This window comes from Adiantum capillus-veneris, chromosome 1 (genome assembly GCF_014529385.1).
Source record: "Adiantum capillus-veneris isolate H3 chromosome 1, ASM1452938v2, whole genome shotgun sequence".
NCBI lineage: Eukaryota > Viridiplantae > Streptophyta > Polypodiopsida > Polypodiales > Pteridaceae > Adiantum > Adiantum capillus-veneris.
This window is the reverse complement of record NC_140931.1, coordinates 153,043,468-153,115,556: the sequence shown is the minus strand read 5'-3', so window position 1 is coordinate 153,115,556 and position 72,089 is coordinate 153,043,468. Positions and strand designations below refer to the sequence as shown.

Genomic DNA, 72,089 nt, shown 5'->3' with positions numbered 1-72,089 from the left:
GTTTGTTGCAAACAAATTAGTATGCAAAGTCACTGCAGCGACCTTCCCTCTTGTTGAAACTATTGTTCCAAATTTAAAGAAGGCTCTAGTACCACCTTTTAGGGTATAACATGGCTTTGATCTTCATAGATTGGAGCCGAATTGGCCTCTTATAATTGGTGGCCACATGAATATTCCACAGGACCAAAGATGTAAAGCATATTTCAACGATGATGTGCCCATTGTGTGGTGGATGCTATGGCCTTCCTGACATCTGCCATATTTTTTCAAGCAATGATTCAAAATGGAAAGAAGCACCATCTTCAAACTTATGACAGAAGTTGTTCGATTGAAGCTTTTGAAGTTGTCACATTGTATGGTAAAAATCCTCAATATTTTATTTGTTTCCAACTAACTTAATTCAATTATGATGATGTCTTTCTTGAAAATTTTAGGCATAGAACTCTGTTAATTTTGATTGTTGTTTTTGTAAATTGATTAAAAAAGGCATATATTGGTCAATTAAAGAAAAAAATGATTTTATTGTAACTAAAATAATTTCATATATAATGGTGTTTGTTGGACACGTGTCATGTAAAAAGGGTGCCCTTTTATGAAGATCACAACGTTGTAGTATGGGCATGGCAAGACGACATGGAAGGGACAATTGCTGTATAAATGAACTAATGAGGTGCAATAAATTGGTATCAAATTGATGTGGCTAAGATGAGGAAGGATGCACATGCTCTCAAGTGTAAATGACAATCAAGAACCAATTAAGTACTAGACAAGGGAGCACTTACCTTACAAAAAGAAACATAGGATGACTTGAGCATTAAATAAAGGTCTAAAGCTCTTATTAGTCTATCAATCTTACTTCATGCTCAAACAAACATGTGAAGTCCAAGCGAGAAAATTCAAAGCCAAAGAAGAGTAGAAGTAGATAAATAGAGACTGAGCCAGAACATAATATTTTCAAATATTGTGCTACTTTTTTTAAAAGTAAACTTTGATCTTTTGGAATTTAGGAGGTAGTCTATCCATTGAAAACACATTTTTTTGTAGTGCATCAATATATACCAAACAATAAATATTGGTTGATGATAAAAGTTACTATATTGCGTACAAACACTTGCTCGGGTTTGTCTTTGCTCGAAAAAACTCGCTCTGTGTGTGGTAAGACTCAAGCCTCTATAGTATGCACACATACCTATAAAGCTTCTTAGTTCATGTAGATTCCTTGGATTAGGCCATCCTTTTATTACCTCTAGCTTTGATGGATCCATTTGGATGCCATCTTGAGACATAATGTGACCTAAATACTGAATCTCTTGTAAGAAAAATTCACTTTTCTTTCGATTAATATAAAGTTTATTCTCTCGCAAAACTTGAAATATTAGCTGGAAGTGTTGCTTGTGTTCGTCTAATGAATTATAGTACTAGATGATTATATCCTCAAAGAACACTCCAGTAAAGGTTTGTTGAGGCCTGAATAGCTTCTCCATCAAGCGGTTAAATGTGGCTGGTGCATTGGTCAAGCCAAAAGGCATGAAAATGTACTCATAAAGACCAAACATAGTGCAAAATGCGGTCTTTACAATGTCTTGATCAACTATCCCTATTTAATGGTAGCCACTTTTTAGGTGAATTCTACTGAAGTAGGTTGACCCTTGTAACTTATCAAATAGGTCTTCTACGCGTGGAACGGGAAACCTATTCTTGATAGTGATCCTATTTAGTGCCCTATAGTAGACACACATACGATATGTGCCATCTTTATTTTGCACGAATAACAATGGTGAACAAAATGGAGATGAGCTAGGTCTAACCATGCCCTTCTCCTCTTACTCATGCACTTGCCGCATAATCTCCTCTTGTTGAGCTTGGGAAACTCTATAAGAAGGTTTTTTAGGTGGTGAACTTCCTGGAAGAAGTTCGATTGCATGGTCATCATTGCCTCGTTTTGGAGGTAGTTCACAAGGGATATCGTCAATAAAAACATCTTGAAACCCCTTGAGGAAATGGGATAACTCTAACTCCTTTTGATTATTTATGTTTTCTTTTGCTAAGCATTAGATCATTTTGAGGATCTTTAACAACAATCATGTACATGAAAATAGAGCTCTTTATTGACTTATTAAAAGCTTGCTTATGTACAAAAGGTATGGTACTACCCAACTCCTTAGAATCTATGTACATATCTTTTTCCCTGAACCTAAAGTAGATTTTCCTTTTAGGGAATTTTACATTGGCAGCCATGCAATCAAACCATGGTGCCCCTAGGATTACGTCCTCGTGCTTGAGAGGAGAGATAAAGAAATCCTCCTTGTCCACATAGCTTTGGACATGGACCCTCAATTTCCCATTAAGGGAGTGAGTAAGGATTCTTCCCCCTGGAAAGCACCATCGACAGGTAGGACATCTCCCATTTCATAGGCTTGGATGCCTAGCTTGGCGGCCAAGTCTGTGGATATGAAATTGTGAGTAGAACCAGGGTCAAAGAGAATAAAAGCATCAAGTTTTCTTACCATTCCCCAAGCATGGCATAGAGGAGATCGTTTGTGATGAGTATCCCTTTATTGAATTTTGACCAAGGTAGAGCTAGGAGACTCATTACATGTATTCTTGTGGGGGCAAGCATGATAGGCATGCCCTTTCTCCCCGCACTTGAAGCAACGGTTATCTTTCTGATAACGCTCTAGCTCTTCAGGAGAGAGTTTATTTTTGCCTTTATAAACTCCCTTCTCCTTAGCTTTGTTGTTGTTGGTGTTTCCTTTGGGAGAATTTTGGACATTGTCCTTCCTCTTAGGCTCGTTACGGTCCTTGTTTTCCGTGGGCTTAAGATTTCTCTTAGCCCCTTATTGGAAATTGATTCGGGAGAGAGCTTCAAGCTTCACCATTTAGTGAGTACTTTGTCTTTGGCATCGGTAGCCAAAAACTGCTTCATGATGGAAGCTCTTCAAGCTTTCCATGTTTGTGGAGCTTCACCGTTTGCTTGTAGGCTAGATCACCATTGCCTGGTGGACTTTTAAAAATTCATAGCTACATGATGTAGCTTATAGGACTCCATGAAGACCTCATCTCCAAACGCCACATTGAATTGTTGGATGAAGGCCAAGACTTTGTCCGTAGCACCAAAGGTGCCATTGTAGGTAAGGAAAGAGATGTTCTTTCCTCCGCCTTTGAACTTTTTGAGCTTGGTCGACCTCTTCCACGCGGCATAGGATTTCCTATGGCCTCTTCTTTTAGGTGGTTCAAGAGTTGCACCATCACTTTCTTCAGAAGATGAAGAATATGAGGAGGATGGAGAAGACGGTGATCTCTTTCCCACCTTTTTCTTCCATTGTTCCTCCTTGTCTGCACCATCACTTTCTTCAAAAGAGGCAGAGGATGAAGAAGATGGAGAAGAGGGTGACCTCTTTCTTGCCTTTTTCTTCTCTTGTTTTCTATTGTCCCTCTTTGAATTATGGTGTAGAGAAGTTTGTGATGGTCTTCTCCATTTAGGGGTGTTGGAGAGCGTTTTGCCCATCGTCTTCGTGGAGCCATCTCCATCGAGGTGGCAAGAGACTCACTTATTTCTTGTTTTGTTGGTGGGGGGGGTTCTACAGTTGAAACTTGAGTTCTGCTTTGGGAAGGAGATGCGTCATCGAGTAGTAGATTTTTGAGCCCTTCGTACAGATCCTCCTCCTCTTCCCTTATCAGAGAGAGGCCTCTTTTGGAAGTCTCACAAGGAGGCTTTCTAGGTACTCTCTCTTCTTGGTGGGGAGTTTGGAGAATCCCATGAGTAAGTAGCTGCCCATGACTTGTTGAAGCATGGTAACAAGGTAATTAACAAGCATAGGGGCATCATTAGTGGCCTGTTCATTAGCAAATTCAAAGCTATAACCATTAATTTGTCTCTCTTTACTATTGTCAGCCATTCTAATAGATTTTAGGTGTAAAATTATTAAATGTACTTTGGCACTTCAAGACCTAGTCGCATCTCCTCTTAACCCTTTAGAAAAGCATTCAAGCTCCTGTACCCATGGCTTGAATATCTGTAATTGCAAGGAATAGAAGAGAGGGTCTTTCACCACCAAAACAGCACTACCGGCTCCTTTCAAGCTTCTAATAGCTCAATAGTGATAATGCCGTAGGCAAGCCCTGTGGGACTCCACTATTCAAACCATAGCTCTCCACGGTGATGCCCTGTTATCTGCACGAAGCAGGCACACTGGAATGCTAAAAAATCCCTATTCTATTTACTCAATTGCGATTAATAATACCAACAATTTATAATCATCTTGAGGACCTCTCTTCTTCAGCAAGAAAAGAGAAACCTTGTGCTCTGATACCAATGTAACATTTAATGGCCTAGTAACATGTGTGTAGTGGAAATTAACATAGACATATTGAGCATTTTATTAAGAGTAGATTCCTAATGAGCATAGCAAGAGTGCTTGGTTGGAGTGAGAGCAACAAAAGCATAATAGCTTGTTAGAATTAGGCATGAACAATAACAAAAAGAGAGAGAAATTAAGCTATTGACAACATTTGAGGACAGGATGTACATGGAGCCGGTTCCCCCTCCAAAAGGCTTTGTACTATAGGTTTCCCCCATCAAGGGAGACATTTTACAGTACAATACTTTGTGTTCCTTCAATAACTTGCTGGTGCAACGCAGATGGAATCTTCAAGCATCAAGCTTCCACTTGAAAAACACAACATCAATTCTCTCATGGTCTCAGACCCAAGACCTCACACACCTTCGAAGATGGTGAGAGCTAGCGGGATATGAGAGTAGATCTAGAGGAAGAAGAAGTATTCTTACGAGAAAGAAGTATTTCTCCTCACATTATCACTCTTATTAGCTTATCTTAGCTTAGTAATTAGCATGGTAGAGGAGACGAGTATGCATTGAAGCTTGGATCTTGGTGGGATTTGTATCAGAAAGGCAAGAGTTGTTGGTGTAGGCCTCCCTTCTCAAAAGCTCTCAAAAGCTTTGAAAAGATGATGAGCTTTCCTTTAAAGCTTGGAGAAGGAGAGAGAGTTCTTTGCTCCACACATGAGTTGTGTGAGTGTGTGTGTGTGTGTGTGTGTGTGATAATGCCTTTGCAAAATCAGCCCCCCCTCTCTCTTGGTCGACCCCTCTTGCTATTTCCTCTTGCTGGCCCCTCATTGGCTCATGCCAAGCTTAGCCAATAGGAAATAAGAGGTAGAAGCAAGAGCCTTCTGACCAATGTCCTCCTTCCCCTTTAGTGAGAGCTTAGGTAATTCAAATAATTCATTTAAATTCAAAGTGGACCTTTTAGTCTTCTGGCCCAACATGAATTAAGCAAGCCATTGGGCTGCTTAATTCTCATTGGACCCCTTGGCAGACTATCCAATAGTCTTCTAGGGAACTTAGTTCATTTGTTCTTTTATCAAGTGTTTTTTAAATTAATTAGACTAAATTTACTCTAGCCTAATTCTCATTGGTCCACCTCTTTGGCTATCCAATTGTATTTGAATGGGGGTTTGGGGGCAACTAGCCTAGGAGCTTGACATGTGTCCACTATGCCCTTTGTATAAAGGGAGGAGAGTGTGTGTGTGTGTTTATCTCACTTCTTCTCTCTCTTCCGTTAGCTTTAGGGATCGCCCCCTTCTTGATAGGGATGTGGGAAGACTTTTGAGTCTTCCCACAAGCATCCAAATTTCCTAAAATTTCCCAATTGAATTTTTGAAACCTTAAATTTTGGAAGTCTTAATGGGCTGAACCTTAGGGTCTTTATAGCACCATTCATGCACATTGCTCTTTTGTAGATGGTCCCTCTTTGGATCCCCTTTGGATCCCTACTGTGACCAGTCTACAAGCCTTACCAATATTCTAGCTTTTTCTCTTAATAGCGGTAAGTCGGTACCAGTTCCTATCAAGCTTGCCAATAGCTCAATAATGATAAAGTCATAGGCACGTCTAAAAATACCCCATTATGACGACCATATTTCCCAAATCCCAACTCAACTTACCCTATTGCAATGAACAACTCCAACGTTTCAAAGATTATATGGGTGCATATCTTCTTTGGCAAAGAAGAAAGAAACCTAGGCTCTAATCACCAACTATCTATCGCTGCACTCTCTTTATAGAGAGGTAGAGAGGGGTAGGATGAGGACAATGTTGGAATTAGGGTTGCAGAGAAACGCACGCAGCTTGGAGAGGATGAAGGATGCTCAAGGCACACAATAGCAAGTGTGTTACTTAGTGTGAAATGGAAAGATAGATAGCCCTAGAGTGATGGGCATATATACAATGCATGGGGGGAAAAAACCTCCTAAAGAGGGAAAAAATGCCCCAGCGGTCCTAGTGTGTTCATAAACATCACTACCACATGTATATGGTAACAAATTCCCCCCGAAGTGATGCGGTGAACAAGAGCTGGCACATGAGTAAAGGGAAGTGCCATGCCCTGAGGACATGATAATTCCACAAAGGGGAGTAAGCCCAAAGCTTTGCGGAAAGCTTCAAGCTTCTCACAAGACAATGCCTTTGTGAAAAGATCTGCAAGGTTGTCCTGTGTTGGCACATAAGCCAAGATGATCTCTCTTGCTGAACAACCAGCTCAATCTGAGTCCAAAAAAGCATGTAAATCTAGCGGCAATAATCCCCCCTTGGGATAAAACAAGCCAAGATTTAAAGTGCCACTAAGGTAGTGAAAAATCCTCTTGACAGCCTGCCAATGCTTAGACCCTAGGCTATGCATAAATTTGCTGACCTGTGAGACTGCAAACTAAATATCTGGCCTCGTGTTGCATACATAATTGAGGCAGCCAACAACAGTTTGGTAAAGAGTGACATCAGCAGGATCGGTAGCATCATGTAGACTTAGCTTCAAACCTGTTTCCATGTGAGTGGCAATAGGTTTGCAATCCTCAAGTCCAAACTTACATAGCAATGTCTCTATGTAACTTTTCTCACACAAGGCAATTCCACCATCACACTGCTTAAACTCTATCCCCAAATAATGATGCAACAACCCGAAATGTTTCATCTGGAAAGTAGCATTCAAATCAGCCTTAAATTCCGCAATATGTCTCTCATTTGGTCCAGTGATCAGCAAATCATCTACATAGAGAACCACAATGAGAAGTACATACCCTCACGCTTTACATACAATGTGCTTTTTGTTGGACTATTACGAAAGCCTTGTTTAACCAATGAGTGTCAGCTTTCTCATACCAAGCACGAGGAGATTGCTTCAACCCATACAAAGATTTGTTACATTTGCACACTTTGTCCTCTTGTCCTTTCTTGAAAAAACCACGAGGCTGTGTTACATAAACTTCCTCAAATATGTCACCATTCAAGAAAGCAGTAACAATGTACATCCCAACAAAAATGAGCTGCCAATGCACATAGAAAACGCACAGTAGTCATACAACAAGTGGGAGCTATGCATAGCCCTTTGCAACAAGTCGAGCCTTATGGCGATCGATCTCACCATTCGGCTTTCGTTTCAACTTATATACCTACTTTGTACGAATGGCCTTTTTGCTAGGAGGCAAATCAAATAAAGTCCATGTGTCATTTTCTATAAGTACATCATATTCTGATTGCATGGCAGCCATCCAATTATCTGAATTCTGTGCTTCATCAAAAGACAGAGGTTTGTAAGCTAGACACAGCCAAAGCATAACAATCTAATGCATAAGATGCATGGCGAGAGCTTGCACGAGTATGACTAGACAAAGGTGCATCCAATTTACTGTCACGCAAAGTGTGCACCAGCGATTTTTGGCATACCTCTAGCCTGCTCATTTTCAGCCCTTTCCTCATCAAGTACATCATGTACATCTGCATCAGTAATAGGCTGATCTGTAACATTTTCAGAAACCCCCATAGGCTATACATTTTCCTCATTGGAACTTACATTGTTATTTCCACCACTGAAAAGAGGCAACAAAGTGTCATAAATGTCCACTGAGCTTAAATTACTGTCTCTAGTACATGACAGCAAGGGCTGAACAGAATCTTCTACAAACACTACATCACATGAAACCAGAATACGTTTTGTTTGCAGATGATACAACCTGTAACCTTTGTTTTCAGCACTATAACCAACAAAATCAATATTCCATCTCGATTTCTTTTGTACAATCTTCCAGCTAGTAATTGATACATAGCCGATTTCTCAATTAATCCAATTGTAATAGGAAGTGGTATTTGAGAATCCACTTGGGCTATGGTCATCAATGATACCATATTTTTCGACCATCGGGGTATCATTTCCACGGAGAACAGATATGCATCTGTTAGATCATCGTCTACCCCCCTTGGTGGTTCGCCTAAAATAATCATTGATAAATGATCTACTCTTGGGTGAGTGGTGTCCTTTTTCACAACTACAGTGAAATCAAATTCCAAAAGAATGATGAACCATCTCACTATTCTTCATGTGTTGCATGGCTTGTTGACCAAGTATAATAAGTCTTGGTGGTCCACAAAGAACAAAAATTTGTTAGCTAATATGTAATGTCTATAACTTTTTATGGCATAGATCATTCCTAATCCTTCCCTTTCGGTGGTTGTATAGTTTTTCTCTGCCATATTCAAATGTCTACTAGCATAAGAAATAGAAAAATAAAATTTTCCATCTCCTACTTGAGCTAGCATACACCCAATGGCAAAATTGGAAGCATCTACATGTATGTGGAATATTTTATTCCAATATGGTGCTTTCAATATTGGGGCTGAAGTGAGAGTTTGCTTAAGCTTCATGAAGGATTCTTCACACTCATTAGTCCATTCAAAGAGTGTAATCAAGCTGTACATGGGTCTTGCAATTATAGCGTACATGTAAATGAATCATCTATAACATCCACAATGTCCCATGAAAGCTACACTATATGTCCAAGAAATTTTCCTTGTCTGCCAATAAATGTGCACTTTTCAGGATTTAAAAAATCCTATAAATTCTACATTTCTCGAAGACCTTTTTGAGGTGTTCAAAATGATCAGCCCGGATTGATGATGTATACATAAATCATCCATATATACTTCCAATAAATTCCAAAGATATTCCTTAAAAGCGTGGCTCATCAATCTTTGAAAGGTGGCAAGAGCATTAGTTAACCCAAAAGGCATAACCTGATAGGCAAAAATACCCCATTCAGCTACAAAGGCAATTTTATGATGATCTTTGGGGTCAACAAAAAGTTGATTGTATCCCAAAAATCCATCTAAAAAGCTGTAAGCTTCTTTTCCTGCAACTCGTTCTAAAACATGCTCAGTGATTGGAAGAGGAAAGTTGTCTCTAATGGTAGCTGCATTCACTTTCTTGAGATTGACACACACTCTTAATTTTCCATTTTTCTTGGGTACTACCACAATTGGAGACACCCAATTTGTGTGTTCAATTTCATAAATGAATTCGGCTTCCTTTATCTTTTCTATCTCTTCTTTAATATTTCTAGCAAATGTTTCATTATAAGTGTATGGCCTCTGTCTACTTGGTTTCGTATCATCCCTCATAGGTATGGTATGCTAACAGATTTTTGGATCGACACCCTTGAGATCCTTATAAGACCAAGCAAAGATATCTCGGTATTATTTCAGTAAGATTAATAAAATCTGTTCTTCTTCTTCCGTCAGGTAGTTTGCAATGCAGGCACGTCTAGGCTCTTCTCCTAGTTTGGCCAGATCTATTCTTTTTGTGTTTTCAGGTCCTTCGTAGGACTTGCTCTATTTTCTTAGTTCCCTGACAGGTTGTTCGACTATGATCTTTCGGTGTTAGAGAGTATATTTCTTGTAATGAGATGGAACACTCATTACATCTTTTCCTTCCTCCTCAGTGGTTTCCATTTCAGTGGTATACATCTCCTTTTTAGAGCTTTCTTCAACTCTTGATACCTCTTTTTTCGTTTAGCTTGTGTCATGGTTGAATCCTTGTCCTGGTATTTAGGATTTTATTGAGTTTCCTTTCTCGTTTTTCTCAATGTTTTTGATATTTCTTGCTTTTTTTTAAAAGAGATTTTGTCTTTGACACAATCATATGCATCTATTTGCATCAAAAATTGTGTTCTACTAGAGACTGATGGCATGAGTTTAAATTTCAAGTTTCTAGTGTCTCTTTTCTTTTATACCATTTCTGTCTTCTCAGTTTTTGATTTGGAAAGTCAAAAAACTTTTCCTCCCCTCCTTTCACGAGTAGTTTAACTCTCACATGTTCTTTTTCCGACCCTGAATCATCTGAGATGGCTGAATGTTCTTGTAGCTCATCTGTTGCATCATAGTAGAGGTCTAAAAAGACTTGTTGAACTTTCATTAAGTCCTTGGGTTCTTGAGTTTCATCTTCAATGTGAAGGATTGAGATAATTTGTATGGGAATTTTGTCACAGCCATCCTCATTGCAAAATTGAGTAGGCATATTTACACACACATTCATTGTTGCTAAAATTTGAGTCCCCTCAAATGGCTCAAACAAATGCTCTAGAAAGGTTTTAGGTACATAAGCTTCATCTGTGCAATTCCTTTATAAGATACATTCTTCTCATTTTAAGCTCCCGTTTTCTGAAGCTCTACACATCCAAATAGGTGTGTCTTTGTTCAACCAAGATGGAAGCTTAGTTTCATCCGAAGAGACAGAGTCAAATTCTTGTATGGGTGTTTTCATGACATATCTATAAGTCTGATCTTTAAGATTAACCCTTGTTATTAATCCCACTTGCTTCAAGTACAAATAATTGTTTCCCCAATCCTGGATGAGTTGTACTTGTTGCATGAAAGGTCTTCCCAAGATGATCTCAAAATTGAGTTTCTTTCCAAAGTCCACTATTGCAAAAGTATGTTGATAATCAATTCCACAGGAACTAACTATCACTTTTTCAAGCAGTCTAAGGGTTTTTTGATGTGTCCATCAGCCAATTGCAATTTCATTTGAGTTTGTCTAAAGATTGGTTTTCCCTATGATCCCCATACTGCTTTCGTAGCTATGGCTATCCAGTAATGCCATGGTCTCTATATCATTATATCTCAGTGGAAGGGTTGTGCTTACTTCTTCCCCTTCATAGTATTCTCTGACTTTGTTCATTGATACGGATCTAATCTCTTTGTTGTCCAATTCGTGTTTCGATTTTCCAAATTTTTTTGCGAAGCCCTGTTATCCCTACCTTCTCTAGAGTTTTATGTAGATCATTCCATAAATATGGTCTGATTTTTAATAGTTCTCTTAAAGTAAGAGTGCATTGAATGGGTGTAGACATGATTGAATGGATGTTGTCTACCTCTAGGGTGTGTTCCGCTCTTTTTATATGAGTGGTTTTACACACTATGGATTCGTCATCGTTCTCTCCCAAGTAAGAGGGTAGTGTTCTCAGAGTCATTGGTTTAGACAGTCCTGAAGCTTCAGAGCCGCAATCCCCATACAAGGATTGTACATCCATGTCCATATTAGGAGGTAGATTGTCTAACCAAACTTACTCAATGGGAGCTGACTTCAAAGTTAGGCTCCCATCATTAATCTCTCTTACTTTTTCCCATAAATGTCATGGACAGTCTGCTTCCACGAACAAAATTCCATCTAAGGCATCTTCACTGTCAGGCACTATGAGTTCTGGCTCCTTAGTTTCAAGGTGGGGTTCTACCACCACTTCAAATTTCTCTTTACTGGTTCCTACCACAAGCTCCTCGTGTTTTGCTATACTTTTGAGCTTGGGTTGTTGTTTTTCCAGCATCTCTTGAATAATTATTACCAGATTTTGATAAGCTTCAACCTTAGCTGCTTCCATACCTGGAGAAGGATAGTTTTACCATTTGTTTTTCATGTTTTGGCTTGCTTTAAGTCTTGCTTGGTAAGCTTCCAAGGCTGCTTTGATTGGCTCAAAAATTTTGTCTACCAAATTTGATCCTCCAGATTTCACCGTGGTTTCGTTGATGGCTAATTTCTTCCACTTTTTCATGGAATAGTTTCTTGGCTTTCTTCTTGATTTCAGCCCTTTGTTTTTGTTTTCTCATCTCATACCTTTGGCTTCTGCTTTTTCAGAGGAAATTTTAGTATTCTTCGAATCATCAGAGGAGTTATGTTTCTTTTTCTTAGCCTGGGCTTTGGTGATTACCTTGGTTGGAACAATAGGTTCACTCTCTAATGAGCTACTAGGTATCACTTGGACTACATTCACTACTATTGTACCCTTGTTTAAAGGATTTTTTGGACAATCTTCAAGGAAGTGTCCTCCCTTTTTGCAACATTTTATACAAAAAGCTTCAACTGGCTTAATGTTCTTGTCAGGCTCGGGACATGCATTTTTCAAATGATCATCTGTTCCACAGTAGTGACAGTTTCCAGTTATTGGCTTAATCATGGGTCTTACCATCGGAGGTCTAACACCTTGATTAGCTACATAGTACATCGGTGCAAGCTCCGGTGTAGTATAAGTCATAGGTCCTTCCATTGGTAATGGATGTGAATTATACCAATCTCCTTCTACCCATTACTGTAGATGGACTAGGCTCAACATAGGGTGTAAATAGGCACTAGTACCAGTTCATTTATGACTCCCTCTGAATGCATGTACTTTATCGTCACTGCATTATGTCCAGGATATGGAGGTTTTTGACCTAACACGGGTTGAGGTCTTTCCATACCCATTAATGGTCTTTGAGCTGGGGCCATATTAGGCTGATATCTGTACATGGGTTGTCCTTGTGGCCTCATAGGACAGATTGAACATTTCCATCATACTTTGGTCTGTATTAGCACTCATTAGTCTCATGGTTGGTCCATTTACCCTCAATTGCAAACCATTTTTGTGGCCTAATTGGTTGTCCCTGTTGAGGTATCCCTTGCCCTGGTCCCCTCATAGGTGCTTTTTGCATGTTATTCATCATTTCATTCATCCTTTTGAGCATGTCTTCTATGGCTGTAAGTGGTGCTGCAGCAGCCGTTCCCACTTGTGTTGGTTTGGTGGATGCTGATTTCTCGCTTTGATTATCCTTAGGGACATCTTCTTTATTGAAAATATCACAATTGTCTCCTAAGTCAATAGCATCTGTCATACACTCTTCTAGGGTTATATCTTTCTTGCTATACAATATAGCATGAAGTTATTTGTTTAGCAATCCCTCTAAACAATGATACTAATCTTTCTTTTGCAGGTGTTTCTAGTTCTGGGCATCTTGCAATGTATTGCTTCATTCTAGTTGCACAATCCCTAATAGACTCACCTTGTTTATGTTTGAAGCTATAGATTTGAGCTACAATATTATGTTTGATCCCCGTTTTGGAACATGCAGCTACAAATCCTTGAGCTAATGTATTTAAGTCCATGATCAAGCTTGGTGGAATGTTTTGGAACCATGTAAGTGATTTTCTTTCTAATTTCATTCCAAATCCTCAAATTGAGTATGGAAATCAAATGTGCGTTCTGCTCTTAGCACTTGCTTAAAGCTTGCTAAGTGGTCAAATGGATCCCCAGATCCACTATATTTTTTGACCCATTTTTTAAAATTAGCTGGTCTGACACGTCTATTTGGTTCAACTCCTGGTCTCCTGGCATTTGGTGGTCCTGTCCCGAGTCCTTCAAACTAGTCTGTTAGAAATAGTGACTCATGTAGCCTTGGGCTGGCTTTAGTGTCACACGGTTTTCTTTGCGATGATGTAGGTTTTGGTTTTTTAACATTAATCCCAAAAGATCTCTCAAGGAGTTCCTCTCTTAGAATAGTCTATGGTCCTTGACCCAATATCCAATCTCTTATGGTTGGTTTGTTCTACCTCCTCAGGACTCATCAAAACAAAGTTATTGCCATAACAATCCCTAAATAGGTAGATTGGTAGATCTGCTGAACCCTTGTCTTTAATTTTGAAGATATAGATGATCTTCATGGGTGTTAGTGATCCTGATTTGGCATGAGAAGTCCATAGAAGATCTTTAACGTTTCTATCCTCCCAACAATAAACTCCGATCCTAGGATTATCCGTGCTAAGCCATTCAAAGGCTTCAAATCAACTTGATCGTATCCCTCAAATCTAAAGTTGATGTTCCTTCTTTTGTTGCCATATCTGGAATTATGGTATTTACTTTTAATCCCCATTTGCCTATCACATCAGGGTTTTCAACTTGTAAATACTGAGTTTTGTTTTTATCCATATACATTTTCCCTTGTTTGTTTGCCTTGATTTCCTCTTCAAACTCTATGTCATGGTCATCAATGCGAATGACATACTCTTCATTAGGATCCAGGTAAACTTGAGCTCCATGGCCATTAATCTTATAAAATGTGAGTATGTGCTTATACCACACTTTCCGGTTCCTGAATCAGTCGAATACTAAGACATTTCAGATGCTGATTCTGAAAATGTGCCTGAGACTTCTTCAAAGATAGTGTCCAAGGGATCGCCTTGATTCACACTCTCTTTGGTGGATACTCTACTAGCGGTCTCTCCAAATATGCCTTGGTTTTCTAGTATAGACCAGATCTAAGGTTCATATAGACTTGTGAAGCCCTGGATAGAGTACGTACCATCAGATCGACTTGTTATGAGTTTCTTCCACTTGACTTGATTGCATCTCCTGTCAAGCCTTCGATTCCTTGTCTGTAACCTGATTCCTGTATCAATTTTAATCAAGTTAGCTATTCTTTCACAAAGACTGCTGCTAGCTATTGTGACTGGTCTACGTGTATCATTTCAATTTGAGCTAAGTGAGTTAGCAATTAAGACTTTTAGAATCTACTTTTGAAAAAAGCCAAAGGACTAATCTGCAACCTGGAAACTGTGTGAACATGTATTAATTTGGATCTGATTAAACCAAAAATTGACCGGTGGTCTTGTATTATGTTATTCTAACACTATTGTACAAGCTCAAAAGTCCAAAATTATGTCTCTGTGTATCAGAAGTAAATAATCGCGATTATTTACTTTTCTCAAATTTTTATACTTTTTAGCTTGTTTTGCCAAGTATTCTACTTGTTAAAGTCTCTGGGCAAGTTTCACTGAGTTTGAACAAAATTTGTCCAAGTTATCAAAACTGACTCGTGTTTGCCAACTCGGTTTTTGAGAATCTGGCTTAAGTCTCACTTTTGAGATCCAAATTTCACCAAATTTGATTTGTGTGGTCTACTTGATATGATTGACCTTCTAGTACACTCAAATGTGGAAAAGTGTCTCATTTTGTAGTAGATGTAAATAATCACAATTATTTACTCCGGGTAATTTTGTGTAGCTTTTTGCCACAGTGTTGACACATAATGGTTAAGTAGCTCAACTTAAGCTCCCTAACCAAGTTTCATCAAGTTTGGATACTCCGTGTTCAAATGGTTAACAGTTTTGTGTCTGCAGACTCTAACTTTAAAAATTTGGCCACAATTTTCACTTCAATGATCCAAATCTTACCAAATTTGATTTGGGATTAAGATAACATCGTAAAAGTAGTGGTATGCTGAGTTGGTAAAAAAAGTTGAAAAATGGGACAAAAGCAAATAATCGTGATTATTTACTCCTGGCAAATTTTTGCATCTTTTTGATCAATTGAGCATGTACACTTGTCTAACACTTCAATATAAGCCTCCAGTCAAGTTTCACTAAGTTTGAACAAAATTTTCCCAATTCACACTCAAGTTCTTGACAATCAGTACAAATTTCAGTTTTTATCAAGGTTTTGGTCAGTTTGGTGATCCAAATTCTATGTGCCTTTACAAAAGATGTTTGTACACATGCATAGAGTCTCTGGTATCAACCTTGGTCACTTTTGACCTGAAAGCATGTTTATTTGCTTTTGGCCCAAAATGAGCACTTTTTTCAACTTTTTCAGTGGACAATCTTTTTATGATCTATTTGAAGCCTCTGAGTCAAGTCAGAACTTAATTTGGCCTAAAATTTCAAGAAAAAGTAAATAATTTGAGTTTTTGCAAGCTCTTGAAAATTTACCTCAAATACGTCCTTAAGCTTACCCACTGGTTCATACAACTTTTAAAGCATAATCCCCAGCCGGATTCAGTGGTTGACAGTGTTTTGGTGCTGTTTCTAGCCATAGTCCTGAACGGTAACTTCACATAAACAACTTACAATTGATTCCTTTGGATAGAGCAATGTTCTGAGATTCCACCTCGGATTCTACTTACTCTACTCCTAGATTCTTTTCCACTGGGGTTGTGGAAAGTGTCCACAAACACTCGTTTTCTTGTTTTTTATGGTTTTTGAGCCTTGATCTTGAGACTTGTCTCATCCATCAATCATTCTCAAAATCCAATCGAATCCGACAATTCTACAGTCCTAAAAGGTACTTAGCAAGTACACTTATTTCGAAGCTACCTCCACACAACAAAAGATGGCAATCTTAAGCTATGCGGTCTTAAAAATAAAGTTTTTACTCTAGGTGATTCTAGAGGAAGTTAAAGGAAAACTACACAAGACACTCGTGTTTTTTCCTAGTTTAAGTCTCTTCGATCCCCGACAGTGGCGACAAATATGGAATAGGTGTCTAATCTCACTCCTATCGGGGGACACATGTCACAAGGCTATCACTTATGCTTCTCAATTATCATTGGCTAAGCTTTGCACGGTCCAATGGGGTGCCAGCATGAGTAAAATCCAAGAGGGGTCGACCAAGAAAGAGAGGGGGGCTGATTTTGGCAAGGCATTATCACACACACACAATCACACAATCTCATGTGTGAAGCAAGAAGACTCTCTCTCTCCTTCTCAAGCTTTAATGAAAAGCTCATCATCTACTCCAAGCTTGTGAGAAGGGAGGCCTACACCAACAACTCTTGGCTTTGTGATGAAAATTCAACCAAGAGCAAGCTTCAATGCATGCTCATCTCCTCTACCATGCTACTTAGTAAGCTATGCTAAGCTATTATGATTGATTATGTGAGGAGATATACTTCTTTCTCATAAGACTACTCCTTCCTCTCAATCTACTCTCATACCCCGCTAGCTCTCATCATCTTCAAAGGTGTGTGAGGTCTTGGGTCTGAGACCGTGAGGGAATTGATGTTGTGTTTTATAAGTGTGTGCATGGTGCTTGAAGCTTCCATCTTCGTTGCACCAGCAAGTTATTGAAGGAACACAAAGTATTGTATTGTAAAATGTCTCCTTTGATGGGGAAACCTATAATACAAAGCCTTTTGGAGGGGGGACCGGCTCCATGTAAATCCGTTCCTCAACTGTTGTCAATAGCTTAATTTCTTCTCTTTTGAAGTATTGTTCATGCCTATCTAACTAGGTGTTATTCTTTTTGTTACTCTCTCCATCCAAGCACTCTTGCTATGCTCATTAGGAATCTATTCTAATGGAATGCTCACTATGTTTATGCTATTTTCCGCTACACACAAGTTAGTAGGCCATTAAATGTTACAGAACACGTGCTCATGTATTTTGGAAAATTGTTTTTTTTCATTGGAAATAAGGGAGATTCCAAAAGAAATACATTTAAAGCATTGGAAGCCATGCAAAAGTGCAGTCTACATGAGGTATTGGCTTCTCTCCGTCCCTCCTATTTTTTCATTGGAAATAAGGGAGATTCCAAAAGAAATACATTTGAAGCATTGGAAGCCATGCAAAACTGTAGTCTACATGAGGTACTGGCTTGTCTCACTTCTCTCCCTCCCTCCCTCTCTCCCTCTCTCCCTCTCTCTCTCTCTCTCTCTCTCTCTCTCTTTTCTACATTCACTATTGCCACTCACCCTCCTCTTCCATTGCCCATGAAATTGATTGTTTTTTTTTGCACGTCTATTTGATTTTGTGAGTGCTTGGATGGGAGATGGGCTAGTGCGACAAGGAAGGTGATGTTGGTGGTGTAGGGGCATTGCAGAGGGTGATGGGGAATGATGTTAGGCCAGGTGACTAGGCATCACAAGAGTTGTAGGGCAATAAGAAGGTGGACAATATCTCGAACAACATCAATGGTAGCCTTGAGGTCAAGCGCAACAACGAGTCTCCAAAGTAGTAACACAAGCGATATGGGGGTAGAAGACAATAGAAGGGTGTGACCATAGGGTGCGAGCAGTCGGTAGCTCGAGAAGGCATAGGATGCAGTGACGTGGGGTATGAGAGGTAGGGTAGTTGATGGCAATGGAAGCAAGCATTGAACAAGGATGAAATGGCCAGCGAAGGGGCATCACTTAAAAAGAGGGCAAGGGCAGGGGAGCTAACCAAGGGGTTTGGGGAATCTTCACAGTATTGGAGTTTCGTTTTAAAAGAGTGAGTGTGTGTTCCCGTTGAAATCTTCTAAAGTTTTGGGATTTGTGTCGTCTTAACCAGCTTCTTAAGCTCTGGATCGAGAGCTCTTATAAACCCATGCACATATTGGGACTCATCCAACCCATTTAATTTTGAGATAACATCCCAATAATGAAATATATATTGGTTCAATGTGTGATGATGTCACATCAAACACAAATCCCAATCGGATCAATTTCAGTCATTCTCGATGGTTGGAAGAACCCCTTGCGAAATGCTTTCTTAAAAATTAGCCCGTGTTTTAGGAGAATTCTTGGACTTGTACGTCATTTACGACTTGTAGGCCTTGCCGTCAAGTGTAAAACTCATGTACATTTCCTTGAACACATCTAGAGTATGAAGTAATTTATGGATGTTTGCCCGCTTACTAGGAAAAGTATCCATGATATCTTTGTTATGATCCTTGTCCTCAATGCAAAAGTTGGGTGGCTTCATGTTCTTAAACAATTCTGGCACTTCTTTCAGGTCCAAAGCTGGTAAATAACCATTATCAACAGAAGTTCTAGCCCCTAAGCCATGTTCTTCTGTTGGAGCTAGTGTATTGCCCTTGCCTACAAAAGGTGCTCTTTTTGTAGCTTGCCAAGCCGTAACGTTGACTATGAGATCTGTCAACCTTGTAACATTCTTGTTTAAAGCGACATCCTATTGTTCTAATGCATCTATAGCCTTGAATTCTTTGCTTTTGACTCTTTCATAATCTACCGGATTGATTGGATCCTTGTTTGCATCCACCATGAAAACATTATGCATAGGCCTGGAATGAAGGTGAGCCATGCTTGAAGTCAAAGTGATATGTATCGTGAATATATGAAGATGTAGAGAAATGCTTGTTGTAGAAGGAAAACAATAACCCCAGTTTTGTAATTTGAGAACTCAAATTCATAGTCCAAGAATCGGTGTAGATGTCTTTGGTTTGGTTGCAAAAGAGGAGCCTAGCTTCAAATGTGTTGAAGATGTTACTTGTTGCAATTCTGATGCAAAACCATTAAAAATCCACATGCATGGACGAATTCGTAGTGGTAATCTTCAATTTTGTTGCAAGTGCTTTTTTTTTAGTAATCACCTTGATTATTTGTTAAGTATTGAATTTTTTGTAAATTTTTTTGCACACACTCCTTTCAAATCACATGCCAAAGTAGGCATCGAAAGCTTGGCGACTACAGCCGTGCTAGCTCGTAAGCTATAAGTGACGACTGCCAGGTCTCCTCTCAAAGGGAGGGCCCCCTTAGGGTGCCTAAATTTGTTAAAAAGAAAGTGACTCCATTGTTCAAAGCGATGGCAACCCATTAGGCTCGAGAAAAAGAGATAAAGAATCAAGTTGCCCTCTGTGTAATGCTCCAATGGAGACGAGCTCCCTTACCAAGGCGCTCTCATAGAGTTCACACACGCCTGATATGGTGCATGTCCTCATGGGCTCCTTGTTCTTTATAAGGGGCTCTGCCCACAATGTCAAACTCGGAAGGAGAGGGAGAATGAGCATGCAAAGAAAGAAACAGTTTCCCCTCCCTTTGCTCTGATACCACTGAAAGGAAATGGGTATGAATGGAATGGGACTCCTCCCATCCAACCCCTGATTTAAAAGTAAATAGGACCCCCCGTGCCACCATCTGTTGTAGGACCCTTGTCCTCACATCTATGAATGCATTCAAAATCCTTATAAAGGGATCAAACATTGTCACAAGGGGTAAGACCTCTCCTATGCATTCTAAATTTGGCACTAGATTCTTGCTCTATCGAGGCAAGATCTTCTTCATTTTGAGTTGATCTGCTACTTGTAGCATCTCTAAGGGGGATATCCCATGACATCATATAGACGTGTCCCATGCAACACTTAAAGGGGGGAATGTTGATAGAAGTGCACATGGTCCTCATGGAACATACCCTTAATTAGTGGAATATTTAGATTTTAAGGAATATGCAATCCTCATGGGATATTATAGATGCCAAAGCTGTTAGAAATTTCTAGGTACTTCTAACCAAATACCTATAGCTTATTAAGTCTCATATGCACATTGCAAGTGGCTAGCTAGTGCACCCAAAGGTACTTAGCGCCCACTTTATAGCCATGATCATGCTAGTGTCATTATGCCTACTTCCTTTCATTGCATGCTCCCCATTGTGTGCGTATGTCGCAGGTGTCAATGCAAGGAACTTGCCGATACACTGTGTGCGAGCCACAAATGGCTCCAAGCACACAACAAGCCTAAACTAGTAAGCTCAAAGATGGTGATGGTGTGTCACTCACCGCTCTACGCTTCCTGTCGTGGAGGATTCCTCGTCGCGAAGAAGAGGGAGACACCACTACGTCGCGCTCAACCGCCTCGCCGCCGTCGTGCCGCCGTAATGCTCGATCGCACTCTCTCTCTCTCTCTCTCTCTCTCTCACACACACACACACACACACACACACACACACACACACACACACAAGGAGATGAAGAAGAAGAAGATGGAGATGGAGCAAGAGCACTCTTCAATTGCACAAATGAGAGAATGAGTGAATTTTAAGTTTAGTTGACTTTTATATGAGCCGCCCCATTCACACTTGGGCGTCCATGCTTAGCCAACTAATCCCTTGAATGTTCTAGTCAGAGTGCGCCTCTCATCGACGATCACTCTTACCCTTTTCCTATTGGACGAACAAGCCCGGTACCTGACTCTACCAAGTAAACAATACAACGTCCGTCGTAGGTGATAGGGTGTCCGTGAGCCGTGAGGGTTAACATGCCCCCCTTCCTGATGTAGATTCCATCCTCGGAAGCTATTGAATTGAAGCTCGTTCGTCGAGGTGGAAGAGCTTTTGAGATGAATGTCCTTAGCCTCCTTCAGTCACTGCAAAATCAAACAACATTGGCACAGTAATTGCATTCTCATAAGCAATTAAAAAGCATATGCAGTTGTAGGCAGACAATTTGATTGGTAACAAAATTTTAAACCATTTGTCAGCAATAAACATTAAATTGCAATATAATCAAACGCATAAATAGTTGTAAAGGTAAAAAATTAAACAAGTCTGGGGTCGCTAATTTAACGATCGAAAGGTACTAAAGATCGACTATTAATACCATGGGCAAGCTTCTCAATTTTCTTTGGTCAATTAAGTTGTTTAATCGCGAGAGCCAAGTATTTCATGTTCGAGGGCTGACTAGAGGCTATACCTAGAAGACCTTGTAGTTAAGCTACGATAAAAGGAATTGCTCATGAAATCATCGCCTGACTTATTTCGTTTTCTTTGACCCCCCAAAATCTTTTCACAGTGATTCAATTTTGATGTGTGTGCTTATTTTGTATGCCTCGGGTTTTTTGCTTTTCAAGGAAAAGCGCCCACACTGGGAACCTCTAGGGCTCTAGTACCATAGGCGATACATGTGAGTAAAGTACCAAATCAAGCTGAGATTTCTCTTTCAGCTTAAGATTTTACATTGTGGCACTTTGATTTTTTGTTTGTTCGTTTTCATCATTTTAATTTTGTAACTTTGGGGGGTCATATAACATTGTTACCCTCCCCAAGCTCATCACACTAGTAAACTCCCTTTATAATACTTAAGCTAAAGGTCAATAGGGACTAAGCCCACTAGAACGCCCTAGTACATTTCACACAATGCTGCCTAAATCGGATTAAGAATCTAAGTAACCATTAATTATTAGGAAGGCATTTCCCATGGTATTAAGAGAAGATCTCTAACTCTTAGCTTGGTCAAACTAGCTTAGTCAGACTGCTTGATTTTTAAACCTAGACAAGTGCTTATGACAAAAAATTACATTGAATTTAACGTTTGATACTAAGCAAATGCGTTGAATATTATGCTACCAATCACAATTAAAGTAGACAAACATGGATGAAAAAGATAAGGGGCAATGCTAATGAACAAGAAACACCTTTTTGTGTTGATGGTCGCGCTTGTTTGAAGTGTTAACGAGAAAAAGATTCCATGAAGGTCCAAATCCTAACCACAGCAACATGTTTCTATATAGACACACGAGGAAACACAAAGAATACCTCTAGGAGGCACATCAGCGGGAAGAAAGAACTTCGCTAATCACTAAACTCTAAAACAGAAACACTGGTATCGTACTAATCCTACCTACCCTCCATCACTCAAGTGATGAGGATCAAAGGTTTTTTATGACATAGGTTTCTATTTCAGTGTACCGGATGTGAATGTGTAGGTCTGGGTCAATGTTTTGACTTTTATTATGCATACTCGTTTGCAAATTGTTCTTTCTCTTTATTATTTTTGTTTTTTGTGAGTATAAGGCTTTATATATACATTCCCTAAGATTGGGAGATTGAGAGGTCAGGGAGGAAGGTTGAGAGGGGAGTGAGTGAATGATGACTGTCAGCAAACACTCCCCCCTTCCTTGGGTAGATCATAACGTTTCAAATGTGCTTGTCACCCTTTGAAACCAATTGTTCCAGTTGGTAATAGGTGAGGATTTTTGCCAGTAGTTTTCTATTATCTTAGGTGCCTCATCGAGTTGCAAAGGTGGTAAGGTACTCTCCCAGGATCGAACTTGAAGTGGTTCATCAGGTGATTCTTGAACACTGGGAGGTGTGGATTTCCTTGTAGCTTCATGGAGGTCCACTATTGTAGGTGGAGGCCATGGAGAAGTTTTTACCTCTATGGATGCACTACATGAGGAGCTAGAATCTTCATGGGACTCCCCCCTTCCTGAGCTAGGTGGAACAAATTGTTTTTTCTTCGGTACCCAAACTAGCTCTGGAGCGGGTGTGTAGCATTCAGTGATTTTTTTCGTTTTGGAGCTACAGGATTAGGCGCACATGGGTCAGGTGACAGGTAAGAACACAATCTACATTTTGGCACCCAGATTTGATCATTTCCTTGATAGTAGCCTTGGGCTTCCAATAGTCGTTTAGCAATCCACCGCCACGTTTTCTTACATTTCTTGGAGCGAGTGGGATGTTTCTTACAAGGCTTCTGTTTTTTAGCACTAGCTATGGTCGCTAAAGAAGCTTTAGGGACCCACTTGTATGTTTTCTTTGCTATATTAGGATGAGTCTTGTCAGAAGCTATATGCATTGCTTGTAGCATATTTAAGGGTACGGGCATTTCATCCCCCTCAGGTGTTACCCAGGTTGTCCCCCTATTTCCCCAAGTGTCTATGGTTGCTGCTAGGTGGACCCAATCCACATTGTCCGACTCAGTCATCCCAGGTAGTACATCCATATAAGGAGAATCTTTCTCAACATCAGTGTCCGCTTTACACGTGTAACAATACTGCAATGGGGCCGAGTGAATTGTGGTGTCAAATCTATGATCAATTATAAACCTGTTTCCTAGGGGATGTGTTCGACCAGTTACAAGATCCAGTCGAATGACAGAATCTTGGAGCTGCAAGTAGACATGGTTTTTAGACCAGTCATGCACCATTTTTGCTTCCCTCATGAAAGGACGTCCTAAGATCATCTTTGATGACATAGTGTGTTTGGAGAAATCCATAACAATGAAGGTAATCCTTATTTTATGTCCAAAGACCTTGATCTTGAGATCTTCTAGCATCCCAATAGGTTTAACAATAGACCCATTGGCCATCTTCACTACTATGGTTGTGGTCACAAGGTGAGGTCTCCCCATAGTTTCCCAGGAATTTTTAGTCACAATGCTAACCCCATCACCACCATCAAGGATTCCCTTCACATTTAATCCCTTAGTAGTGATTGGTATGGTCGCATTGGATTCATCACCCTCAAAGTATTGTCCCAACTTGTTAACAGGTATTTCTATAACAAGGTTCTCATCTACGTTGGGTTGTGGATCTAAGTGTTCCTCCTCTATTAGCATCTCCCCAGCTCCATCCATCTGTGCAAATTGTGGTGGCCCAAACTTTAGTTCTCCATTGAGGAAGGCTCGAAGAGCTGAGACTAGCTCAGGGTCTTTATATAGTTTGGACATGATGGTGGTTCTAATTTCTGAAGACATGAAATCCATCAATTTGGCAATGTTTAACGGCACCTTTTGGACTTCAGTCCCTTAACGTGAGGAAGATGGGATCTCCATTTCTTCGATAGGATCAGGTAGTCCCTCTGTAAACATTCTTTCCATCAAGAAGTGAGTACGCCCACTTTCCCATGACTTTAAGTCACTTTTTTCTTGGATGACACTAGGTATGGCTAAGGGTCTATGGACTTGGTGAGGTTGTTGCTGCGTAGGGAACATGGTGTCTGTAATCTGGATCTGCCTAGGTGCTGGTTCTAGATCCCTTTGGGTATCTTCTACCAAACTCCTTAATTGCTTGACTCGCTCGATCTCCTCTGTAGGGTTTGGATAAGTTCCTATCTTCTTCTTGGATCCTGGCCATTGTGGCTCATGAAGATCTTCCTTGTTGGTTTCTATCTTAGTGGTCGTTTTGGTCTCCACGGTTTCGCCTGAATTAGAATCCTCTTCAGCGTCGTTCATATATAGGGGGTACTCACTAGTCCCTATGTCGGTCTTTGAAGACTTCGCTGCTTTTTGCGATCTCTTCCTTCGTGTTTTCTTCTTTTTCTGAGATTGGGCAATTGATGCCATGTCTCTTTCCTCAAGAATATAATTTTGTTTTTGGAGCATCGATCGTGTGAGTACGTTTACTGGTACCACATGTGTACTTTGTGATGGCTCCTCGGTAACTTCAATCAAGTTTAACGGCGTGATCTTTGGTGCATTTGGATTATTTGGACATTGGGCAATCAAATGATCTATGCCACATCGATTACACATGAGTATCGGCATTATAGACGTGCTCGCTTGATTGGTTTGCATTAGTGTGGCTTTCTTTTGTAGCCTAATAGAACACTCGGCTACACGATGTGGACCTCCACACTCATAGCATTGAAGAGGTGGTCTCTTAGCAATGTAATTGATATTTTGGCCTCTTGCAGCAAGAGCAGCAACTTGATATACAGGTTTGACTTGTCCCCAATAGTCCTCCATGTAGTATTGTGGACTTTCTTCAAGAACATCCATCCCATAGGCAATATTAGGATCTATATCTTCCTCACAGCCTTCCAAACAAGAAATAGATGACTCACAACCCACTTGATTCACCGAAGTGATTCCGGATGTGGTGGTTGCGGTCCTAGCACTGGAGGTGGTAAGGGTGTTGTTTGAACAACATTTTGGGCCCTAGGGACCATGTGTTGTGCTGTTTGTTCAAGAGGTGGGGCCGGCATCAATGCAGGCACTCGAGGTGTGTGTCCATGCTAAGGTTGGTCTATTGGCCATCGTGCGCTTAAATACTATGCAATCCTTAGCTTGATGACCATACCTCCCATAGGCATTGCAGTTCCCATTGAATTTTACTCTAAAAGTAGGGCATGACTGGTACTATGCGGTCCATAGCATACTAAGCACCATTGTTGCTCCCTTCCATATGATTGTTTTGCGGAGCACGATTATCTCTAAGACTCTCTTGAATATTCTTGGTGAGATCTGCTAAAGTCATCTCAGATATCTTTGGCTCCTTAACAATAGGCTTTAGGGTCATCGGCTGATGCCCCGATGCTTGTGAGCTAATAGATTTAGGCTCAACAGACACTCTTTCTCCTTGAATCATTAAATTATCCTCCAATTGGATCGCATTGGTGGTGACTGCTTCCCAAGTGGTGATACCTCTAATGACTAGGCCATTGTAGATATCCTCATGTCGTAATCCCCTAATGAATCTATCCAGCAATTGACCGACTCTCCTTCCTCTCGTTGGGCTTTTTGGAGCTGAGAGGCTACACCCCAAAGTACTCCCTCTCGTATGTATTCTTTCAAGAACAGTCCCCTAAGAGTAGGGTAAATCGTTTTTTCTTCCACCCTTAGGGTTCTATACCAATCCCCTGCCTTCTCACTTAAAGTTAGGCTTAAAGCATTACTCTTATGCAGGTCATTTGTGTTCTCCTAGAGAATCGCATATTTGTTCAAACACTTCGATATACTTTCTTACATCCCCGTCTCCACTAAATTTTTGTGTGAGCTTGGCTATTTGTACTGCCTTACTTCTAGGCTCTCTATCAGGCATGTTAGGCATATTCTCAGCAATAGATCGACCAATAGCTTGAGCAAATGTTGCCAAGTCACCTAAGTGAGCAGGCACCGTGGGTGGAGGTGCTCCAGAGACTACATGTGGAGTAGGTATTGGCACATAGGAAGCCCTTGGGTTCCACGTTGGGTACGATGTTGTGCCATGTGGTGGTCCATAGTTCATATGTGTGGCCCTAGGCATAGCAGACGTCGGATGTGACATGCTAATGCTAGCCGGTATAGTCCCATGGAAATAAGAACTTCGGTGTTGTGGTTGTGGAGCATAGGTAGTTGAAACAATGGGAGGAGTAGGGACTATAGGAGTACGAGGACCCATAGGTGTATACGATTGGTACACACTTGTAGGTACTGTTTTGCAGGCATTGAGCTACCATGTAGTGGTGCTTTACTAACAAATGAGGTCCATGGCGTGTTTCTCGGCGTGCTCATCATTGGGGTAGGCACGGTGTCATCGAGGGAAAGATGAGCTAGACTTGGAAAGGTAAAGCTATCACTTGTGGGCTCAGATTGCACCCCTGGCGAAACAACATATGGAGGATCCATCGGACTTACCGAGGGAGTCTCCATTTGCGATAAGGTCGGTTGTTTAGCCTTTCCTGTATCCAAGAATCTCATGAGACCTGTTGAAGGCATGTTGATCCCCTTGTTCTGTCTCTCTAACTCAATGACCCTATGGATGACCTCACAAACTCTTTGTTGTTGATCCTCCACGCTAGTAGCACCCATTGTGGATCGTAGGACATCTAACCAACCCACGTGATAGGTGTGACCTGTGTATAGGTTGGTTAAAGTTTTTGTTTGTAGTTCGTACTCCCAGTTCTCATTTAAGAACGCTCCATCTAGGATTGAGGTGCTAGGGGTGTCCTTTGAGCTAGATGCAATGTTGCTTTCTAGGGGTTGGCCCTTAGCGGCTGTTAAGTCAGGAGCACTTGATTGCTCTCCTAGCAAAGATATTGACATAGGACCTTTCGATTTTAACTCTCTTCGTTGCTCCGCCTTGCGTAAGCTCTCGACTTCCTTTTCCCTAGCCACAAGGATATACCGCTCAACCTCTTGCACTTCGGCAAGGCTTCTACCATCGAGTAATATGACCTCGGAGGGAATTAGCTCTGAAGAGTCAGGAGGTGCAGTGAATGAAGTATTCACGTGCACATTCTCTAAGGGCATAGGGTCTACGTTGGTCATGAATGGAGAATTTACTTCCCCACCCCCCTCATTTACATCAATAGCTCCATGTTCGGAGCGAGTGGCTCTACTAAAGGTTTCCTTCAAGCGGCTAAGCACGCTCGGCCCGGACCGCGGGCCCATGGCATGCATGTCTTGGCTTGAGCTATCGCGATTAGGCATTGGGAAACCCTCCATGACGTCGTAGTCAGAGGAAGAGTCACTAGCCGCTATGTTCAAGTCTTGGTTTGTACTTCCTTGTGTCCCCGTCGAGGGCCCGGAACCTAAAGTAGGTGGATATTGAGAACTCGCGTAAGTCGAAATTCTCTCTAGTTGCTCCGTCTCTAGCACACGACCAGAGCGTAGATGCATGTGCCTTTGGCACCCTACAAGCGTCGATGAATAACCTCAAAGGTTAATCGCTTACTTTTTTAAGCGTCCGTTTTCACTCGTGTTTTTTACGTTTTTAATATTTTTTAATGATCAATTTTTTATTATTAAAGTGTGTGATAGCTCAAAATGAGCGTATCTCTCAGAGGGTCATGGTGTGCTTTACAGCACAACGTTTGGTCACCTGAAGCTCCGTTGGTCCTCAAAAAAGTCGATTTTTAGCTACGTGTGAAGCTAAAATTCGTAATTTTAAAGGGCGACTGAGGCCTGAGCCTGAGCGCGAGCTTGGACTTAGGTCTGGGAGATATTCCCGATCCCAATCCTACCTTTAAATTTTATTTTATTTTATTTTTTTATTTTTATAAAATGGATAAGGTCACCGTGGTCTGCGCGAGAGCACACACACACTCTACCTACCCACTTACAACTAATACACCTACTGTTACATAGTAATGCACTCTATTAGCTCTCACAAATCTACTTCCTACTTACTGTACTTTGCATTACACAGAACTAACAACCTTAATATTAATTCCTTATGACAGAGAAAAAACACAGTACCTTTGAAAACTCCATTAACAAAGAAATACACAATAGCAACACAAAATCCTTCTTCTCAACACACACACACACACTCCTTCCTTACCTTTCCTACAATTGAAATTGCACCACAAAAGAAGCACAGAGTGCCATTCAAGCTTAGTGTATGGCATTACCCGGCAACGGCGCCAAAAATGTGCACGTATGTCGCACGTGTCAATCCAAGGAACTTGCCCATACACCGTGTGCGAGCCACAAATGGCTCCAAGCACACAACAAGCCTAAACTAATAAGCTCAAAGATGGCGATGGTGTGTCACTCACCGCTCTACGCTTCCTATCGTGGAGGATTTCTCGCCGCAAAGAAGAGGGAGACGCCACTACGTCGCGCTCAACCGCCTCGCCATCGTCGTGCCGCCGTAATGCTCGATCACACACACACTCTCTCTCTCTCACGCATACACACACACAAGGAGATGAAGAAGATGGAGATGGAGCAAGAGCACTCTTCAATTGCACAAATGAGAGAATGAGTGAATTTTAGGTTTAGTTGACTTTTATATGAGCTCGCCCCATTCACACTTGGGCGCCCATGCTTAGCCAACTAATCCCTTGATTGTTCCAGTTAGAGTGCGCCTCTCATCGACGATCACTCTTACCCTTTTCCTATTGAACCGACAAGCCCAATACCTGACTCTACCAAGTAAACAATACAACGTCCGTCGTAGGTGATAGGGTGTCCGTGAGCTGTGAGGGTTAACACCCATATTTTCCACAATGTTCTCTCTCATTGTGGGCTCATTTTCATGATAGGTTTTGAATTATGATTTATCCTTATGTATTATTTTTGACACCCAAAACCCTATAAGCCAACATTGCTGCTTGCTTCATAGGCTCCCACTCGGAGCCTTGTTTTGTAGCCTTTGACGACTTAGCCTACATGGACCACCACATCATGAGACACAATGCTCACAAGTAGGGCTAGAAAAATACATTTTTCCTAACCGAAGAAAATAAGGGCAAATTTGAAATTCTATCGGATGTCAGGTCAAAATTTGAAGCTTTTGCCGATATTTACACTAAAACTTGTGTAAAAATTTGCCGGTTTTCTTCAAGGCAAGCTCAAAATCTAGCCAAGATTTTATGATTTTAACCGGTTAAAATACACTCTACCCCTGGTTTTTTTCTAGCCGTGCTCACAAGGTTAACAAAGAGAAGAGTCGCACTTAGAATGTTAATGGTAAGGGTGTGTGTTAATTAACCACCCATGAAGTACTAGGTGGTTAAGGATGAATTTCTTTTTACCAATTGAGAAGCTCTTCAAATAGGTAACGGGAAGCAATTTTGCAAATGAAAATCAATTTATCATGTGTTGCATGTTTGATGTTGGATCCCTCGTGGTGTCACAAGCTATAATTTTTTTTGTTCCTCTTCAATTACCAAAGCTTCCGAGTTTGAAGGAAAGTAGCTTTTCAACTAATTTGTGGTATTACCTAGGAACTTAGTAGATGTTCTAAGCTCAATAACCAAGAAGAAAGCAAGAATTGTATTGATAGAAGTGAAGGTGAGGAGGGGGGATGGGCTCAAGATTCTTCTTCTTTACCTGGAGCCACATCATTATGCAATAAAATAATCAACCTTTCTTTTGTTTTGAGCATCATGATCACCATCAACAACAGCATGATGTTGAGAGAGAGAGAGAGAGAGAGAGAGGTCATAATGATGCCTCTAACATCATCAATCATCATCATGGTCATGGCAATAGTGAAAAAGAGAGCCCAAAAGAATAATGGAGGGAGTCCCATGGAGAAGCTAAAATTGAAAATTGAAATTGAGTGACCCAAGTTCCAAGCTACGAGTACTAGAAAAGGGCCAGGAGTGGGAGGTTCAACAATCTAGACAAGAATAAAGTGCACAATCTTTCTTATTCCCCCCCTTTCTCTCTCTCTCTCTCTCTCTCTCTCTCTCTCTCTCGTTCTTCTATATGACACACACTTTCGTCCCTGATGTTTGCAAAAAACTAGGGTTTGCTGTGCTTTTTAACCGGCTATCATTGCAAAATTTCTTTCGATTCCGAGCTTGCCTTGACGAAATTGATAAAGTTTTACAAGCTTTAGTGTACATACCGACAAATGCTTCAAAAATTTTGACCTAAAATCAGGAAGAGTTTTAAATGTGCCCTTCTTTTCTTTAGTTAGGAAAAATGTTTTTGACAACCCCTGCTGCTCAAGACCCTCTTTCTCTTTCACTTATCCTCTCTTGTCTCTCTTTTCCCCCTTCTTCTTCTTCTCCTCTCTCGCACATTCTTTTATTGACTCTCTAGGCTACATCTTTCTTTCATATGCGGTCTCAAAGCCTCACCCTTACTTCTTTCATTCTGGTCTGTTCTTTTTGGAAATAAGTCTAGTGTGGCTTAAAATCGAGCCCGGATCAATATGCACCCACAGAAATACTTCAGCGCTCGTTGTCTATGATCAAATTTTGAATTCAAAAAAATTAGATGTGTGGGATTGATTTTCTACTTCTTCTTCTTCTCTCTCTTTCATTTGTTGTTTGTTTTCTTAATTTCTTTGAAGTCAAAATGAGATATAAGTGATGGTAATAAGCGCTCTCTCTCTCTCTCTCCCCCCCCCCCCCCCCCCCCCCCCCCCCCCCAACACACACACACACACACACACACAAAAAGGGACCCTCTCCTTTGTTTGTTGTCCTCTCTCCCTCCCTCCCCCGCTCCTTGTTAGTTGCCCTCCCCCCCTCTCTCTTTCTTTCTTTGCACCTAAGAAAACGAAAGCATCTTTAATTTCTTTTCCCACACGCGCTCTCTTTCCAATTCTTTTTCATTTCTTTCTTCTGCTCTCCCACTCATCTGTCTCGCTCTCATTCCCTGGTCCCCGCCGCGCCATGGCTTTGTCACCGTCATCGGATCGGAATTAGGGTTTCTTCGTGGAGTATTCTTTTGCATCGATGCATCTCTGCTGCAGTTTCAATGCAAGGTTAGGGTTTTCTGCTCTGCGGTCAAAAAACAAGATTGCCATGTTTAGTGAATCGCCATCGCGCTGTGGCATTTGTCTCCTTCTAATTTGCATTTGTCATTTTTTCTGCAATCTTTCAGCAGTTTAATTACTCTTTTGCTGCGTTTTTTTGTCTTCTGCAACTCATATGGCTAGTCTCCTTCTTGCAATCGACATGTTTACATGCGACCTTAACAGTCAGCAGGGGGTTCCGCCCACTGAAATCAGCCCTAACTGACTAATCTTTCAGATCTATTTTTTGCCGGATTATGACACTCATGGAATCGTGTAAAGCCTTCAAAACAGTACTGCATACACACATAGTAGGTTATCCTTTCTAAATGGCCATTTGCATTCTGCTGCGCGCACACACACACACACACACACACACACAAATCTGCTAGGTTTTTGTTTCCGTAAGATTATATCTTACTACTTATGTCATGTCTTAAGTGTCTGTGCATTGTTCCTTTTTTGTCGTTTGTTTGAAATTGCAACACTAAACCATTGTTTGTGCAGTATTATGATTATATCCCCCCGATTGAAGTAAAAGAATTCTATGACTCAGGAAAAATTGTCAAACCATGTAAAGGAAAATGCCATTGTCTGGTTAAATATGTGCTTTGTTGGTAATGTGATTATTGTGGCATCTTGGATACTAGAATGGCTACAGTATGGGTAATGGATCCTAGGGTGGGTATGGTCAATCTTTTTTAGCAGAAGATGTCAAAAATCAGTAAATTAAAACCAAGGAAGTCTGTGAAAAGATTCTAAGCTGTACAGTTCTCTCTCCTATTGTGTAGGTCAAGTAACAAGTAGAGTCTCCAGGTCTTGCACCTGTGATGCGAGCTTGTCTTGTTCCTTGCATTCTCTTGCATCACAGCTAGCAGCACACATGTTTTCTTGCAATCGTATGATGGTGAGGGGCTGTATGATAAATCTAGAGAAATAGCTTGCATTCTCAGCTCTGTTCAAGCACCATAGATTTTAGGTAACAACATTATGAGTGGATAGTGATACTGAGATCACAATGGGGCATGGTTTGGGGATCTTCCTTTCGAAAAAGTGATGAAGCTGAGTTTTTGTTTATTCTTACTTGGAGAAATTCATGACCTAGATCTTTGCATTGAGGGGGATTGAGTTTGGTCTCTGTTGCTTTCCTCTCTCTCTCTCTCTCTCTCTCTCTCTCTCTCTCTCTCTCTCTCTCACAAGAGAAAGCTTGGCAGAGTTCTTGTTTTGCGTGATAATGGTTGCTATGTTTTCTACCTATCAAACCCTTCATGATGTGCAGGGTCTTGTGTTTATCGGAGTGGAGGCGGTTCAGGGAGTTTGAAATCCCATAATGGCCATGGTCAAGTGATTGGCAAGAACATGGAGCTGAGTCCCGATTAGGGTGCAAGTCATAAGTGAACTTCTTGAAGGGTGAAAGAGGATCCAAAATTGGAGTAGGATGAAGCCATAAATTATTCCTTTGAATGCACAAGAATTGTCAGTAGTTGATTGTCTCGAATCAAACTTCCCAAGTCCTAAAGTTTCAAAAGGTTAATGTAAATAACAGGTTCACACACCTGCTAAAAGATATTTGCGTAGGGATTCATCTAATAAAGAAGTAAAGCTTTTTCTATGAATCTTGACAACGCGTTTATTTGTGAAGGGGCAACTGACATGACCAAGAGACTTCAGTCAGAGGTCACAAGGTGCGTAAGAAAGCACTGCGCTAGAGCTGACAAGAAGCTTTCATCCAGAAGATTGAATAGTCCATTTGCTGAAGATGGCTCGTGAAGACCATGTCTCTTTTCCTTCTCAGATTTTACCAGTTGGCGGCATAGTTACATGGGACGGCGGGTCGGGGTCGGGAACGGGGTCGGGACGGCAAAAGTCAAGAAACGGGGACGGGGTTCGGAACGGCAAAAAAAAGAGAGTTTTTTTGGCATTTTTTGACCTACACACATGCCACACACATAGAGCATCACTTTGACCATAAATTTACACTAAATAGACCAAAGAACACGAGTCATATAGGCTGAAATGTGCTAATAAAACATCGATGATCGATGGATACAAAATGAGAAGTGCATGCCACAAGGGCTCAAGAGTCAAAAAGCCTAAAGGACTTAGGACAAGCCTGAGGCCTCAAGGATAACAAAAAGTACAAAGGGCTATGTAGTAGGTAGAGTCATAGACTCAAGAGTCTAGACTCGAGAGTCGAGTGATCAATGATCATCAAACTCAAGAAGTGCTCGCCTGCTGACTCTCCACATCGTCGTCGTAGTCGAGGTTGTCAGCGACGTATGAGGGCTCCGGCTTGGGAGGCTCGCATTGAGGCTCGAAATCCTCCTCTAGCTCCTCCAAAAGAGTATCGGCCATAGATGGATTCTCTTGTGCCATCTCCCACTCAGTGAAAGGATCTGCCTTGTGTGTGACGCTCTTGGCAAGCATGCGCAAGTTAGCGCTCACAAACACCAAATCATTGGCCCTCTGAACCCCAAGGCAATTCCTCTTCTTAGAGGCAATGTGGCTGTACACACTCCATAGTTGCTCCAAGCAACTAGTGGTACATGCTTGGCTAAGGACACGAACAGCCAAGCGCTGCAAATGTGGGCCATCTCCTCCATAGTCCTTCCACCACAAAACCGAGCCAATCTTGTTGCGATCAAGCTGTGCATCTACACATCCATAGGAGCCCTTCTTTTGCCTGTAGTTGAGTAGCTCGTCTCTAATCTTGCGCCTAATGTCACTGCTAGGCTCAAGGCGCTCCAATGCAAGCCGCCATCCTTTGCTCACCTCCTTGTCGGTCTCTTGACGCCTTCCTTGAAACTCAGGGTCAAGCACATAAGCTGCCGCATGAAGTGGAGAGTTGTATCCATTCCACCTCGACTCACACAAGCCATGAATCTCCGCATACTGAACAGGGTCAGGCACAAGCTTCTCAAGTGCCTCTATCATCCGATCCATGGCTTCGTAGACTTTGCCAATGCATGGTTGCAAGCCATCCACCACTCGAAGTAGGTGTAGAATAGGCTTGACCATGGCGTCAAGAGTCTTCACCTCCTCCCACCAAGCGGCGTCGTCGGCCCATTCTCGGCATTTCAATCCTACTGCTGATGTAGACTCCGGCATGGCCTGGAACTCATCACTGAGAAAGAGGCCCCTTAAGGCTCCGCCACATGTAGACAAGCGGCCTAGCATAAGCCAATTGAATGCAAATCTTGTCTCTGAATATTTGAGCAAAGACAAGTGGCTCCTCTTTGAGAATTCATGGCACACTTTTTGATGGTTGAGCACAAAGGAGACAATTCGAGAGGCGTCACCAATGGTGGGTGAAATCCATGACAAGTTCCCTATGTCCTTGAGGAGGTTATTGAGGCAATGCGCCATGCAAAATGTGACATGGATGCTGGGATACATGCCCTCAATGATAGCTCCGGCTGCCCTATTTGACGCCTCTCCATCTGCAACCATACAAAGGACATTCTCCGGGCCGGTGATCTCTATGGTGCTTGTCCACTCCGCAGCAAGCATCTCGGCGGCCTTGCCACTATCGGATGCATCATGTGACTCCACAAAGTACATCTCCCCCCGAGAGTAGGCCACCACCCCATGGATGGACCGCTTGCGGGTGTCGCTCCATCCATCTACAAGAAGAGAGACACCATTGGTCTCCCACAAATCCTTTGTTGCTTGGGCCGCTTGCTCCACGGCAAGCTTCTCTTTGTCAAGGAGGGTGGTGCGAAGCCTCTCCGATGAAGGTGGCACATAAGAGGAGCCATATTCCCCTATTTTCGTAACCATGGTTCGAAAGTATGGAGACCTATCGACACAAAATAGAGCATGTTGCGTTAGTATGGAGAGTCGAGAAATTATAACCCATTATGAATACAAAATGGAAGATTGCAATGTGCATATGCCAAGGGAAACTCACCGCGAAGCATGGAAGGCAATGTGGTCGTGGAAGAAGAATCAGGCAACCGACCTATCCACCTCTTCCTTCAATTTAGGATTCCAATTTTCGTTGAGAGTGGTTTGGCGATGCGGAAGGGAAGAGGACGGTGTAGATCCATGGCTCTTGAAGGTTCGAGAGATGTCGTCAAGGTTGGCTTCCCTTTGCTCTCGCGGTGTCGCCGTGGCGGAGGGATCAACGGCAACAAAACGGCCCCTCCTGGCCGCTTCCGCAACCTCATACACCGTGAGCTTCTCAAGAAGATCCAACCTCTTCTCGGGAGCTACATGAGGGCAAAACTTCACCTCGTGACCGTGTTCATGAAGAAGATGGGCTCGCACTTTTTTTGAACCACCCGATCTCTTGTATGGACATAACTTGCACGTCCATGGTCTTGCACCGCCACCTTTGCCACGCGAGCTAAAGTCGACTTCATCCCACCACGACCACGTTTGCACGGCGGGCCTCCTTCGAGAAGAAGCGGCTTGAGAAGTGGAGTTGGCTTGAGATGACATGATGGTGGAGAGACTCGACAGAGTAGAGCTTAGAAGTTAGAAGGGTTAGAGGAGAGCTTGTGTGGAGAGAGAGTAAAGGAGAGCTTCAAAGGGGGTAGAAGAGAGAGAGGAGAGCTTCAAAGTTCAAACTTGAGCCTTGAGCTTGAGCCTTGAGCTTGAGGGAAATGGAATGAGCATTGAGCATTGAGACTATGAGTATTAAGAGGCCCAAGGGAGCCTTTTATAGCCTCCCAAGGGCCAAGGCTTAAAAAATATGGCAGTTGGGGCTGCACAGAGCCGTTGCAAACGGTAAAAAACAGCCATTTTTTTGAATCTGTTCCGGTCCGACCCCGACCGACCCCTACCGTCCCCGTCCGGTCCGTCCAACCCCGGTCCGCTGGCCCCGGCCGTCCCCGGTCCGTCCCCCCTGCGACCCGCCCATCCGGCCCGTTTTCCGTCTGTCCCTCGACGTTCCCAGTGTTCCCGGCCCGGTTACGGCTGTCCCCCGACCCTAGGGCCCGTCCCCCCCGTCCCCTGTAACTATGGTTGGTGGACGTCTGCCCGACACCGAGTTTCTCGCAACTGCTCACTGTCATCTTCACTGCTGGTGGCTTTTGGTGGCTCCTGTTCTTGATTTGAAGTTGTTGATTGGGCTTTTGGTCGAAGAGCCTATCTTTCAGAGGTTGTTGACATTCCCTCTCCACTTAGCTTGCTAGGGCCAGTGTAATAGGGAACGGTCGGAACATAGCCCAAACGTTCCGAAACGGCTTTTCGGACGAGTGTCATTTCCGAAACAGAGTCGGGAACGGAACGTCGTTCCGGAATGGGGTGTAACCAGAACACCGTTCTAGAAGAGGGGGGGGGGGGGCGGAACAGGCAAAAGTAGGCATTTGGAGGCATATTTGGGGTTGTTTGGGGGACTTGTTTGGGGTAGTTAGAGGGAAGATCTGGGGTTGTTTAGGAGTTGATTTGGGACTAAGCCAAATGGAGGTAAATCATACCTTACTCTAGTCGACCGTTCCTGCCCCGTTCACGTTTCGGTCCCCCTCCTTCTCCCCGTTCCCGTCATGTTCCGGACCCTCCTGTTCCTGGTCCCCGTTCCCGTTCTGGGTAACTATGGCCAGGGCACTTTTTACTCTCTTTAGGAGAGGTTTTTACCCCGGCCTTTAGTTTTCTCAGTTTGGCCATGTGCCTAGTTGTATCTCGTTTTGACAATTTTCCATACGGTCGTGCTATGTAAACAGTGATGTACTTGCTCTCAAAATAGGCACCATTTTGGTGTTCTCATAGATTTTCAAGTAAAAGGATTAGTCTCTGAAACCGGCCCGTAGGGCGGTAGGCGTTGGCTTTCACCCGAAATTCTTTACTTTAAACACACACACAGAGCACTTTGCAAAGAGAACCTGCGACGGGAGTTAACACTTGAATACACACACGGCTCGGAAGCTAGAATGCTCCGAGCAGACGCCGACAACCTGTAGGCCCCAAAATTGGCGCCCCTTTCGGTATTTCTTTATTCTTTAGGAGGGTAAATTACAAGGTAAGGTCCTGGGAATCCTTCACGTGTATCCACCTAGATACCATTTGATTTGGCCAAATTTCGGCAGCATAACAGCCCCAAAACTTGCGCGAAACCCATTCCCCTGCTGGAACTCGCTTGCACTGTCGTATACCCTCTGATTCCTGTCCAAAAACAGTAAATTCAGCACGCTGTATTTACTGGTTTTTGCCCTGTTTTCAGCCCCAAACAGTCCCCTAACTGTCCTTTGCCAGTGGGGCACGATTCCCAATGATCCTGGCGTCCGTATGGCTGAAAAACAGTGAAATTACAGCGCATACACAGCGCTGATTTTGCACCTGTACGGTGAGGTTATGACCCTCACCAGTGCCTGCTTTGGAGCAGCAGTTAGCTACCCCTGTTCCTGCTCAAGGAGGCTCTTGCCTCAGCACAAAAGCATGAACCCACACAACTGTACATCAGTCAAATGAGTAGCCCTCTTGTGGGGCATCACATAACTGCACGTAGGGGAGAAAGAGAGCAGTATGTAGCGTGCGGGGCATCACTCCCGTCACCATACTGTGCATAGAGGGCAAGGTAAGCATTCCATAGCTTCTGTACCTGTTACAATCCGCCTGTGGCTGAAAATGGCGCCCCCTTTGATGATATGCAGCTCGTTTTTGCCTCCCAGAGTGGCAGAATCGCTCACGAGTGGCAGAATCGCTCACAAGCTGACACGTCGCCCAGTTTCCGAGTTTGGGCTTTCCCTGCTAAAAATATCTCAACTGGTGCGTCAGTTGACTTCGCGGCAGAGTTGTAAAGTGTTCCCCTAGTCATACCGAAGGTAATGACGCGAACACATTTCGTGGCCCAAAATAGCAGTTCCCTAAATTTTAGGAGATGCTTCCGTTGGGCTCCCACTGGTCTTCTGACCATCTATCCTCATTGGGACCGCATCCAAAAATGCAATGTGGCCCAACTGTCGGATACTTTTTGTTGGAAGTCCCACCTTGACTTTACGCCTTAATTGAGTTCACTTCCTAGTATCCACCAACTTGCTAAGTGCGACGGGGGGACCTATATGATCTTGCTCTGAGCCTAGACATCCTCTTACCATACGAATTCCAGTGCCGACCACTTCCCGTCTGCGGTTGAATCTACCGTTCACATTGGCCATACAATGTCCGACCGTTTGCTACTTCAAGAAGAGGGTCTTAAACAAATAAAATAAACCCCATTGGAAAGAAACCAACAACCAAGGTTAGCAGTTGCCACATCTCTGTGACATGGTTAATAACTGCCACGTCCTCGTGACATACCCCCCTCTTGAAATCGCAAACGTCCTCGATTGCATACCATAAATACACGCCACTGATGATCTTGTGCTATTAACACTCTTTTATCATCGCATGTATCCGCAAGAAAGGTCGTAACATACATAGATACAAATGACTTAATGAGGCCTTCATACTTTTGCCATTTCCATCTATGGCACTGAATTCATATGTACATTTGATGTACTAGCTCTATCATTACCCCTCCTTTGCACACGTTGGGTTGGGGCATAAGTAGGCTGTAACCCAAAGGCTTCAAGGTAAAGCTGCAATACATTTGGTGACTCTGACAGTTCATGCTCTTCCATCCACTTTGCATCCATAGGCGGATAGTTCTTGAACTTCACCAAATAGCGTCTTGCAACTTGTCCTTTAACTTTTCTGTCCTTATGTGCCAAAACTTGCTCAGGTACCAGGATCTCATCAAGTTCCTCAACTTTTGGCTGATCCTCAACTGGCATATCTTCTGGCACATCACCCACGAAGGGTCTTAGAAGACTCACGTGAAACGCATTATGAATCTTCCACGCATCAGGCAATTTCAGCCTGTAAGCCACATCGCTGATCTTGTCAAGCACTTGAAAAGGCCCATAGTAACGCATGCTGAGCTTAGGAAACAGCCGTTCCTTATCCTTCATCTTCTTTAACCTTGCCTTTTCGAACCTTAAAAGAACCCAATCACCAGGTGATAGCAGCAATTCACGACGGTGACGATCAGCAGCCTTTTTCTGTTTTGCCTGAGTCTTCTCCAAGGCAACTTTAATCTTCTTATACATCTCATCCAAGTTCTCAACATATCGATCTGCCTCAAAGATCTTGTCCTTTGTATGCAAAATGGGAGGAACCTTTTTGCCGCCTTCAACAATTTCAAAAGGTGCTTTGCCAGTAGACGAATGCACTGTATTATTGTACGCATACTCAAGCATAGGCAAATACTGTTCCCACTTGCCCTTATTATCTGACACATAGCATTTCAGCAGATCTAAGACAGTAGAATTGGCCTCTTCTGACTGTCCATCAGTTTGTGGATGAAACGAAGACGAGAACTTGAGCGTAGTACCCATGTTCTCAAACAATCCTCTCCAGAACAAACTGGTCATGCGAGGATCACGATCACTGATAATCGATTGTGGCATACCATGGTACTTAAACACATTGTACATGAACAAGCGTGCCATCTGATCAGATTTTATCTTCTTCCTGACAGGGATAAAATGGGCCTGCTTGCTGAACCTGCAGATAATGGTCCATATACCATCATTCCCTGTTGGTGTCCTTGGAAGATCAAAGATAAAGTCCATAGCAATGCTTTCCCATGGCTTATCCGGAATCGGCAGTGGTTGTAACAACCCTGGTGCCTTTTGCCTGTCAAACTTGACCTTTTGGCAAACTATGCATGCTCGCACAAAGGCATCCACATCTCTCCTCAAGGTAGGCCAATAGAAGAACGTCTCTACCGCTTTAACTGTTGCATCAATGCCACGATGCCCTGCATACGGTGGGACATGACTCTCTTCCATGACCTTATGTCGCAGTGGCCTAGTGACACAAAGTCTGCCATGCATCATCATAAAACCGTCTCTGAGGAGGTAGTGCTCGTGATGTTGCCCCTCTTGTAACTGTTCAAAGATCCTTGCAAAATCTTCATCAGCAGTATACTGTTCCTTCATGTCATCTAACTCATGATGATAAGGAATTGACACAGCTGAAATTTGTGGCTTTCTTGATAACGCATCAGCCACAACATTCTTCTTGCCTTCCACATGCATAATCTGGAAGTGGAACATGGAAAGAATGTTTGCCCATCGCATATGCTTTTCGGATAACTTTGACTGTGTCAAGAAGTATCGCAAGGTCTGATGATCTGTTTGGACAACAAAATCAGCACCTAAGAGGTAGTGCTTCCAGCTAGAAAGCGCATGAATAACGGCCAAGAGTTCTTTCTCATAGACTTGCATAGTCCTCTCTGGCCCTTGCAAAATTCGGCTTTCATAGGCTACTACCCGTCCATCTTGCATTAGCACTGCTCCGATGCTACTGCCACACGCGTCACACTGGACCACAAATGACTTCCTGAGATCTGGCAAAACAATAACTGGATCTGAAGTCAACTTTTCCTTTAAGAGACTAAAAGCTGAAATCTCTTTTTGGGTCCATCTGAAAGTGACCTCTTTCTTTTGCAATGCGTGAAGAAGCGATGCTATCTCTGCAAAATTTCTGATAAACCTTCTATAGTAGGAACACAATCCCAAGAAGCTTCTGACATCGTGCACAGTCTTCAAGTCTGGCCATGTCTTGATAGCTTCGACCTTTGCGGGATCCATTCTTACGCCATCCTTTGAGACTATGTGGCCCAGAAAGTGGATCTCTTCGAGGAAGAATTCACTTTTCTTAGGATTGACAAGTAACCTGTGATTGCGCAGCTCTTCGAACACAATGGTCAAGTGACGCCTATGCTCCTCTTCATTCTTCGAATACACAATCATGTCATCGAAGAATGTTCCAACAAACTGTTGATGCGAGCGGAAAATCCGGTCCATCATTCTGTTGAACGTGGCTGGAGCATTTGTTAGCCCAAACGGCATCACTAGAAACTCATAAAGACCAAATGTCGTTCTAAACGCAGTCTTGTGCACATCCTCTGGGCTTATACGAATCTGATGGTACCCACTCTTCAGGTCTATCCTGCTGAAAATTGCAGCACCCTCTAAACGATCGAGAATATCATCAATGCGAGGAATAGGAAACCTATTCTTGATGGTATTTTTATTCAACGCACGGTAATCAATACACATGCACCATGAGCCGTCCTTCTTCTGCACTAGGAGCACTGGGGAGCAAAAGGGTGAAGAACTATGCTGAATCAGCCCCTTCTCTAATAACTCCTCAACCTGGCCCATAATCTCTTTCTGCTGTGCCGCACTAACCCTGTAGGGAGGTCTATTTGGTGGGCTACACCCTGGCACCAAATCTATCCGATGGTCCTCAGGTCTCTCTGGCGGTAATTGCGACGGTAATGAATCAGAAAAACAGTCACTAAACTTTTGCAAAAATGCTGACCTTTCTTTATCTAACACAGATAAATTTGACTGATCCCTATCTGAGACATCACGTGCAAAAATCAAGTACACAGAAAGATGATTCTTTATTACAGAAGTGATAGCAGAAGCAGATACAATAGGGACTGACTCTCCTTTAAGCTTTACATCCAAGATGTGAGTTTTGCCCCTATGCTGTACAGTGATCTTTTTGTTGTAGGCATCCAAGACTCCATGCACTCGGAACATCCACGGGATCCCCAACAAGGCGTCACAACCTTCCAGCGGCATGATGTAAAACTCTTCAGTGTCCACATACGACTGAATATGCAGACGCAGTTTTCCAATGATGGGAGTAACACACTCTGAGTGGCCAGGACATGCCAACCCTGCCTCTGCTGTGTACCCCATCTCTTCAGCTTTGATGCCGAGCTTCATAGCTAACTCTGGTGAGATAAAGCTGGCTTTGGCACCTGGATCAAAGAAGATGAGTGCCGTCTGATCCCTAACTTTACCCCATGCCCTGCATAACTCACTGGCATCTGTGCTGGGCCTGTCACCCACCATGTCTGGCACTAAACCTGCCGTGGGTTTAGGCTTCTTGCCTTTCTGGTCTTCTTTATCCTCTGAGTCAGCTGGCCTTTTCCTTTGTGGACAATTGATAGAAAAGTGACCAGGCTGCTCGCATATAAAGCATTTGTTCTCAGCCATTAGGACCTTCTTTTCCTCGAGCGACTTGCGCACAAAAGGCTTCCTTTTCTGTTTCTTTGCCTGCGCTCCAGAAGTCCCAGCTGAATCCTTGTCTTTGGTGGCCTGTTCAGACCCCTGTGACGCATCAGGAGCCGTTTTCACAAAGGGCTTCTTCGCTGAATTTTTCTTCTGCTGCCCTCCTTTATCACTGCTCGGAAATCCACTGTCCTCTCCTTTCAACAGGGCAAGACCAGTGTTCGCAACTTCCATAAGCTGAGTAAGGGTAGCCACTCTGTTCTTTGTACAGTAATCACGAAGCCCTTTAGGCAGCCCACAACAATACTTCTCTATCTGCTCTGTCAGTGGCACAAATCTGTAGGAGGTCACTGAGAGTAACGCTTTACAAAACCTCCTATTGTACTCCAGCAAGCTCTTGCACGAAGCTGAAGTAAGCTGGTGCCAATCTGTCAGGACATCGGCTTCAAATTCATTTGATAGCCAAGCAGATGCAAACATTTGCTTGAAGTAAACCCAAGTGGCGGGTGCCTGTCCTTGCATTAACAATGTCGTCCACCATGTAAGCGCATTGTCCTTTAAGAAAGTGGCAGCTTTCCTGACCTTCGAGGCCTCTGTAAAATTCCCTCCCGCATAAGCTGTATCAAACTGCTGGAGGAAAGTGAGTGCCTTTGTCTTGTCCTCGAAACCACTGAAGGTACTGAACTTTACTGCTGCACCACCTTCTTTGTAAGCCTTCGGCTTCTCTAGTGCCCCCAAGTTGTCATACGGAATGGTCTGCAACATGGGCACTGTACTAGGCATGATCGGCACGTGTTGGCCATTCACATTTTGCGTCAGAGGTGCGATATCTGGCTGCTGTCCAGAAAAACCAGCCATGCCAAAATGAGCCTGTGGCACCCCAAACTGGCCCTGGTTGCCGTGGAAACCTTGCTGCATGCCGATAGTACCATACATGGGGTTGGGCATGATGCCTTGCATACCCCCGAACACTGTTCCTGGCATGTACGGCTGACTTCCAGACGCATAACCAGCCATACTTTGGAACACTGATCCACCCCCGAAATACCCAGGATGTACCGTGGGTGGTGGAAAAACTGAGTGCATAGCCTGGTATCCAGCTCCCTGTCCATTCAAGACAGCATGCTGGCTCTGAAAGGTGGCGGGCTGAACGGGCATAACCTGTGGAATAGGCGTTCTAGCCACCTGTTCAAGCACGGGAGGAACCTGCTTTGGAGCCCCCGACTCCGCAACATGCGAGTGTTCCCTTTCCTCCTGCGCCTCATGAAGTACCTGGGCTTGAGCTTCAACAAGCTCCGTACGCGGCGTAGGTTGCCTATTTTGATGTTGCACTGGTGGCGCTTGCAAGAATTCCATAAACCTCGGATTCTGCACCAGCTGCGAAAAGACATTCACCGCGGCAACTAACTGAGTCTTAAACGCATCATCCTCAAGTTGCCCTGTCATAAAGCCCTGTACTACTGGAGGGACATTCACGTTGACAGTAGGTACAGACTGACGTGGCCGTGAGCTCTCGCCAATCTCAAAAACCATAGGAATCTCCTGCCTGTCCTTTGGAGAGGAACCCTCTTCCATAATTCCCTTCCCCTTGTCGGCCATAGTGTAATCCCCGTGTTCTTGCACTGTGTGTCTTTACCCTGAACAATCCAGGCTCACTCTTTGAGGAAAAAGTGATTGATGTCCCGGCAACGGAACCATGAAACCGGCCCGTAGGGCGGTAGGCGTTGGCTTTCACCCGAAATTCTTTACTTTAAACACACACACAGAGCACTTTGCAAAGAGAACCTGCGACGGGAGTTAACACTTGAATACACACACGGCTCAGAAGCTAGAATGCTCCGAGCAGACGCCGACAACCTGTAGGCCCCAAAATTGGCGCCCCTTTCGGTATTTCTTTATTCTTTAGGAGGGTAAATTACAAGGTAAGGTCCTGGGAATCCTTCACGTGTATCCACCTAGATACCATTTGATTTGGCCAAATTTCGGCAGCATAACAGCCCCAAAACTTGCGCGAAACCCATTCCCTTGCTGGAACTCGCTTGCACTGTCGTATACCCTCTGATTCCTGTCCAAAAACAGTAAATTCAGCACGCTGTATTTACTGGTTTTTGCCCTGTTTTCAGCCCCAAACAGTCCCCTAACTGTCCTTTGCCAGTGGGGCACGATTCCCAATGATCCTGGCGTCCGTATGGCTGAAAAACAGTGAAATTACAGCGCATACACAGCGCTGATTTTGCACCTGTACGGTGAGGTTATGACCCTCACCAGTGCCTGCTTTGGAGCAGCAGTTAGCTACCCCTGTTCCTGCTCAAGGAGGCTCTTGCCTCAACACAAAAGCATGAACCCACACAACTGTACATCAGTCAAATGAGTAGCCCTCTTGTGGGGCATCACATAACTGCACGTAGGGGAGAAAGAGAGCAGTATGTAGCGTGCGGGGCATCACTCCCGTCACCATACTGTGCATAGAGGGCAAGGTAAGCATTCCATAGCTTCTGTACCTGTTACAATCCGCCTGTGGCTGAAAATGGCGCCCCCTTTGATGATATGCAGCTCGTTTTTGCCTCCCAGAGTGGCAGAATCGCTCACAAGCTGACACGTCGCCCAGTTTCCGAGTTTGGGCTTTCCCTGCTAAAAATATCTCAACTGGTGCGTTAGTTGACTTCGCGGCAGAGTTGTAAAGTGTTCCCCTAGTCATACCGAAGGTAATGACGCGAACACATTTCGTGGCCCAAAATAGCAGTTCCCTAAATTTTAGGAGATGCTTCCGTTGGGCTCCCACTGGTCTTCTGACCATCTATCCTCATTGGGACCGCATCCAAAAATGCAATGTGGCCCAACTGTCGGATACTTTTTGTTGGAAGTCCCACCTTGACTTTACGCCTTAATTGAGTTCACTTCCTAGTATCCACCAACTTGCTAAGTGCGACGGGGGGACCTATATGATCTTGCTCTGAGCCTAGACATCCTCTTACCATACGAATTCCAGTGTCGACCACTTCCCGTCTGCGGTTGAATCTACCGTTCACATTGGCCATACAATGTCCGACCGTTTGCTACTTCAAGAAGAGGGTCTTAAACAAATAAAATAAACCCCATTGGAAAGAAACCAACAACCAAGGTTAGCAGTTGCCACATCTCTGTGACATGGTTAATAACTGCCACATCCTCGTGACAGTCTCCTTTCCTTACAAAAAACAAAAAAGGTGGTTTGTTGCGATACCCATTGAAGGACAATACTTCACGAGCGATAAGCGTAGCAATAGGCTGGGAATCTTAACCGTCGAGAGATCTCCGTCGTAAGAAGCCATCATAAGCAGTGTAGATAATTGTTGTGTTCCCCCTCTTCAAAGGGAAGGTAGAGGCTCAATAGAGATAGGTCCCGAACCGAGTGTAGCAACTACTCTTGAGATAGACTCAGGAGTCGTAGAGGAGTGTCGTCATAGCCACCAAGAGGTCTCCATAGTAAGAAGGCATCGTAAGCATTGTAGACAAGTGTTATTCTCCACCTTTGAAAAGGAAAGGTATTGCTTCAAAAGAGATAGGTCCTGAAGTGAGTGTAGCCTGAGATAGACTCAATGGATGTAAGGGAGTGTGATAGGTCGATAAGTGTCCAATTTTGCCGATGAAGATTTGTGGCCTCTCTAAAGAAAAGAAGAAGAAGCCGCAACCCAAAGTGGCAAGGCGGCTGGTCCACAAAACTCCAGAAAAGTCAGTCTGAGAAGTTTACACCGCAAAAGTCCTCCATAACTAGGAAAAATAGACCAAGGGGGCTGCATGGAAAAAGCTATTGTATGCTGCAGCAGTCACATATAATCTATATGAATTGCAGCCGGAGGGTATCTTGTTAGTAGGTAGAGTCCTCCATGATGAGGGAGAGTCCAATTAAATAGTTTGCACGTAATCTTCTTTCACGGAGAGGAAAAGCTAGCTATAGAAGTCTATATTGTGGTCATCTTGAGAAGAGGGGTGGCAGACTGTGCGTCTAGATCATCCTTTTGAGAAGAGGGAAAGCCAGACTAAGCAATTTATGTTGTTAAGAGTCTTTGAGAAGAGGGGTGTGCCCAAACCAACATGTCTTACCCATCATGCCTGTATCTCTTGCCTCAAATCCTATTGTGTCAGCACATTCCACGAGATGCTTTCATTTTGGACATGTGTTCTTGTGTTTTATGGAATCATGATTAATTGGACATGCTTTTGTCCCTGAGTGGGGAAGTATGAAATGGCCGTGTGACATGCTTTTCCCTATAATAGGGAAGTAATTGGACATGCTTGTAAAGCATGATGAACCATATCTCTCTTGCCTTCATAAGGGAGAAATTGGAAGGATACAGTGTATGGAACGAACGGAATTCACTTTAGTCTCACAATAAGGATGTGTTTGATGGCATACATAATGTTATTTTTGGAAATGTATCATTTAGGCATTCATGCGTTACGCGTAAGAACATCGAGTGACAACATGAAATTTGTTTGTTGATCAAGCGACTTGTATTTTGCAAAAGGACAAGTATTTTGTCATAATACGAGCACCATGTGCGAAGAGAAAAGAATAGACTGAACAGACCTTTAGCACTTCAATAACAATCGAATTGAGATAGATAGATAGATAGATATAGATAGATAGATAGATAGAGAGAGAGTTAGAGAGAGAGAGAGAGAGAGAGAGAGAGAGAGAGAGAGAGAGAGTGGCGAAGTTCCACCCCAAGAGAGCACTGGCCCCAAACACTGGCGCCCCTTTCGGTATTTCTTTTTAATTGCTGATTCGCAAAGTACAACAGCAGGGGAGCACCTCCTCTGCAATCTGCGCATTGAAGAGAGCCAGAGAAAAAAACACTTTCCTAAAATTTCAGGATTTTCCTAAAAATCCGTCGCGAATTGCGGAAGGTCCGTATATGTGCCACGTCATCATATTTTGTTGTGCAAAGTCTTCTGGGTGTGTTCTGCTTTATTTTTAATGCCTTTATGTCACTTGGGCCCCATCGGACGGGGTCCTGTAAGTTGGTGGGAACTCTTCTTTAAAAATAGGCCACTCGTCAAGACTTTGTAAGTCTGTAAAACTTCTTCTTTTGCTGCTTCTTCTTAGGGTTTTGGCCCCTTGGCCGGGATATGAAGGTTGGCTCCGTTCTTGAGTGGCTTGACATGTCAGCAATTTGTGACATATTTCCTATGTTGCAATGTTAGCTTTGTACTAAATTTAGAGTTTTACAAACTTTTTAAAGTGTAGGCTCTATTTCTTAGCTTTCCATTCAGAATTTGAGAAAATGGATGTCAGAATTAAAATCAGAATGGTCAAAGACTTGTGGTTGATGACTTGGCGTTGAAGCCGCTCATGGACCCCAACATCTTTTTCTTAAGTGAAACTTCTAATTCTTGTTATAACTCATTCTTACTATTCAGCAAGAGGGAAATCATGCGCAACTATCACTTTCCAATTTGAACACCACTTTCGGCCAAGAGGAGCCTATTCTTATAGAAAGAGAACCTCCTCTCTCATTCAGGATGCTCGGAGAAGCAACAAAGCTCTATCCCAACTCTTACGTACATTCTTTCGTAAGCCCTACTGTTGCGTGTATTCTCATGAGTTGTATTCTCTCTCTCTCTCTCTCTCTCTCTCCAACTATGCATCAATTGTCTCTCTCCCTCAAGCTCATGTGAAAAAGGAGGACATCATGGAGAAGAATGTGTTGATCAAGTAATCGGGTGAAGGGGGGATGCGTAAAGAGATTATTTCTGAATTTTTCTTGAACAAAGGACTTCACTCTTCTGCGTTCAACGTGCAAGAGAAGATAAGCGGTTGTGTGATCATTGATAGGCCGTTGAGGTAGCGCATGGGTGGGTGAGTTTCTCCAACTCGTGTGTGCGCTCATGAAAGCATGTGCAAACAAGAGGAAACTAAGAAGCTTGTGTGCTTATTTTGTTTGTTGGTGGTTGGTTCCATGTTGAAAATCAGCCCGTACACTTTGTAATTTTTCTGGAGGAATAAGTCATATTCTTGTGAAGGGGCCTGTCACAAACTGTTGACATGTCAAGCCACTGAAGAACGGAGCCAACTTGCAGATCTCGACCGAGAGATTTAAACCTTAAGAAGAAGTTGCAGCAAAAGTTTTACCAACTTACAGAGACTCGCGAGTGGCCTATTTTTAAAGAAGAGTTCCTACCTACTTATGGGACCTCGTCCAATGGGGCCCAGGGGACACACCAAAACCCTTGCGTGGAGAATTGATGATCATGATCCACACACACACACCAAAACCCTTGCGTGGAGAATTGATGATGTGGCAGTAGTTGTACGGACAATTTGCAATTTGTGCCGACATGTTGGAGTGGCAGATGTACGAAATTTTGTGTTTTACATTGACTGTTCTGACGTGGCACTTGGTACGGATTTTCGTAATTTACACTAGCTGATTTGAGCGCAAGCGCTACCTTTTGATACCAAACGCTTTTGAGTTTGAAGCTTTTCATGTAACTACTTCTCATAGGCCAAGTGCCTTTAAATATGAGCCAAGGGCTCATTCTCTGGCAGGCTTCTGGGTGAAGGTGCAGAGGATGGAGTACCGGCAATGTACTGAGTTCAAGCAATATAAAGAAATATCGAAAGGTTCCCCAATGTTTGGGGCTAGTGCTCTCTCGGGGTGGAACTCAGCCACTCGCTGTCTCGTGTGTCTTGCATCTCTTTCAGTTCAGTGCTATTTGAAGTGCTTAAAGTTGTTTAATTTGCTCTTTTCTGTTGGCATGTGGTGCCCATCCCCGTGACGGTGGTATCAGAGCTTCGGACGTTTGCTTTTCTGAAAGCATACTGGTCCTATCAAAGAGCATACAGAGCAAGGTGGCGCTTTCAAAGTTTATTGGAGTTTATTAAAGTATCTTCGTGCCCGACCTTGGACTTATTAGCCACTCCCACCCTTACTCCATCGCGCATCGGGCACGATCCCGTCTTCATTGCTCTTTCTTATAGGGCATAAGCCATAAGGAATTCAAGATCACTTGCGTGAGAAGGATCAAAATGTTTTTCAAGCCACAATTTTTCTCAGATGTAGTGCTATGCAGTGGTGGATGTCTATAGTTACCAAGCCGCTCACTCGACGTAGGCTGCGGTCTGGGGGGGTGTTTGGTTGTAAAAGGCCTCTATATCTGTTACAAAATTACTGAAGCAAGTCTCGACAATCGAGGAGCTTATGGACCATGTCGTGGTCAGCTACAAACTTATAAAAGAAAGATTGGAATTTACCACGGATAAATTATTGACAAACACCTAGAATTCTTGACAACAACGCACAAATTCTCTAGATTCTCGCAACACCTCAACTCAACTTGCATAGCCTTGTTTGACCACCCGCTTGCAAGGGCCTATGGCAAGAACTATACAATTTACACTTTCCATAAATATAGCAATTTCAATATACATTAGAGTGCGGAAGCAACATTATAGGGGAGGGAATTCTCACGCCCAACTTGGCATGGAGTTTAGGTCATGCTCGACTGCACCTAGAGGTACCTAGCGACTAGTACGTGTATGAGTGAAAGTGTATGCTGAAAAAATGACCTAAGTCGGAGGGTGAATATATGTGTACACTGCATTTGAGAGAGAGAGAGAGAGAGAGAGAGAGAGAGAGAGCAACATTATAGGGGAGGGAATTCTCATGTCCAACTTAGCATGGAGTTAAGGTCATGCTCGACCTAGAGGTACCTAGCGACTAGTACTGTCCTTGAATGTGTATGAGTGAAAGCGTATGCTGAAAAAATGACCTAAGTGGAGGGTGAATATGTGTACACCGCATTTGCGCGCGCGCACGAGAGAGAGAGAAAGTTGCTTTTAGAATGTTGATGCTTTGAATGCTTTTAGAATGGGCACACTATCTACGTGTGTCACCATAAAGGTGATAAACCTCTCGAGCAACCTCCTACCAATTAACCCAAAACTGTAGTAGGACTTATTCCAAATATTTATGGTATCTTTGTACCCAATGCTTCAAAGAAATGTGCAAAGCCAATGGAAAGAGTAGTGGCCACAAAGTTCTTATCTTCTTCGATCCAAGAGCCTTTTTGAATTTCATCCGTCCAGAGTTTCTCATGTGGATGGACTTTGAGTATGATTAGTTTGCTGCAGCCATGGAAACCGAGCTAGCCACAGGAGATACCAATAAAGTTGTACCACTAATTGATTATTGGAGCCCTTGTCACCATTCAAGGGTACCACGGAAGGGCAGACTTCCACATCATGAAGTTAGGGATTGCGATGCTCTTTTGGGCATGCCTCTGCACAATAAGAGCGATGCTACTATTCAATTACGAAACAAAAGCATCACTTTCATCTAGGATGGCAAATCACTCATCCTTTGAGTTCGACTAACAGAAACCAACCCTGAATGATTTTAGTTTTGCTTTGTATTCAAAACACTGTTTGCAAATTGTTTAAAATAGATTTTATCTGTTTTAACTTGTCTTGGTGTCGATTGACTTTGTTTGATTCTGGTTTAAAGGCTTGTTTCAATACTATTTGAGAACCTCGTAACGACGCAGGCTGCGGTCTGGGCAACGTCTAGTTGTATTTGAACCTTTGAATGACGTAGGCTATGGTCTGGGGAGCGTTTAGTTGTAATCGCAGCCCTCTGAGCGACACAGGTTGCCGTTTGGGGACGTTTGGCTGTTTATGGCCTTTGAATGACGCGGACTTCGGTTTTGGGAGAATTTAAGTTGTACTTGGAACTTTTGAACGACCTTGACTTCGATTTGGGGAGCGTGTAGTTAAATTTGAAAGTTTTATGTGATCTGTTTGCACACGTGAACTCTATGTTATCTGTAAAGCATTTTGTGAAGCATATAAATCTGGTGCATCAATAGTTCCAAATTGGATGAGATTGCTTGGGTATGTGATCTTAGACTTTAGTGCATCGAGACACCCCTTGATAGGACCAACACGGTTTGGGTGCGATGGCTATCATTGCTATGCTAGAATATCAAGAGCCCCAATGCGGATGAGATGACTAGATGAAAATCTAATTGTGGATTTGTATGGTGTAATGCATTGTAGAGAATGTGCTGTCTAGTAATGAGGGGCATTGACATGTATGCATAAAGGCAGTTTTTGCTAAGGAATTGGATTGAGTTTTGCAGGTTTAATGGCTGATGATTACTCTTCTTTCAAGAGGGGGGGCTGTCCAAGTTGATGACGTGGCATGACCCCTAAGGACGTTAGGGCCATTAAATCCCAACCATGGACAAGCGGTCGAGACCAATTAAAAGTGCTGAAGTGGCGTCTTGTATGGACCCACCCGGTAAACGTGAAAACAACGTTGATGTGGCAGTCGTATGGAAACCCGTAATCTACGTCGCAAATCACAGAATGCACAGACGATCATGTGGAAAGCTGTACGGATAGCCACAAGGAAAGTTGGGCGCCAGCTTTTGGTGCAGATAGCTTTTGGGAGCAGTAGCTTTTCCTCGTATGCGCTTCTAGGTCAAGGGCCTTTAAATATATAAATAGCTATAGGTTATAGGAAAAGTCCAAGATTGGCCACGCCTCCTGCGGGAATCAGTCTATCTATCTTGCTCCAAAGTCTGGCCCACGAGTCACAATGTGAGAAGCCAACACACACATCCGTGCTAGAGTATTTGAGCGATGTACAACCTTTAACTCATTTGCGACATCATCCTTCAAAGTTCAAAGACTGATTAGAAACTCTAGGCTCTTCCAAACAAGTAGGAGCCGCGGCCTAAGCTTGGTGTTGAGAAAGAATCTTGCTATCCATCTGCAAGTCTTTGCAAGTCTTTTTGAGTCCTTGATGAAGATGAAGGTAGTTGAACGAAGTGTGTAAAAGCTGGAACAGGTGCACAATAGCAGTCTCACTAGACTTTGAATTAGACCTTGTTTGTAGTAGCCTGTCCATGTGTCTCATTGTGTACGTGACATCCCATCTTGCTTGGTGAGGCTATTCCTAGCTGCTGCCCCACTGAAATTAGTGGGTTACTGCTGCTCTTTGACCAGAAGCCGCATTGCTGCAGGTGTTGCTCCTCTTCTAAGTGGAACATGGTATAGCTGTTGTCCAAGCTATGCATGATAAAGGTGATAATCTTATCCTTCCCGTTTGGACAAGCAGCAAAGTTGAGGTCACATATTGTCAAGTTTGGACCTTTGTACTTCTTTGGTTATTTTCAGTCTCCTCTTCATATGTTCGTAGTAGTATTCATTTCTAGTATGTTGCTTACATTAGGACTTCAGAATTTGTTCCCTTTGAAGTTGTTGTGTGGAGTCTGATTTCTAGGAGTAAGTCTTTGAGATGTCTTATCCTTTTTAGTTTAGAGTTGAGTACTAGCCAAGTAAGCTGCTTCAACTTATTTGGCATATGCCTTTTCTTAAAACATTTATAAGTTAATATTGGTTTGTGTTATCTTTTGTTTAGTAGCAAATAGAGTGTTCTTTTTCTTGTTTTCTTGTGTCCCTTGCTTTTGTAGATTTGTTAATGTTTTATCCCCTCTTATAATTCGTGAGTTCAGACTATTCTGAACTTATGAAGGTATATGGTTTATGCCAGTGTTAGTAAAAAACGCCTTCTATGTATTTTTGACGGCCTAAAAATATCCTACCTAGACTTCGAGCTTGCCTTGAAGAAAAGCCAATCCAATAAGCATCATGTAGCCACAGGAACCCCTTCTAAGGAGTGGTAACAGGTCAGTGTCCGGAGCATTCCAGCTCTCTTCTATCCTTACCTTTTTGGTTTATTTCCCAAGTTTTAAGATCGCATCAGGTTACCTGGAACTGTCAGTGACCTCATCCTGTGCTGCAGGCAATGTTGCCTACTGATATTTTCTCTTGAATGAAACGGTAGTTGCAGACCTTGCATCCTGTTATGGAAACTCAGCTAAGGTTGTCAATGGAATAAGAGTGAAAATAGTTAAGTTGTCTGCGTATGGTGTTTGAGAGCTTGCAAATCATCTGCTTAACCTTAATCTTGTCATGCAGTAAGAGAAGCTTTCATTTGTTGTTCACCGATTCTTCTTGAGCCCATACATTCCTATACCAGCTCCAAAGGACCTGTAATTGTAATGCCATTATGACTTGAATTGAAAATATGAAACTTTACTGCTTTGATTCATGGTGTGCGGGGTGGGCAACTGGCTACCTGCAGCCATTACACCTGCTATGCCTTGATGCTGAGAGCAAAAAGTATTGCTGCTGTAGCCTTTAATTGGTGCAATGCTTATTGACCAATTGACTCTGCACGCACTTGGTGTTAACTTTTGGTGTTAAGTTATAATGTCTGATGAGTTAAGTGTTTTGGGTTTTTTGTTGAATGACAGATCAAGTAGGGTCACAACCACGTCTAGATCACAGTTAGGACCCAATCGATCGCTTTTCGGCAAACTCAAGGTAGGGTTCGTTTGAGTCAGCTATCTTGACCAAAAAAGGTTGAATGGAACGTGTTTCAAACACATCTAAAGGTTTTCTTCCCAAACTTGGCTCCAAGCTCGTCATGGACAGAGATAGGAGCAGTAAAGTCTGTGGCAAATTTAACCAGTTGTCAGATGCATTCAGTCGAGGCAAGCTTGAAGCAACTGAGGTCTCTTCTTAGGGGCGGGACATAAATGTGGTGTGCTGGAAAGTGCTATTGAGAGGGCAACTTTGAGGTGTCGGTATGGTTGGAGGGTCTACAGCGGTTGAGAACTCTGCTGAGATTTCTTCAGCCAGTACGAGCCTTGGTAGGAGTGCTGCAGAAACTAGGAATGTACATCCCCCACAGAAAGCTCTGGGTCAGACTACCTCAGGTTGTTCCAGCTGCTTTGGAAGAGTCATTACTACGTCAAGGAGGCTTCCTGTTCAAGAGAGCATGATATCAGGCCATGGTTTGAGGCACAGAAAAAGCAGGCGCTGTCTAAGGAAATTCAGCTGCATTTCTTCTTGTGATGTGCTTCCAACTGTGACCTCATCACCAGCTGCCTCTTTAGACAAGCATGGAACAGCTCGTAGCATCAAGCACAGGGGAGAGTCTCTCAATGGATTAAGAAATGGGAAAACAGCTCTGATCAGCAGTGCAGGGTCTTTGGTACACAAAAACCTGCGTCGTGGATTAGGTGGTTTCTTGCGTGAGAAAGGGGCGGCAACCGATTCCAATCAGTCATCTACTGGATTAAGAAGTGACTCGGAGTCATCTTTTCGGACAGGCACCTGGTGCTTAATGAGACCAACAGTTGTGAAGCCAGATGCTATAATATCAAGTAATGCATTGTCTCGTGTTAACAGTGCCCTGCAGATTTCTAACAGTGGTCGTAGTAGAGGGGATAGGGATGCTTCTCGATCTTCTACAGATTCTTGTGAGACATCGCTTATGTCTGTGTCTAATGAAGACACCTTGTCACGAAGGCTGGTGGGAAATCTTGAAGGAAGTAGCTTCTATGAACGAGATTCAGCTGCAATGGATAGTGGTGAAAGGAGGAACACAACTAGCCTTTGGATAAATTCTGGACTGTCTGGCAGCGCTCCAAGGTCCCTTGGCACACGGGATCGTGCCATTTCAAGCTCTTCTGTGTTCTCTGGAACATCATCTGCTTCAAGGACAGCACGAGTCCCATTTCTGTTTGGCATGGCCCATAGAACACGGTCACTCGAAGTAATATCATCTCCTTCATCTTACATGAGCAGTCCTGATGTGCATTTGTCTAACCCAGATTTGTTACGCTCGTATACAAGCACCCTTCAGAGTCCTTATCTAAGCAGGGCAGCATCTTCTCCGGAGTATCAAGAGGGTTACCAGCTGCATTCTTCATCAGACACCCCTGTCTTTAGATCTTTTAGGCAATTTCCTCTGCAGCCTTTTGAAGAAGGTCAAGAATGTTTCACTTATGGAGGGATATCTGAGGTAATTATTGTACATAAGATCAGTCATTTTTTGCGCCATCTCTTTGTTTTCACCCTGTCCATAATGCCTTTTGCAGCAGCAAGTCTTCATGTGGGAGGCCAACCTTATTCTGGGTGGAATACCAGTACAAGATCAGTACAGGGATTTGCGCCTTGATATTGACAGCATGTCATATGAGGCAATTTTCTATCTTTTTTGTGATTTCTATCTTCTATCTTAACTTCTTTAGTCTTCTGTGGTTAGTAAATTTGTGATATACGTATCATAGGACCTCTTGGCTTTGGAGGAAAGCATCGGCAATGTGTGCACGGGTTTGGAAAAAGATACCATATCAAGCTGTCTAAGGAGTAAGAAATACTCCATAAGCAGCGATCTTATTCCTACTCAGGAAGTCAGCGAATTAAAGTGCAGCATTTGTCAGGTAAAGCCTTGTTGCTTTTAGATTTGTTCCCAAGGCATCATGTTTGTATCAGGCCAACTTCGGCTTCACATAGACGTTAAAAAATATTTCTTTCTTTTCTTCGGCCCTGTCGGATAGAGATCTTTGAGGTCTCTTAGAATTGTTCCTATGATGTTAAAAACTTCTTTTCTTCTCTCTCTCTCTCTCTCTCTCTCTCTCTCTCTCTCTCATGCGCGCACAGTCATTTTGGCCTTTTGCAGAGGTTAATGACACATCTCATTCATTTCATTTCATTTTTCTCACAGGTAGATTTTGAAGAAGGCAATGAGCTGGGTACACTGAAGTGTGGTCACAATCATCACTTTCAATGCATTGAGGAGTGGCTCTTGCGAAAAAACCAATGTCCAATCTGCAAGGCATCAGCCTTTGCAAAAACAGAAACTTGAAGCTTTTCAACCTAGCTGTGCTTTTGTTCGAACCCATGTGGAAGCACAAAATCCACAATTTATCAGGAAAAAGATTTCTTGTGATCACTTGCATTCTTGCTGTGAAGCTGGTGTGAGAGTGAACGAAAATAAGGGCCGTGCCCTTTGTGCCATCAATGTCACAAATAGCCTTTGTAAACCTGTACAGAATATGTTTAAAGAGTGACACACACAGAGAACAGTGTTGCTCTTTCTGTCATTCGACATTTGCTATTGCAAGTTTCCACTGACTTTAAGGCTGCAACAAGGCATGTCGCGTTGCAAGTTACAACTGAATCAGTCTGTGTGAAGATGCGAAGGCAGCTCAACCTCATTGTTGTTGTGGTAAGAGTGAAAGGCTGCAGCCAAGCTTTATGAAAGTGTTAAAATCTGTTCAACAGTATTTGTGGTATGCAGTTTACTTTCTTATACGCACCCGAGGATATGGTTTTGAATGCTTCTGAGATTGTTAATGGAAACGCATTACAATGCTGCTGAAGACGCAATTTCAAAAGACTCCCCAAACTTGCTAGCTTGTCAAGCAGCCGTGACAAAAGTCGTCTGTGTCATGACCATCTTGTGTGACTTATAGTTTTATATCTTGAAAACCACTTCCATGGTTGATGCATCCTTCATGTTGATCGCTGATGAGAGGCTTCTGCTGACATTGTCTCCATGGTAAACTTCACAAATGTATGCTGTGAGGGTGGTTTGGGATGTTAAATTACGACTACGTTTAGGAGGGTTTAAAAGCAACACTTTGTTTCCTGTAGGTCTACTCTTGCTGGTCATGATTTCATAGTTGCTTGTTCATTAGAGAAGAATGCTAAAAACATGTGCAGAGTGCTGGAGGGACTAGGAAGTGTCTGAGCATGATTCTGAAGTATTCCTAAGGCCGTTGCTTGCAATTGAGTGACCTTGAAAAATTATGGCCTGTTGTTGATAAGAAACAGTGTTCAGAATTGGTGGGGCTTTGTACATAGAAATCACAGAAGGTGCCTGCAAGCTCTAATGCTGATCACGATTCTGAAGTATTGTTAATATCATTGCGCACAACTAAGTGGCCTTAAAAAATGGCGTATTGTAACTGGTAAGAAATGGCTTTCAGAGTCGTCGGGGCTTTGTACATTGAAAGTGCACACGGTGAAGTAAGCAACCTGTCAATGGCATAGAATCTGGTTGAATGTCTCATGGGTGAGTTAAAACTTGCAAAATGGTATTTGGCCTTCCTGTCACAGATTGTTGGTAATAAGAGGTTTAATTTGACTACTTTCAACATACAAAAGTTCTTCACATTCGGCAACTTTCTTTTTTGTTCATCAAGAAGCCTTACTATTCAATTGGCTTTTAAGAGGTGTATGCTTAGTTTTAGTTTTTGGTGATGGTGCTTTGGCAAAAGTAGATATGGAAGGTGGACATCAATGCGGGCTTTAAACTCACCCTCATGTATCTTAATGAGTTCTTTCCTTAAGCTTATTCAAACATTCACCTACAGATTTTAGCAGTTAATGCCTTCCCGTGAAGATGTTGATAGTGATGGAGTTTTTTGAAGCTTGAACTTAAGTGTCTTGATTGTCCTAGCGTATTCGAGTTCGGCATCATATTGCAATTTGATTCGAGTAGCTATCATACACTTCTCTATCAAATCCTTACTTCGCTAGCTATCTGGTCACCTCTTTGATCCACGTGGCAAGGTTTTTCAAACAGCAAGGCCAATGTTATGCTTTTTTTTAATGAAATAGAAGCCTAAACCTGATGTACAATACAGCTGCAAAGCAATGTGACGCAAAGCTTTCACAGACTTCAGAACCTCGTTTCCCAGCATTCCCCTTTTGACCTCAGGCAGAGCAAATCTCTGAGCTGTGCACCGAATCCGAAGGGAACTCCTCTCTGCAGATGCAATCTCCTACACTTGCACCTTGAAGGCCTCCGGTCTTACGCAAGACATTAACATGGGGGAGAGAAGTCATTGTGAGAGGAACTGTTGGATAAAGGTGTCGTGCTTGCTGATGCTTTGGTCAATATGTATGCCAAATGCAATGCTGTCACAAAATAATCTTCTGCAAAGTGCCATCATATGGAATGAGTTGATTGCAGGATATGTTGTCAATGCCTGTTGCAAGGAATCTCTGGCCGTTTTAACCACACAAACGGAAGTCCTTTCTCCAAATGCATTACCTTTTGTTTGCACCTTAAGAGGTATATGGCCTTGCACAAGACCGTCACATGGGTTCATGATGAGGTTGCTAGTGAAAGATTTCGTGCTTGGCGATGACCGGATCGATATGTATGCCAAATGTGGTGTCCTCACGAAATTCTTCTCCAGGATGTCATTGCTTAGAGCCAATTGATTGCAGGATATGCAGGAAGATTGCTGGTCAGGTGCTGTTGGAAAAAGATGCCATGCTTGGTGGTCCCTTGATCGATCTGTATGCCAATCACAAAAGCACAAAAAGCTCTTGATGGGAGTCGTCTCCGGGATGTTCTCTCTTGGAGTGTGTTGATTGCAAGATATGCCCAACATAGCTGAGGCAAGAAGGCTTTGGGCGAGAGGGCCTTTCTCCAAAGGCAATCACCTATGCTTGCACTTGGAAGGCCTGTAGCTGTATGCCAAGACAGTCGCATGGGTGTGAGAAATCACAATGAGATTGCTAGTCAAGGGCTGTTGAAGAAAGACATCGTCCTTGGCAGTGTTTTGATTGATATATCTGATGCACATCCTCTCTGGGATGCCGTCTCTTGGAGCATGTTGATTGCAAGATATGCCCAACATGGCTGTGGCAAGGAAGCTCTGTGCTGCACCCGTATGCAAAGGAAGGGCCTCTCTTCCGATGCAATCACCTATGCTTGCACCTCTTAGGCCTGTGGCCTTACTCAAGATGTTGAAATGGCTGAGAGAATTCACAATGAGGTTGCTACTTGGGGGTTGTTATGTCATTTCTTGGTGGTGCTTTGGTAGATACATATGCAGAAGGTGCTGCCTTCACAAAAGCGTCTCTTGGAGCGCGTTAATTGCAAGGTATCCTCAACATGGTTGTGGCAAAGAAGCTTTGTGTTGCACCGGGGATGTGTAAACCAGCTGCGAATTGTGGGTTTTTCGCCATACAAAGTTTCTTGGAGCTGGCTCACGAAGGTTTTTTTCTTTTGTTGGGTGAAAAGTAGAATTTAATAGGTAGGCTCTAAACTATTTTCGTTGGTTGCAACACCAGGGTACATCCCAATTTTAGTGCTCAATGCATGGAGTCACTCACTCAGGTCTTTTCTGTTGGATGAGGGCCAAATGCTTTTAGGCCCCCGGTCACACTTGGACAAGGGAGAACGCGCCCCTTGCTGAGATGGCGGCTCTCATTTGTTGCCTCAACCTGTTGTTAGAGGGCCGGCCTTGAGTGCCCAACCAAGTTTCGACGCATTGATACATGAAATACCAATTTTTGGTTAATGAAGCCGTAAACCTCTCGTGGAGGGTCTCGTTGAGAGATGGCATAAATTGATTTTTTGAAATATTAATCAAATTACAAATGAGATGTTGCCTAATTTTTTGTTAGTTTGTGTTTATTGATCGTTAACCAAAATATAGTGCATCATAGTTAGTAATAGACACTAGCATCATTTGCTTGGGAAAACTTAATGAATATTGGCAGACATGTGACTCTATAATGAGAGGTTACCTTACTTAAGAGTTCAAATGAATGGTCAATTTCTTAGGGTAAGTTGAAAACTAGGTCTACACGTGTGACATGGATGACAACTAGACCTAGTGTACACACCTGCAACATGCACAAACATAGCCAATTCTAACTAGATGTTTTTGTATGGATGTAAGTAATAGCTGGATTCTTCTCCTTATAGGTGTAGAGAATTAAGTGGACATGGTGATTTTATTCACCTTTACTCGAGGCCCTCCTCACACTTCTCTCCCTCTCCCCCTTTGCTGCGGTAGCTATACCCACCTGCACTAAACCCTAAACCATCATAACCTCTACTGAGGCGGCTGCATTTCACACTTGGTGTAATACACTACCAGATCATGCTAATACGTTAAACGAGGAATTTATGCCTCTTAAACTTGGCCCGTCCTTTCACGATCCTACTACCTCTTTCCCCCTCTCCTCGTTCCTACTGTTGCATGCCCGGCGCTCTGGCAACCCCGTGCACTCAAGCTAAATCCTGCCCTATCACTCTCTCTCTCTCAACCCCCACGATACAAGTAGGGGCGGCCGTATTAACTTTCTGTAAACTAGTACCTACTGAGTACATGGATCTTGGGTGATTCTGCTACCTTGGACAAATCTGAAGGTTCAAACCTTGCAACACTGCTATATAAGAGGTGAGGGTGCTCTGGCCCCTCACTTAGCCTTGGGTGTATTTTTTTGGTGTGTGTATGTGAAAGAGAGGAGTGAGTGCGTAACCGCTTACTGTCCAATTACGGAGTTGTCTGAACAACCTTCTCAGGTCCATGATTACCTTTGATGGTTTAAAAACTGGTTGACATACTACTGTTTTAAAGTTTTTTTTTTTTGACATATGGTTTAAATAGCCTCACTAGTTTATTTGTTTTGGTCTGAGAACTTTGCATAGATAAAACCACTACATAAAACGAGGCACCTGCATTACTGAGAATATTGGATGGTGTCTCTTGATGATTGGTTTGCGTTTCATTAGTTTGCACAATGGAAATGTTGGCTGTCGAACTGGTTCAATTTTGTAACGTTTTGGTCGGGATTTTTTTTTGGCCAAAAAAACAGGGTCTTGTTTTTTTGGAATAATTTGCCATTGATAACTTAGCATTTTTTTTTCATTCCCTGCATCATGCTAATCGAAATGTAGCTTTTTGTTCTACACACTGTTATGAGTTGATTGGAGTTGTTGAAATCTCTTGGTTGTTCTAGTCTCTTTCTCGTGGTACCACTGGGTAAGTAGGAGGTAGTTTTTGCTTCAACCCCTACTTAGGTGTGTACTTGGCTATCAAACTGTCGCTTAATGATTCGGTTGCGCGATAATTTGAGCGTTTGTCTGACATGTGTAAGCATATTATGTTGTGCTTTGGATGGTTCATCTATTGGACCTTTTGCTCGACCCTTTGTCTTGACTTAATGAGTTAAGCTGTTTCTTTTTCTCTGGCATGGCACAACCTCGAACGTAAGTACAATGGAATGTGAGTGTGGAGGCCTTTGATGTATTATTCTTGCTTGCGGTTATACTTCACTCCGTTGTGATAGCTTACTAGTGTTAAATCAGGCAATTTAAAACAGGTTTTGTGGATTAGGTTGTACTTGGTTTCCTTTTTTTGGGATAGTCTTTTGATTCCTTTTGACTCTTTCAAAAGACCTTTACAAGTAAAATTGTAAAATACTTCACAATAATAATGGGTATAAACGATACTAAATGCCTTATGAGAAAGAATTGGGAATAAAGACACTTGGATCGGAAGTGGTGGCCTTCCAATCAAAATTTTAATTATTTAAAAAAATAATTGGGATCTGTAATTACCTTATCTATTACCTTTGTTATTGCACTTAAATCTTAAAGAGGAGTGATGACCTTTTTGATTGCAAGTTTAAAAAGAACCAAAAACAACTCACACCTTGAGACTCTTTTTCAAAAATAAAAGTTAATCAGTCGGTTTGGACATTGGTTTTAAGTTAAAAAGGTTGTAAGATGGACATGGATAACAAATGATAAAGTCCATTGACACATGTAAAACGCATCCAAAGCTAACATATTTGTTGTCTTGTTTGAACGGATGCAGGTGAGGACCTATCCTTTCTTGGATTTTTTTGTGGCTTAGAGAAAATGTCCATCCTTGACATACCACGCTCTTGCCACTTCATGGAACATACATTTTAGATCGACCATGTACTTTTACACTAGGATGAGACCTCATTCTTATAGAAATGTACAAAAATAATTCTACGGCTGAGTTGTTTTTGTACTTATCATTGTCACTTGTCTAAAGCCAACTGTCTTTTGAACTAAAATGTTCATTTATGTTTTATTATTTAAGTAAATCAGTACACACACGTCCTATACATAAGGCTTTCCTAGTTCTCTGGGAAAACCAAGACACCGGCATTAGGATTTTGCATGAAGTATAGTGCTAAGTTGGACCCACTGTCTATAATTTTTGTTTAGGTTGGCTGGTGTTTGTTAGGAAATAAGACGTAGCTAAATAGATAATTGAGTAGATTACTTAATGGAGAGAGACAGATTTATATACACGAGATTATAGAGTAGAGAGAGAGAGAGAGAGAGTACACACGATATGGGCTACGTCCACGGGAAAGCAGCCACTCAATGGCTTTAGTACTTCAAAACAAGAAGTAGTTTACAAAGGGATTATACCCTTAATGGAGCTCCCGCCTTGCTTCACTCTCACCACCTCACCCTCACCTTGTTGCATCAACTTCACACAATGAAATGTGTGTAGAAATGGCCTCCTTTTATAGGCCAAAAGGGCTGCCCTCTCTTATGAGAGACAGCCATGTGTAGCCGCCCTTGTGCGAATAAGTCCAAATCGGACCCTCCAATCCGCCCATGTGTGGTCGCCCTTGAGAAGACAAGTCCGCTTTTGAATTCGGCCACCGGCCATTGAATTCGGCAACCGGCCACCGGCCATTGACTTTCGACCACCGGCCACCGGCCATTGACTTCCGACCACCGACCATCGGCCATTGACTACCGGCCACCGGCCATTGACTTCCGACCACCGACCATCGGCCATTGACTACCGGCCACCGGCCAACCGACCGGTTGTTTTTCGACCAGTTTCCGGCTGCCGTCCGGCCATAATATTCCGGCGAAAAAAAAAGTCTCGGGGGCCTCCGTCCCCGAGGCCTTTAAAGTTGCCCCTGATTCTTGTCCATGAAAATTTTTGTTTCCGGTGAGTGATTTTCCTTCACGCACGATGGCTTCTCCTCATAATGGGGGCCTTACAAATGTGCACTTTTACCACAGAAAATTACAAGGGTAAATCAGGCTCCATACTTAATAGTGTTAGGCCTCTTAGACTATAACTTTGGATACCTACTCACAACTCTTGTAGTCTTTTTGACTTTGCCGGTTTAAGGGTTGCAGGTCCATCCTACAATTCTAATTGCCTTCTCGCACTAGAGGAATCCAAGACCCGTAGAAACATACAAGAATTTTAGAACAAATTAGATTTTACCTAAAGGACCATCCTCCTAAAAAATCCCTGGCCATTAGAACTAGACATTTTCTTGTTTGAAAGGCCAAAAGCATTGTAACCTCTTACCCTAAGTAATCTCTTGCTAACTGGCCATTTTGTCTATTGCTGACCCTTGTCTTTCGCAAGGCTTGGGATTAACTTCTGAACCTCTCTCTGTGGCGATCTCCCTTGTCCTCAGATGTATTAGCATCTTGGATGCTTCTCAACTTATTTATGAATCGGCCTTAGCTACGGATAAAAATTCTTCTATCTTGCACATGCTTTTTTTTATTGATTGGGTCAAAATCTTGGCAACTTTAGACAAGGACATCAAAGATGGGGTAGCTATGATCACTGTATTTTTTTTTGGCTAAAAATCACCAATTTGGCGAATATTGAAAATTTTGAGCTTTTATTTTGGCTCTCATTGGTGTAGACCTTAAGATGTTTTTCGCCAGACTTTGCTAAAAGGTTTTGTATTTTGGGGTAGCTAGTCGCCAAAGGTATGCCCACTGAAGAACTTGATGGTAGGGGAGATTGAGGGCCAAGTACGTTTGATGAAACACATCACATTATGACATGGGACCCAAAATATTAAAGCCTACATATGGTTGTAAAGATTTTGTTACATGAAATTGCAATGGGCTCCTATCATCATAACTACTTTTCTTTTCACTCTCCTAACTTTTCTATGATTGACCTATGCATGATTAACTAGAGTTTAAGTAGGAGGTGTGAGATCTTCACACTTTCTCATTTAGTTTTCATTTAGATTTCAAAGACCTTACCCTACTAAACAAGATGTTGTCTCCTAGTAAAACCCTAGTACATATAAGGTTTGTTGTTGTGGTATTGATACTTATTTGAAAAGTTTAGCTGGCACTACTTAAATCACTTATTTCTATTATATAAAAAGTTGTAAGAGATGTTTCTTTTATCCTTACATGTGATATTGAAAAAAAGACCAATTAAGGTCTAGATTTAAATTTTTTGTTGAAAAAATGATAAATTTAATTTTAAAATATTTTGCTCGCTACATTCATAAATTTAGATTCATTTCTCGCCAAAAACTTGAATAATATTTCAAGGTCGGTGTCCAAAAAAAATACACTGGCTATGATTGCCCAGTACATTGCCCAACTACTCATACTTTCTCTACAATACCAACAAGAGTTGGCTCAATTCTCTTCGTCGCGGGCATAGTTATTCAACTTTCTCAAGAAGTTATGTGGTCTCAACCCAACTTTCATTAGTGTCCCCACCACTTCGACTATCTCTCAAACATGGGGTATCTTTTCCAGAGAGTGCTGCTCTAACAACCTTCAAGGAATTTCAAAACAACGTTTGCTTCCTCAGCGACTCTAACCTTTTAGAAATGGTGCCCAAAGTTTCTAAAGTTTTTCATTTTTTACCAGTTAGACAAATTGAAGTTGAGTCCTTCACTGCATTAGCTCTGGGTCCTCCCAACAAAGCCTTTTTGGCACCAATCCTTAGCGAAACTTGGGTTTATTTGGCTAATCTCCCAGCATCCACGGTTAAAGATTGCAGACTCAAAATTTTGAAAGGAAGAAAATTCTTAAACAAAGGAGAACTCATCAAAGCTCCCTTCAACCTTAACTTTGTTGACCATTCTAAGTGCTCCTCTAATGCAGGGTTATACATTCGTACAAAAGGTAACATGGAGTATCTAAGAGCAATCCTGACTTCTACACCGAATCTATTTGGAATTTTTTTCGGCCCTATCTAAAACGTGCCTGCAAATTTCTTGACACCAAAGCCTCTTGTGAGTCCAACATCATGTGGTTTGACCATGATATCTAGTATATCTTCAATCACCTAGATCAACTCTTCCCCGAGAAACCTGTGGACTTCCATCTATCCCTCATCTATTCTTGGTTGGGGGGACATGCCAAACAGCTAGTTGTTGATCAAATTGCTTTTAACATTTTTTGTGGGCTAATGCTTGATATCCTTAAGGAGCTTAAATATGATGAACAAGGGACATATCTGACTACTTATGCCAACTATAAAGGTGTTAAGATCATCACTAGTTTGCTCAAGCCATGTATTGAGGATGATGATTCTCCTTCACTAAAAACACTTCACTCTTTAACCACCCCTAATAACTCTTTCACATCTTTTTTAACCCCCAATACTTCCTCCAACTTTAATAGGGGAAAGTCTCGAAGCTTTAATAGAGGAAGAGGTAGAAATACTCCCATCTGACACCTCCTTGACTTATGATCATCTATACTGTGCAGGTATCTTTTGGCCCTTGTGGAAGGATGCATCTCACAAAGAAGACCTCTACTTTGGAGTTTATCTATTTACACTATCTTTTCCAAACTTAACTTTTGGATTTGTTTCCCCCCAAAACAATATTCTGTGACTGTTTTGACTTACTTTTTGGAAACCATAAAATGCTTGATAATGTCCTTATTGACTGGAGGTATCTTTAGGCCCTTGTGGAAGGATGCATCTCACAAAGAAGACCTCTACTTTGGGTTTATCTATTTACACTATCTTTTCCAAAATTAACTTTTGGATTTGTTTCCCCCCAAAACAATATTCTGTGACTGTTTTGACTTACTTTTTGGCAACCATAAAATGCTTGATAATGTCCTTATTGATTGGAGGTATAAACAACCTATTAAGAGTCTTGTCTACAGTAATGATTTTTTACATCACAACACTATCCCGGAATGCGCTTGTGATAATTATAGCACTTTTTGTAAAGATTTTGGTGATTTGGGCAAACATGTCTTCACTTGTGATCTTAATTTAATTGATGACACCACGGTTCGGAAAATCCAGGATAAAGGACTGGATCACATTGCAAAAACCTAGCTTGGAAAGCAACACATTCTCGTCTATCTGGGAGGGAATTTACGTTGCTTAACTGTTCTCCTAGTATGGTTACTGATGGGATCACTAAGCATCTTAATAATCTTGGATATTCTCTTGAGACAGTCAAGCTTCCGAATCTATTTCCCACATATAAACATCACAAACATAAGTTTAGATGGATATTTGATGCTTCGAATGGGATATTTACCAAAATTACTAAAGATATCACCCTTTGCCTTGACCTTATACTTTCTGATTTTGAATTTGTATGTGCAAATAAACAAAGAATTTGTTCAAACTTCCTTACTATAACCCCTTTTGGCTAGTAAAAAACTTTACTGAGGTCATTCTCAACTTCCCTAGTCATATATTCCATCACTTTACTGTAGACATCACTCAATGTTACGAAAATATACCCTTGAATGGGAAATTGGGGCTGAAGAGTTTCAAGGGTATAGGGACTGAAGAGTATAGTAATAAATATGATCACGATAGCGTTTAAGCAAGCTAGGATAAAAGGTATTTTCTACATCTCCCTCACTAGTAAACCAAGATGGATTAAGAAACCCTACTCATCTCACCCGTCCCACTTTAATGAGGAAAAACTGGTGAGTAACGTTACTTGGATTCTTGACAGTTGTTCTATCCTCTTTGTAGGCCAATGTTTTAACCAAACCCTAGGCATCCTATGGGTTTTTCTTGCTCACCCCTTATGCATAATTTATACTTAGCCTTTTTTTGAATACAAACGGTTTCTCAAAACCATGAAAGATAAGGATAACAGTCATAAGGTCTCCCTATTTAAGCATACATACAGATACATGGACAATATCCTAAGCCTCAACAATAGATCTTCTTTGGATGAGATTAACCTTATTTACCCTAACTGCCTTAAGATTGAACCAACATACCTCAGGTTTCTTTTCCACCTCTGTAAAATTCCTTAACTTTACAATATGCTACATAACCCCTGTAATGGCAACTATGACTACCGTTTCACTTAGAAAAGAGATCTATTGAATATCTCTTCCATTGAGTTCATAAAAAAGAAAAGTAACCAACCTCATAAAGCAGCTATTAATACATGCATCAGCCTCCTTTACTTGATCTTGTATTCTTCCTCTAATTGCTTCTTAGCTTAGGAAGACATCAGGCTTCTTATACACAAATTTTTCCTTAATGGATTTAGGAGGAGTGACTTAATTTAAATACAATCATCAAGAATATTTCTCGGAATAACTTGCATGGCTTGCAATCTAATCTCATCTCTTTAATTAGGCAGTGGGCCCATGCACAATGGGCTACTACCGACGCATTGTGTATGGAGCCTCGGACAAGGCGGGTGCGCACGCGAACACACACACACACACACACACACACACACACACACACACCCCCCCCCCCCCCCCCCCCCCCCCCCCCCCTAAGTAATGATACAACAAAAACTCTATACCTCTTCACTAGATCGGATTAGCTTACAACACTCTCTCACCTTCTTAAAGCCTGATATGGTCAGAAACACTGCACCAAGTTAATAGGGGGGTCTTTTACCCCATTAAATAGACAATTGCCACATCCTAATTGGTTCTCCCCATGGGAGTGGACCCTTGAATGAGCGCACAATGGAATAAGCCTTGACATAAGTGGACCCGTGAATGGGTGCATAATAAAGGTCGATAATTAAGTGGACATAATGATTTTATTCACCTTTACTCAAGGCCCTCTTCATGCTTCTCTCCCTCTCCCCCTCTACTGCGGTAGCTATATCTACCTGCACTAAACCCTAAACCATCATAACCTCTATTGAGGTGGCTGCATTTGCTTCACACTTGGTGTAATACACTGCCAGATCACGCTGATACGTTAATCAAGGAATTTATGCCTCTTAAACTTGGCCCGTCCTTTCATAATCCTGCTACTCTTTCCCCCTCCCCCTCATTCCTACTATCACATGCCCTGTGCTCTGGAAACCCCGTGCACTCAAGCTAAATCCTGCCCTACCACTCTCCCTCTCAACCCCCACCATACAAGTAGGGGTGGCTGTATTAACTTTCTGTAAACTAATACCTACTGAGTACATGGATCTTGGGTGATTCTGCTGCCTTGGAAAAATCTGAAGGTTCAAACTCTGCAACACTACTATATAAGAGGTAAGGGTGCTCTGGCCCTTCACTTAGCCTTGGGTGTATTTTTTTTGGTGTGTGTATGTGAAAGAGAGGAGTGAGTGCGTAACCACTTAGTGTGCAGTTATGGAGTTGTCTGAACAAACTTCTTAGGTCCGTGATTACCTTTGATGATTTAAAAACTGGTTGCCATACTACTGTTTTGAACTTTTTTCTGGCATATGGTTTAAATAGACCGATTACTTTATTTGTTCTGGTTTGAGAGCTTTGCATAGATAAAACCACTACATAAGACAAGGCACGCACATTACTGAGAATGTTGAATGGTTTCTCTTGATGATTGGTTTGCTTTGCATTAGTGTGCACAATGGAAATGTTAGCTGTTGTACTGGCTTAGTTTTGTAATGTTTTGATTGAGATTTTTTTCTTGCCAAAGAAATGGAATCTTGTCTTTTTGGAATGATTTGCCATTGATAGCTTAGCATTTTTTTTCATTCCCTGCATCATGCTAACCGCAATGCAACTTTTTTTTCTACATAATGTTATGAATTGATTGGAGTCGTTGAAATCTCTTGGTTGTTCTAGGCTCTTTCCTGTGGTACCATTGGGTAAGTAGGAGGTAGTTTTTGCTTCAACACATACTTAGGTGTGTAGTTGGCTGCCGCACTATCGCTTACTGATTTGGTTGCACGATAATATGAGCGTTTTTGTCTGAACTGTGTAAGCATATTATGCTGTGCTTTGGATGGTTCATTGATGGGACCTTTTGGTCGACCCTTCGTCTTGAGTAAATGAGTTAAGCTGTTTCTTTTTCTTTGGCTTGGACCGTTTTGGCTTGGACCGTAAGCACAATGACATGTGAGTGTCGAGGCCTTTGATGGAGTATTCTTGCTTGCGGTTATACTTCACTCCGCAATGATAGCTTACTAGTGTTAAATCAGGCAATTGGAAAAAGGTTTTTTGCATTAGGTTGTACTTAGTTTCCTTTTTTTTGGGATAGTCTTTTGATACCTTTTGACTCTTTCAAAAGACATTTACGGATAAAATTGTAAAATACTTCACAAAAATAATGGGTTAAACAATACTAAATGCCTTACGAGGAAAAATTGGGAACAAAGACACTTGGATTGGAAGGGCGGGTGGCCTTTCGATCAAATTTTTAATTATTTAAATAAAACTATTTAAGGTAAAAATAAATTATTGGGATATGTAATTACCTTATCTATAACCGATGTTATTGCACTTGAATCTTAAAGGAGTGATGACCTTTTTGATTACAAGTTTAAAAAGAACCAAAAACAACTCACACCTTGAGACATTTTTTCAAAAACAAAAGTTAATGAGTCAGTTTGGACAGTGGGTTTAAGTTAAAAAGGTTGTGAGATGGACATGGATAACAACTGATAAAGTCCATTGACACCTGTAAAAATCATTCAAAGCTAACATATCTGTTGTCTTGTTTGAATGGATGCAAGTGATGACTCTATCCTTTCTTGGATTTTTTTGCAAATGTTCGTCCTTGACATACCAGGATCTTGCCACTTCATGGAACATACATTTTAGATCAACCGTTGTACTTTTACACTAGGATGAGACCTCATTCTTATAGCAATGTACAAATATAATTCTATGAATGAGTTGTTTTCATACTTATCATTGTCACTTGTCTAAAGCCAACTTTCTTTTGAACTAAAATGTTCATTTATGTTTTATTATATAAGTAAAGTAGCTACACACACTTAACAAAAGATATGGTATAAGGTGATCCACTTGAAGGGATATCTCACTTACACCCTCATAAATTTACCTTTCCCATTGGTTGTAGACATTGTGTTTGATAGACCTTTAGACAATACAAATCTAAGGCTCAACTAGACAAAATCTTGAATTTTGCGTGGTTAATAGTGTGAATATGTACATAAGATAAATTGCATAAGTGCAGTACACGTTTACACGGGTATGATTGGTGTGACACACACACACACACACACACACACACACACACACACACATATATATATGGGCTTATGGACACAAAAATGGAAAACGATGTCTCACATATCAATACGTATATATATGTGTGTGTGTGTGTGTGCATTACACGTTTACATGGGTATGATTGGTGTGACACACACACACACACACACACACACACATACACACACACACACATATATATATATATATGGGCTTATGGACACATTTTTATCAATACGTATATATATATATATGTGTGTGTGTGTGTGTGTGTGTATGTTATATAACACACACACACACACACACACACACACACACACACACACACACACACACACATACACACACACACACACACACACACACACAATTGCAAAACTATTACCATGTACATGTGGTAGTGCTGTGTGTGAACACACTAGGACCGTCGGGGCATTTTTTCCCTCTTTAGGAGGTTTTTCCCCCCGTGCATTGTATATACGCCCATCACTCATCTATCTTTCCATTGCACACTACGTAATATGATCTCTATTGTGTGCCTTGAGCTTCCTTCGTCTTCTCCAGGCTGTGTGTGTTTTCCTGCAGCCCTAATTCCAACAATTGGTATCAGAGTAGGTTGCATCCTTCCGGGCTTAGTCGCTAGCAGCTCCAGCACATGCCTGCCCACTTTCTCCGATCTCAGTGAGCTTTGGAGGGCGTTCGCAGGTCGACAAATATTTTGGGAAGGCTTTTAGAGCTCAGTCTGCTCACATTTCTGATTCAGGTTCATTTCGACCTCCGTTTCCACTGCAGCCAGGTTTGCACATGCAATTTTGTCATTTTGTGCAGATTTTTTGTCAGTGCCATTTATTGCATAATAGGTTCCATACAGTCTGATGTGGGTTGTGCTATATAGCACGTGTTGGTCTCACTCAGTTTCTCCTCATTTCAGGCAGGTTTCACATCAGGTGCATGTATTTTCCATGGCTGACAACAACACAAATGTGTTCAAGATGTTTGCTACTGAGGACAGATTGGATGGGGACAATTACCCTATGTGGGCTTACATGTTGCAACATGTTCTTGTGTCAAAGGGTGTCTGGAATATTGTGCAGGGCATTGATGTACACCCTGGTTCTGAGGATATAGGCGATGTTGAGGATGTTGCAGGTCTTGCTGCACGGATTGCTACTGTAAGAGTTGTTTTGCTTATGGCAGAACAAGCTCGTTGGGATGTAAAGGATGCATAGGCTCATACATTGATTGTGTTGTCTGTGAAGCGCACCATTACTCCACACATTCATTCAGCGAAATCTGCAAAACAGGCTTGGGATATTTTGGATGGTCTTTATGCAAGTCGTAAAATCAGGCTAAAATTGCATTGCTGCGTAAAGAGCTGGAGTGGAAGATTCTGCATGAGGAAGATGATATGGACACTTTCTTTGCTGGTGTCAAGGATATCAATGAGCAACTTATTTCTGTAGGTGAAGTCATTTAAGACAATTCCCTTGTGCAGACTCTTCTTGATGCCTTACCAGATTCTTACCAGACTTTTGCTAGTACTTGGAGACTTATGACCCAAGGAAATCTTGAAGTTGTCAAGTTTGATGCATTATGCACATTGCTGTTGCAAGAGTCACTTTCCAGAAAAAACAAGACTAGGCAACATGTAGTTGAACAGGCTTTTATTGCTTCTCAAAGAATGGGTGGTAACAACAATGAAACCACTTCTTATGGTTCTACTGCGAGTGGCAAAAATTATGTTCCTAATGCTTCTGCTGGTAGCAATTCGTCTGGAAATTTTGGTGATAAGGGCAAAAAGAAGATGCGTTGCCATTATTGTAAAGCTAATGATCACTTGATCAAGCAGTGTCCTAAGTTGAAGGCCAAAGAGGCTAAGAAGAAAGAGGGTGGTTCCACTGCAAATGCTGGTTC

The 72,089-nt window shown here is 42.3% G+C and overlaps 1 protein-coding gene across 3 annotated transcripts; it reads left to right on the top strand.

Annotated features, from left to right (window-relative positions):
• The first annotated feature begins 31,096 nt into the window (after window positions 1-31,096).
• LOC147465825 (uncharacterized) lies at window positions 31,097-56,466 on the top strand. 3 transcript variants are annotated; one of them, XM_086522260.1, is made up of 5 exons: window positions 31,097-31,288; window positions 53,644-55,199; window positions 55,279-55,377; window positions 55,468-55,620; window positions 55,905-56,466. In XM_086522260.1, the coding sequence occupies exons 2-5, from the start codon at window positions 53,979-53,981 to the stop codon at window positions 56,043-56,045; spliced, it is 1,614 nt and encodes a 537-aa protein (XP_086378386.1). In that variant the 5' UTR covers window positions 31,097-31,288; window positions 53,644-53,978; the 3' UTR covers window positions 56,046-56,466. The 3 variants fall into 3 exon arrangements, with proteins under 3 accessions (XP_086378386.1, XP_086378371.1, XP_086378379.1); XM_086522245.1 differs by having other exon boundaries at window positions 31,100-31,288; window positions 55,276-55,377; XM_086522253.1 differs by lacking the exon at window positions 31,097-31,288 and adding an exon at window positions 31,572-31,629 and having other exon boundaries at window positions 55,276-55,377.
• The last annotated feature ends 15,623 nt before the right edge of the window (window positions 56,467-72,089 follow it).

What these genes read in the sequence shown, in the direction of transcription:
- LOC147465825 (XM_086522245.1), top strand. Translation starts at nt 53,979, where the DNA reads ATGGTTGGAGGGTCTACAGCGGTTGAGAACTCTGCTGAGATTTCTTCA. An exon ending in CTTATGGAGGGATATCTGAG is followed by an intron (nt 55,200 to 55,275) that starts GTAATTATTGTA and finishes TGCCTTTTGCAG; the next exon opens with CAGCAAGTCTTCATGTGGGA. An exon ending in TTGACAGCATGTCATATGAG is followed by an intron (nt 55,378 to 55,467) that starts GCAATTTTCTAT and finishes TACGTATCATAG; the next exon opens with GACCTCTTGGCTTTGGAGGA.